The sequence below is a fragment of the Panicum virgatum genome, chromosome 9N, assembly GCF_016808335.1.
Source record: "Panicum virgatum strain AP13 chromosome 9N, P.virgatum_v5, whole genome shotgun sequence".
Taxonomy (NCBI): Eukaryota; Viridiplantae; Streptophyta; class Magnoliopsida; order Poales; family Poaceae; genus Panicum; species Panicum virgatum.
In genome coordinates this window covers 25,805,540-25,874,116 of record NC_053153.1, presented here as the reverse complement: position 1 = coordinate 25,874,116, position 68,577 = coordinate 25,805,540, and the positions used below count along the sequence as shown (strand labels likewise).

The 68,577-nt window shown below is 45.4% G+C and overlaps 1 protein-coding gene, 2 long non-coding RNA genes and 1 other non-coding gene across 6 annotated transcripts; 1 reads left to right on the top strand and 3 right to left on the bottom strand.

The window, feature by feature from the left end:
* Window positions 1-36,235: 36,235 nt before the first annotated feature.
* Window positions 36,236-36,342, top strand: LOC120693607. Its single transcript, XR_005683066.1, has one exon. It is a non-coding gene; the product is annotated as a small nucleolar RNA R71 (small nucleolar RNA).
* An 8,241-nt stretch (window positions 36,343-44,583) lies between these two features.
* LOC120689669 lies at window positions 44,584-45,489 on the bottom strand. The gene is made up of 2 exons (XR_005681382.1): window positions 44,995-45,489; window positions 44,584-44,837 (listed from the first exon to the last, which is right to left on the bottom strand). It is a non-coding gene; the product is annotated as an uncharacterized LOC120689669 (long non-coding RNA).
* A 3,532-nt stretch (window positions 45,490-49,021) lies between these two features.
* On the bottom strand, window positions 49,022-51,475 carry LOC120689668. Of its 2 annotated transcripts, none has more exons than XM_039972030.1 (3): window positions 50,772-51,475; window positions 49,852-50,426; window positions 49,022-49,750 (listed from the first exon to the last, which is right to left on the bottom strand). In XM_039972030.1, exons 2-3 carry the CDS (start codon window positions 50,008-50,010, stop codon window positions 49,289-49,291), a joined length of 621 nt encoding a protein of 206 aa, XP_039827964.1. In that variant the 5' UTR covers window positions 50,011-50,426; window positions 50,772-51,475; the 3' UTR covers window positions 49,022-49,288. Both variants share the same exon structure in this region; 1 of them encodes a protein (XP_039827964.1).
* A 7,054-nt stretch (window positions 51,476-58,529) lies between these two features.
* Window positions 58,530-60,586, bottom strand: LOC120689667. Of its 2 annotated transcripts, XR_005681380.1 has the most exons (3): window positions 59,646-60,586; window positions 59,489-59,554; window positions 58,530-58,974 (listed from the first exon to the last, which is right to left on the bottom strand). It is a non-coding gene; the product is annotated as an uncharacterized LOC120689667 (long non-coding RNA). The 2 variants fall into 2 exon arrangements; XR_005681379.1 differs by having other exon boundaries at window positions 59,489-60,585.
* Window positions 60,587-68,577: the final 7,991 nt, after the last annotated feature.

Here is a 68,577-nt window from a genome sequence, read left to right as displayed (position 1 = left end):
TGAACACAATAAAAGTAGTGCTAGTAAATGAATATAAATTCAAACCCCAATTGTAGAGTCTGCTCAGTGAAGTTCCTTAAGCAAGTTCACATAGATCCTGCACGCACAAAACAACAAACTCACCAAGACACAAGTGTCTAATGGAGAGCTCCTCAAATCCACAAAACAAATGTAAATGCAATGAACACAAGGATTTGTTTTACCGAAGTTCAGATTCACCCCGTGCACCCATGTGTGAATCCTAGTCTCCGTTAAGGAAGCTTATATCGACCCCAAGGTCAAGCTATCTCCTCCTTCCACTATGTGACCATGCGCCCTCGTGGCACAAGATCGGTGCTGCAACAAACTTGCCGCTGCTCACCACATGTCCTTGGGAGCTAGTCGGCGACGCCTAGCCGTCTATGAGGCTTCACCTCCAAGAGTAACAAATGTGAATCATACAAATCTTGGCTAAGCTCAAGTGCTCAAGGTTTGCTGTGCTCTTTAGTGCTCTCAAGCATTCACTCTCTCAACCCAACTCAAAGATATTCTCTAATCACACAATCTCACAAAGAGAGGTTGGGGAGAGCTCAACTTTGGCTACCAAACTTCTTGGGACGACTAGCAATTAACAGAATAGAGCCTGGAACAGCAGCCCACCAAGGAGGGGGCTAAGGGGTATAAATAGCCGGTCCCAATAAAACTAGCTGTTATGTAACAGTTAGAACCCGGAACTTCCGGATTCTACAACCCGGAACCTCCAGGTTTTCAAACCAACTAGCCGTTAGTGCTTTAGGTGCCAAATCCGGAACTTCCGAATTTGCCATGGCAGAACAGTCAAATGTGCACTTGAGGCCTTTTGTGTCTCTCACAACTCACTTGGGTTACTTGAGCACTGAGACTATACCAAAGACCATTGTGATGCATCCCTCTTGACAGTACGATATATCTAAACTCAAGATCAAAGATAAATTACATTTCAACTTCTTTAGCTTCTCATTTTTATCTTATGTCGTGCGTTGATCAATCACAATATGAGGATTGCATCCAACTTGGCTTATTTACTTTGAGCACATCTTCATTGAGCTAGTGACTTTGAACCATTATCCTTGAATGAAATCCACTTCTAGTTCAAGTCACCGTCTTCACAATAAGATTCTAGAAAGATTGATACTTGCCAACATGAACAACATACATGACCAAGATTCTTCAAGTTGAACCCAAAGAACATTTCGTCACCCTAGCATCGGTTCCTCGGCACAACCACGCTTGTCCTTCTCCAAGCTTAGTTCCTAGAAACCCATTCCTGAATTCCAACTCTTCATCCTTGCATCATATATAGCTTCACATAGGCTTGTATCACATTTAACTCACAATGAAATCCATTTTGATTCACAAACTATTTTTCTTCTCTAATAAATAACACATGTCAAAATGAAATTCTCCTTGTCTCCTAGAATTCTTGGACTTGATCATTATCGGTCTTCTTACCCATGCTAAGCCTATGCTTACGTAGCCTCTAGAGACTCACCTTTCGATCCCATCCATTTATTCACAAGAGCCCTCTTGAACTCACATTGATTTTTGCCATTATAGTGAAAACCATTTCTTTCATACTTGCTTGATCATCAAATATCACATGCAATTCTTATGACAAGTTTTCCAATATATGAGACTATGCATAAGCATACAACCTTGTCTCAATCACAATACTTTGGCTTGTCATTTTGAGTACCACATACTTCAACAAGCTTCATTTAGATATGGGAGTGAATTCTTCATCAATATCACATATCCCAATTCGCACAATACACATTGCTTGTTATCATTCTCATACTAGATCATGTCGTGGCATTCATCTTGTCATATGAGCCTTGTCTAGAACATTAGTACATTATATCGCATATATCATAAATATGATAATCAATTCCTGCTCATATACTCAATAAGATGGTTAGTCCTTTAATCGTGGTGTCAATCAATCCACCAAAACATACTAGGGGCCTAGATGCCCTTTCAATCTCCCCCTTTTGGTGATTGATGATAACACTGATTAAACCTTACAAAAAGATATAATCAAATCTAGTTTCTGAATTTTCAGATTTAGTAGGAGCTCCCCCTCACTATGTGCATTTGAATGGTATTCAAACAATTTGGCCTTAATGCCCTTTTGCACATGTTCACAAGAAAACAAAGAGCTCCCCCTAAATCTTAGCATCCGTGGAGTGCAAAATAAATGTGTGAGCATGTAATACGTGATGCATATGACAAACATCTCAGACAATAGTAAGATAAAAGAAGCAGGTCAGTTCTGTCTGCCCAAACCCGGAACCTCCGGGTTCCAAATCCAGAACTTCCGGATTTGCTAGGCAGAACTGGCCTGAAAACAACAAATCATCATTCCATCATATTTTATCACACTAACAAGCATCACATCTTAGTTTAAAGCATCTAAACATGGTTCACCACACAATATCACACATTACAAATTGTTCTCAAGTCCACATGAGCTAAAACGAATTTATTACAAGGCATGTGGCATCCCACACCCAAATCCGAAACTTCCGGATTTGGAAACCCGGAACCTCCGGGTTTGCCTGACCAGAAACACTGAAATCTGAGTAGAAGCTTTAATCTTCAACAATTTCTCCCCCTTTGTCATCCATCACCAAGAAGGGTCTATGGGGAGTTCATTTGGAGCTCCTACTGTTGGTCATCATCATTTCTTCCACCTTGCCCTCTAGTCCCTTGCCCTACATCACCAACATGTTGGTCAAACATCCGAGCGCTAAAGGCATCAAATCCATAGGATGGAGGTTGTGGATACTGAGCTGCATGTGGCATGAAAGGAGCACTCGAGGGATCCACAAAGGTAGGATTAACATAAGAAGTTGTCCCACTACCATAGAGCTGCCCCAAATAATCTTCTTGTTGATATCTAGCATTTATTTTCTCCAAATTTTCAAGCTCGCTTTGCTGTCCTTCAGAGCCAATAGGAGAGGGAGGATCATTTGGCAACATTGTCTCTTGCATTTTCTTGAGCCTCAAGGTGTCTTTCTTTCTCCTTTGCCTCTCCTTGTGCACCACATCATTTGTGGACTTGCACATTCCAAAAATTAGATTAAACATCTTTCTAATTGGAGAGGGAGGCTTTTCCCAATTTTGAGCTCTAGAGCCACCACGCCTAGAATGGGAGTGAGTAGGGGCATGTGATGCACTAGGAGCATGTGTAGGAGCGTGTGGAGCTGCATCATTGTCCCCTTGAGCAGCAGCTTGCTCTCTAGATGCCATAATTTTAGCAAGAGTGGGTCCGGGGTGTGAATCCTTCTTGATGTCAATGGGAGGATGTATGTAATCACACCTTTTGTGGGTCTTTTGATCAATCATGAACATGAGATAAGCACCAAAACCACAACACTTTTGAGGGGTTTCAGATATGGACTTGATTTCCTCCCATATGTAATCAAAAACACTGAACTCTGGCTCACTAGGAGTTAAAGCAAGCAACAAATTCTTTGCATATGATGAGATATTGTGAGCATCACCCTCTCTAGGAGCAAGTGTCTTCCTAACGAACTTGTTGAGATAAGCATAGAATGGAATGAGTCCTTTAGGTTCTCCATACTTCCATTCACGACCGGGAAAGTACATGTCTTTCACGTCTTCTTTGGGAAGAGTAGACCCAATGTGAAGTCTAGGACGCTCATAATCACTCTTCTCAAAACCGAACATGGAAGCAAACTCAAAATAGTTAATCTTGTACCATTTTCCTTCTGTCATCCAATGGACCCATCTCACATCTCCACGTGTCTCGAAATAGCAAGTGACATAAAACTGAGCTATGACTTCAATGTTCCAATCATACCTGAAGCTCATGATCCTATAGATGTGCTTCTGCTTGCAAGCATTGATGATCTCATTGAATATAGGATCCTCCATATCCTCAAATTTCTTCCAATCCATATATTGGGAGCGTGCCACCTTGTATTTCTTGCAAAGAATTGCACTCACATAGAAGTCTTGATGGAACTTGATTTGAAATCTATAATCAACACTTCTTCCTTTCTTAGCACGCAAAGAGTTCTTCAATCTTTTTTTCTTACTTTGTCTGCCATTCCCCTCTTCATATAATCAATCATGATATAATCATGGGGAATACTTGGCTTTCACAACATTTCTCCAGTCACAAAGAGTGGCTAACCGGTCTGTTGTACCTCTTGTTCCTCTTCCTCTTCTTCATCGGGTTGAGCACCACCACTACCAACCCCATGGCCACCACTGCTGTTGTTGCCCCTCATTTGCCTACCACTCCTCTTTGTCCCATGGGAAGGTGATTCCTGATAGTTTAGATCACTTTCCTCCACATCATCACTAGAAGTGTCACTGCCATTGTTCTCTTCTTGAATTTCAGGCTCATCTGCAATATGTAAGGTGCCTCTGGAGAGTTGCCTCATAGATCTCCTTGTCCCAATAGAAACATTAGGATTTTTGCTCCTCCTCCTCAAAACAAACCTTTCCTCATCTGAGTTATCTGTGGAACAACAAAGACATCTATATTTTAGGACAGGAATGATTCTGGGTAAAAGAAACTGAGAAGTTTGGAAGATGAAAACTGGATTTCAGCTCTCTGGGTGAATCCGGAACTTCCGGGTATGAAATCCGGAACTTCCGGGTATGAAATCCGGGTTTGCCTAGAAAACCCTAGAATTTGAACATCATCTAAATCGACCATAGAAACATGAATATTTTGCTAGGGGCATCATCTATGGTCTAAATGTAGGTGTTCTACCAAAGGAATCGAACAGATCAATCCTAGGTAGAGAGATCAGGCAAAAATATTGATTTTGTACCGTTGCACATGGTGGGATGGATTTGAAATCGATTCCGGAGGATGGATCCGGAACCTCTGGATTTGAATCACCAAGACTCCACCTTTGCCCCTTGAAATCTTTGGTCAAAGCGCCGAATCGCCCCAAAATTGCCTCTCTCAAATAGTATTAGTGTCTGGCAGTATGTGAGTGAAAGAATGAGGGGTGAAAAGGTAAGTCACGGGCTGAATAGTGATATACCGATTAAAATCCGGATCTTCTGGGTTTGGAAAACCGGAACTTCCGGTTTTCACTTAACCCCACTGACTTGGCTTGATTTTGAATGTATTTGCCCAAGATAAATGTAAGTTCCAACTTCTTAGATATCCATAATAATTTTGGAACCCTTTTAGCCATGAAAATTTCTCAGAACTTTGGAGGTGAATATTTTTACCCACTAAATCCGGAAATTCCGGGTTTTGAAACTCGGAACTTCCGGGTTCACTTATGCTCATGTGTAAATGTTTAGAGAATCCGAGAGAAAAACCAGAGTATCCGGGCTGAAAATCAAAGTATCCAGACTTTTTCAGATTTGAGCAAAATATTTCAAAAGGTGTTGATATAGATTGATTTCTAGATGAGAGGACCTTGATAAGAGAAAGATTTCGATATTTTGGTTCCTTTGTCTTAGATATCCATTTGAAATAGGAACCTAGGCTTGACTTTGATGTGGGATAGCATTTCCAAAAGTATAGCCCTTGAGATGAGATTTGAATAGATCCTATGGACTTGAGAGAGTCTTGCTTCTTGTGGTTAGCCAACAACCAAGCAAGGGTAACTATAACCACAAGACAACTAGACATGGTCACAAAGACCGAGAACCAAAAGTTTTTAAAAAAAACACACACCTAGCATACTAGTTGGTTTTTCGAAAGATCTATCCTATAACACTCATGTATCTAGTAGCTCAAGTCAAGTACCGTTCTTAGCATATTTGGCTCATACCTCACAACATTTTAGTTCTCTTGACTCTAAGTCATCTTTAGAAGAAGGTATCAACCAAATATCTAAAGGTACACTAAATGACTTGGAATTACTTGATATAAAACATGCACACACTAGCATGTAGAGGGCCTAGATGCTAATCATAAGTACTTGACACTAATAAAACATACCTTGGCCCTTTAGGTTCCATGTCCTTCACAAGAGAAGGATCTCTCATACATGGCTTGTACATAATCATCATAAACATAACTTGAACTCTTTTCTTTTGATAAATCATGAAAAGCTCAAAGGTCCAAGTAAATCACATTAGTAGTACACGCCCTAGCTTTGTGCTTGATGACTCTTGAAATGTGGAAGGCAATGAGTCGTCAAGCAGTAAAGCCTCATAGCATGGACTAAGTTCCTCAGAGGTGAATGATGCACACATGTATATGGAAGACAAGTATATGTGCATCTTTTGATCGATTAAGACAAAATGAGGATCTTAAGCCTTATTTTGGAGAGCAGCCACACAAAGAGATAAGCAATCCAATTCTGAGTTTAGATACACCTTTTTCAAGTTGGATTGACGACATTGAAATCAAGTGGCATACTCATACAAAGCCAAACGATCCTTGCTATCATGTATATGTTTATCTACACACATGAAGCCTTGAAAGCAAGGTTAGTGGCAAGGACACAAAATATGAAATAAACTCCCCCTAAATAAGTGCATCAAGGATAGAATTCTTCAAATATGCACTTATGATCAATAAAGACACTTGAGGAGACTCATTTCATATCTTGTTCATTTAATCAAGGATTTTATCTAAAACATAGAGTAAGTCAAGAATGAGCTCACAGTGTTGTGTTGTTAACATGATATGAATGATTATTGTTGTTCACAAAACCACTGTCTTCTCAATTTTGTCTCATCAGTAATTTTCAGTGAGAATCCGGAACTTTCGGGTTATAAAATCCGGAACTTTTGGCTTCTCCAGATTTTCTCGACTAAGTGTAACTTATGAATTCTTGACCTTTCTTGATCCTTTAATGCTTGTAGATGCTCCTGTGATATCACTAAAACACTAGCTCCACCACAGAGCTTATTAAGAGCATCATATGTCACAATTGCATAATTGCATACATTTCACAAATTAACAAGGTGAGCTAATCAAAACCTTTTATTTGAAATTACACAAAGCAATCTCAAATATAAGAACCTGATTAGCTAAGGAGAAAATACTTGTTACCGGAGATGCATTGGAATGATGGATCAGTTTGAGTTTGACTTGGCGATTTTCTAGATGAACTTTGGGCAATGATGTTGAGGTGAAGCTCTTCTCATGGTTGCCATGTCCTCAATGCATCTCTAAGTACCTGCTGATTCTTTCAAGCACATTTTGGTACCCAAGCCACATTGGGTCCATGAAGGTTAGTCAACAATGATTTGGGAACCCAAATGGCTCTTGGGCGAGTAGTTGATGAACTCATCATCCTACCGGTGGCAACACCATTTGAGGGTCTCCTATAGCATAAAGGTACATTGTTGATCAAGTTTGGCATAGGAGGGTTACCGTTTGGACAATCCTTACCAAGATGTCCTTTTTCTCGACATGTGTAGCAAATTTTGTGCTTGATGTTGCTTGATGGCTTGTTCTTATTGTCATTGACTGCTTTCCTCTCCAAATATTTTTCTTGAGCCTTCTTGAAACCCTTGTTTGGCCTGAAGTGCCTTTGGGATTTCAAAGCCGGAACTTCCGGTTTGCTCAATCCAAAACTTCCGGGTTTGCCTGACTTATCTGGGCAAGTTGCAATTCTGTGTCCCATTTTGCAGCAGCCAAAACATCTTCTTTTGGCAAGGCTTCTTTGTCTCTTGGAGAGAGTTTGCTGGCCTTCTAGCATGTTTGAGCACATTGAAGCATAATGTCCCATGTTGGATCACTTGAAGCATTTGACATGAGTTAAATTCTTTTTCTTTGTTTGAGACTTGCTCTCCTTTAACTTGTGTATAAGGTTGCATGAGTTTTGCACGGTGGTCCCCTTCTCAAACTTCTTCACCATGGTTTCACAGTTATCTTGAGAAGGTTGCACAACACTCTTGCCTTTAAATTTTGACAAGTCTTGAGAGAGCCTCTCAACCTCTTGTTTGAGCACTTCATTCTCTAGAGCTTGGTCATCATTACGATCACTTACTCATACCAAGATTGTTTCTCTTTGTTCTCATTTTGTGAGCAAGTGTTGTCAGTTTGCTTATATGACTTTACCACTATAACCATGACCTCATAAGCTACCTCTAGAGTGGCAAGTGAATCCACAAGCCTTTCATTTGAGCATTTGAGTTTCATACCAAGAGTTTGCTCTTGCATAAGCTTGTTGGTGAGCTCATCTATTTGAGTCTTGAGATCTTCATTATTCTTTTGCACTTGATTAAGACTCTTGAGCTCTTCATCTTTTTTCTTGAGAAGCTTTTCTAGCCTCTTAATCTCATGATGTTGAATTGTCACTCTTTTCATCATTTCAATCACTATTTTTCTAACCTTTTTGTCCAGCTTTCCAAGTTCATGCATTAACTCCTCTTTTTCATCATCATCACTATCACTGTCATTCTCACTGTCACTGTCATTCTCACTGTCTGAGTCTGACTTCTCTTCAGTTGTGGCCATAAAGCACTGATGATGACCATAATGTGATTGAGCAGAACAAGTGGAGGCTGATTCATCATCTGACTGACAATATTCAGTATCACTCCTAAATCCAGAACTTCTGGGTTCTGAATCCAGAACATCCGGGTTTGCTATAATTTCTGGAGTTGACTTAATGCCTTTTTAAACTTTGTCTTCCTGACTCTTGATAGATGATTCTTGATAAGCTATGTTGATTACTAATGATACTGAGTAATTTTTGCTATAAAGATTCTTGAGAAATTTCCAAATGAGATAGGCATTTTCTCGCATTTCTTCATCCTCAAGAATGATATCACTAATTTCTGCGCATGTAACACTCAGCAAATAATCAGTAATTAACGCGTTGAGTTGCATGCAATCCATTTCCATTTGATTTGTTATGTCAACATTTTTCCAACTAAAATTTGGAGGAAGGATGCTTGCAACTACAACCCGTTCAGCAAGTGGACCAAGCTTCCGCAAATGTTTATGAACATGAATGGACCAGGGAGCATAATTTGAGCCATCACTTACAAGCGGCTCAACGGGTACCACATAGGACGTCGACATCGTTTCTTCACGGCGGTTAAGCTTTGATGTGAAGTTAGGCTCTGATACCAATTAAGAAGACCTTGATGTCGCCTAGAGGGGGGTGAATAGGCGCACCTATAAATTTTCACTCAAATGCAACGGATAAAATCCACTGTCTGCCAAAACAGGAACTTCCGGGTTTAAAATCCGGAACTTCCGGATTTGGGCTAGACAGTAGGTGAACTCGGAACTTCCAGGTTTATCAATCCGGAACTTCCGAGTTCACTCAGAATAGAGTGAACACAATAAAAGTAGTGCTAGTAAATGAATATAAATTCAAACCCCAATTGTAGAGTCTGCTCAGTAAAGTTCCTTAAGCAGGTTCACACATATCCTAAACGCACAAAACAACAAACTCTCCAAGACAGAAGTGTCTAATGGAGAGCTCCTCAAATCCACAAAACAAATCTAAATGCAATAAACACAAGGATTTATTTTACCGAAGTTCAGATTCACCCCGTGCACCCACGTGTGAATCCTAGTCTCCGTTGAGGAAGCTTATATCGACTCCAAGGTCAAGCTATCTTCTCCTTCCACTATATGACCATGCGCCCTCGTGGCACAAGATCGGTGCTGCAACAAACTTACCGCTGCTCACCACAATCCTTAGGAGCTAGCCGGCGACGCCTAGCCGTCTAGGAGGCTTCACCTCTAATAGTAACAAATGCGAATCATACAAATCTCGGCTAAGCTCAAGTGCTCAAGGTTTGCTGTGCTCTTTAGTGCTCTCAAGCATTCACTCTCTCAACCCAACTCAGAGATATTCTCTAATCACACAATCTCACAAAGAGAGGTTGGAGAGAGCTCAACTTTGGCTACCAAGCTTCTTGGGACAACCAGCAATCAACAGAATAGAGCCTGGAACAGCAGCCCACCTAGAAGGGGGGCTAAGGGGTATAAATAGCCAGTCCTAACAAAACTAGCCGCTATGTGACAGTTAGAACCCGGAATTTCCAGATTCTAGAACCCGAAACCTCCGGGTTTTCAAACCAACCGCCATTAGTGCTTCCGGATTTGCCCGGGCAGAACAGTCAAATGTGCACTTGAGGCCTTTTGTGTCTCTCACAACTCACTTGGGTTACTTGAGCACCGAGACTAAACCAAAGACCATTGTGATGCATCCCTCTTGATAGTACGGCATACCTAAACTCAAGATCAAAGATAAATTACATTTCAACTTCTTGAGCTTCTCATTTTCATCTAATGTCGTGCGTTGATCAATCACAATCTGAGGATTGCATCCAATTTGGCTTCTTTACTTTGAGCACATCTTCCTTGAGCTAGTGACTTTGAACCATTATCCTTGAATGAAATTCACTTCTAGTTCAAGTCACTATCTTCACAATAATATTCTAGAAAGATTGATACTTGTCAACATGAACACCATACATGACCAAGATTCTTCAAGTTGAACCTAAAGAATGTTTCGTCACCCTAGCATCGGTTCCTCGGCACAACCACACTTGTCCTTCTCCAAGCTTAGTTCCTAGAAACCCATTCCCGAATTCCAACTTTTCATCCTTGCATCATATATAGCTTCACATAGGCTTGTATCACATTTAACTCACAATGAAATCCATTTTGATTCACAAGCTATTTTTCTTCTCTAATGAATGACACCTCTCAATATGAAATTCTCCTTATCTCTTAAAATTCTTGGACTTGATCATTATCAGTGTTCTTGCCCACACTAAGCCTATGCTTACTAGGGACTCGCCTTTAGATCCCATCCATTTATTCACAAGAGCCCTCTTGAACTTACATTGATTTTGCCATTATAATGAAAACCATTTCTTTCATACTTGCTTGATCATCAAATATCACATGCAATTCTTATGACAAGTTTTCCAATATATGAGACTATGCATAAGCATACAACCTTGTCTCAATCACAATACCTTGGCTTGTCATTTTGAGTACCACATACTTCAACAAGCTTCATTTAGATATGGGAGTGAATTCTTCATCAATAACACATATCCAAATTCACATAATATTCATTGCTTGTCATCATTCTCATACTAGATCATGTCGTGGCATTCATCTTGTCATATGAGCCTTGTCTAGAACATTAGTACATTACATCGCATATATCACAAATATGATAATCAATTCCTGCTCATATACTCAACAAGATGGTTAGTCCTTTAATCGTGGTGTCAATCAATCCACCAAAACACACTAGGGTCCTAGATGCCCTTTCAAGAGTCCCGCTCTGGACTCAAAACTCGAGCTCTCGCCATGAGAACCATGGTATGTATCCATTCCTTGCATTTGCATATAGGATAGTTTTCTTTTATTGCATCATTTCATTTCCACAGCATTGCATGTTTAGATTCTGAACTTAGTACCTTCTAAATTATGAGTGTTTTGCATCAATTAGTGAGCATGAGAAATAAAAAAAAATTTGGCCAAATTTTAGGCCGGCCGACCCCACCTTCCTCTCTTTTGGCCAGGGGCTGCAGGGGAATGAATGCTTGAGTGCAGATGGTGCAAAGGGAAAAGGGTCGATGCAGCTGGGACGGTGCAGGGCCGAGTGGCCTTCATCATGGCCGGCCGGCCTCCCTACTCCATACAAGTCCCATCACCACCAACCATGGCACGTTCAACGGCAGGGCTAGAAGTGTAGACCGCCACCGTTTAGAGGCAGGCCAGTCTGCCCCCTGTGCCTAGCTATAAAAGCCAAGGAGGCCGAGCTCCATCGTCGCACCTTCATCTCATGTTCAAAGTATCACCCCGAACTCGAGTTTTCTTCACCCTCTTTCTGAGTTCCTTTGTTTAACCAAGCTCCTTGAGCTAATTAAGCGAAGCACTCAAGTGCTAGCTCACCTATAAAACAAAAATATTTGTATTAGTATTAGTGCTAAAATTAGTTTAGTGCTAATCATAGTCATAATAATGGTTCAGTAGTAGTAACCATCCCCGCTTAAGTAATGAATCAAAAAAATATTTCCTTTGAATAAACAAGGCATGACGCAACGAAGAACATTTGTGGCGATTCAGTCAACACAAGAACGACTAACCCGCTAATCTCTGTTGTATATTTGCTTCGGGTACTTGTGGCACTAATGTTTTGCAGGAACCATGTCTCTATGGGGTGTTGACGCTCACTAATGATCATTTCCACGCGTCAACTTGATCAGAAAATCAGGAGAGTTTGCATTTCTTACACGCATTCTTATCCAATAAAGTCCTAAAATCACACTTTACCTTTTAGAATATGCAAGTTGTGTTTTCAAGCTAATATGCAGGTTGCAAGCACACTTTGGCTCAGCAGAAAATCACAAGAAATATCAGAGTACCGATTTAGACTCAAATGGACCAAGTGAAGCCCAAGAACTGAAGCAAACCCAGCTGGGGCAGGCCGTGCCTCAACTTTAGGACAAGGGGAGACCAAGACAAGCCCACTCCAGGAATTTGGGGGGCGGTTGGCGGCCCGGGCAGGCCGACCGAACTACCTGGTCGGCCGACCAGGCCCGTTGGCCCCACCGCCTCAACCAAGGCACGTGGCACTTCCCTGTTGGTTCACAATGTCGGTTTGGGGTGCTGCGGCCGGTGGCTCCCTGCTATAAATACAGGAGGGAGAATAGGACACACACACTCACCACACCTCTCATTTCCTCTCTTGCATTCCTTGCATAGTCTTTAGGCTTAGTGGAGTTTAGGAGAAGTCTAGGAGTCATCGAGTCGCCGGAGTTGCTCGAGAGTCTGGTATGGGTTCATCTCTAGCTCTCTCTTGTAATATTCGGTCGTTTGTAATAGAATTAGACTATGGTTACCGATATCTGCTTGAAGTATATTCTAAGTTATCGAGTATATGGTTCTTGTCATGGTTGCATTATTATTCAATGCTTGCATTGCATGATCGCCCTGTGCTGAAGATGGTTAGTCTTTTGTTCTTAGAACTCTATCAACTACTCCAGTATTCGTATGATTGCTCTAGTGTGATATCTTTCCATTCGAAGGGTGGGGGCTCCGCGAGGGGCACTAGAGTATCCCTTACTAGTATAGACATGTGTCTAGATTAGCTAAGAGTTGCTAGATGTCAACTATACCCATGGTTTGTAGAGGTAGCCGGCAGGTGGTGACAGCCATGTCCGTGCCTTTTAGTAATCCTCCACATTCGGTATGGGGGGTAGGATGTACATAAAGTCGCCGGGGTGTACGGGCTCCTCCTATTACTTCGATAGCGATCTCCCTGTTGTGTAGTTTAATCTCTGACAAGCTAACCAATGAGAAAGTGTAGATATAGCTAGCCTAGCATAGCTGACTCGAGCTCTGACTTTTACCTTGCTCCCGGCCTAAAGCAATCTTTATTCTTTTATCCAAGAGAGTAGTTTGTGTGTGTGTCACACTACCTCCTACCATGTTATTATCTTACCCCTATTTATGCATGAGAATATCCAATCTAGATAGAGCTCACCAACTGATCTATATATTCTCTCACTCATCGCCTTTTCTGTGGAAATATAAATGACACCCCGGTATACTCCCGGGTAAAATGCTACAGCGGTATTCCGTGCGCTTGCGGATCTATTCATGGTTCATGAAATACTGCCATCCGAAATTAGCGTCTGCGGGCGTCATCACTGGGTGATGTTGGTAGGTGCCAACAAGCATTTTTGGCACCGTTGCCGGGGAAGGCACAGAGTGAAATATATAGACAAAGTTGTGAACAAAATCGAAATTGGAATTCGCTTGCTAAACAGGCTAACTTGGCTTTGTTTTCTTGTCTTTGTTGATATGAAAACAGGGTAGTGTATGACCGGTTTCGACTTGCCGCAAAACTTTCATTCCGATCCAGAGTCACTTTTGAGGAGGACACGAGCTTGTCTCGTATCGCCTCAGAGATCACTCCCAACAGTTGATCCAGTCATCGCATCGTCGTCAGCTCCTAGAGCTATGGCCCAGAAGACACTCCATGATTACTCTGCTCCATCTGCTAGCCAGGTCCCGACTAGACCTGAGGTTAACACCGGAACAGAAAATTTCGAGATCAAGACGGGTCTCATTACGATGGTGCAGGCCAGCCCATTCTGTGGCATGGCCAATGAGGATGCCAACGCTCATCTCCAGCAGTTCCTGGAGCTCTGCAGTACTTTTGTTATCAAGGGTGTATCACAAGATGCAATCCGGCTCCGTCTGTTTCCGTTCTCTCTCTTGGGGAGAGCGAAGCAATGGTTTTACGCTAACAAGGCTGCTGTGGATACTTGAAATAAATGTGCCAAGGCGTTCCTCTCGAAGTTCTTTCCGACGGGCAAAACCAATGCTCTTCGTGGTCGGATTTCGAACTTCCAGCAGGCATCAAATGAGTCAATTCCGGAAGCTTGGGAGAGGCTTCAGGAGTACATTCTGGCATGTCCGCACCACGAAATGGATAATTAGCTCATTCTACAGAACTTCTACAACGGGCTGACACAGTCATCCCGTGATCATGTGGATGCCGCCGCGGGTGGAGCTTTCTTCTCGCTGACCATTGAAAGACCTACATCATTGATCGAGAAGATGGTTTCCAACCAAGGTTGGAGCGATGATCGCCTCCAACCGCGCCAACGAGGTATGCACTCCGTCAAGGAGGCCGACATGCTCGCTATGAAGATTGATCTCCTCCTTAAGAAGTTTGAGGATTATTCCCAAGATAAGGCCCAGATGCAAACACTTCAAGCCTTGGAAGCTCGCATGACGTGCGAGGTCTGTGGGAATGTTAGACATTCGGGCGACAATTGCCCAGAAACCCAAGAAGAAGCTCTATTCCTCAATGGCAGCAATGGGTTTTGTCAACAAGGAGGTCAGGGGTGGAATCAACCACACCCATATTACCAAGGAGGTAATGGGAATTCGAATTCTTTCGGTCCTAATTAGCCTATCTTGAGAGATCTTGTCTACGGCCAAGCGAAGATCAATGAGTCCCTTCAGAAAAAGTTGGCCGCTATGGATAAATCTATGGAGACTATCCATGCCAAGATGGACGGATTCTCCACGGCTATGAAGAACCAGCTGGGTTTCAATAAGGCACTAGAAACTCAATTGGCTCAATTAGCTGCTGCTACACCTGCTGCTGAACTAGGGAAAATTCCAGGGCAACCCGAGTCTACTCTAGAAAGCGTGAATGTCATCAATGCTATGTGGAAAGAGCCCCTTAGCAGGACACCCCTCAGCTATGCAGAGAAGCACACACACCCAAGAAGAGGTGCGTGGGGCGAGTTAGCAGCCACAATAAGAGAAGATCCCGGAACCCCAGTGATCAGCTGCTCAATCTCTTATTATGAATTTGATCACGCCCTTTGTGACCTTGGAGCCTGCGTCAACATCATGCCCAAGGTGACTTTCGAGAAGCTAGGCTATCCATCAATTTCCCCTACCACTATGTGTGTTCAACTGGCAGATTCCATGATAAGATATCCAGAAGGAGTTGTGGAGTGGTTAATGGTCAAAGTCAAGAATACCTACATATTGGTGGACTTCGTGGTCCTTGATATGGAAGGAGATCTTGGAGTTCCGCTCATACTTGGGCGACCATTCCTCAAGGATACAAATACCAGAATTGATGTGGGGAGAGGAAGAATCAGCCTCGTATCATGGGAAAGACCATGAAATTTAAGTTCCAAAACAAGAAAGAGATATTCCTGATTCATGAGGATAGTGAGAAACAAGGGTTATGGGTAGAGCCCGGTTGGGATGATCAAGACTATCACCCCTCTTCCAAGCTAGCTTGGGAGGATTGGGAAATTCATACTCCACCAACCGAGCCAGTGGAAGATGATCAGAAGATCCCTGATTGCATCACCAATACAGTATAGGAAGATCTGGAAATCGTATATCCAACATCCGAGGATTCTGTTCCTGCGCCGCCTACGCCACCGAAGAAGACCAAGAAGGTGTGGCGCAAGAAGAACAAGACGTCATCGACTGCTACTACTTCTCCAGGTATGAACGAAATGACCTCAACCTGATCAGGTATGGAGAAAGGTCCTACTTTTCGGATCCTAAACCAAGAGCTAGCTTGGGGGAGGTTCCCTCCCCTAAGTCAACTGTATCCCTTAATTTGCTTTCAATAAAATTTGATAAAAACTTTTAAAAACAAAATAAAAATTTACTGCTTTATTTCTCTTTTCCATAATGCGCGGTAAGAATGTTTTAACTCCCTTTTGATAAGTTGAAAGGATGAGTTTTGCTTTGCTCTATCATGTCTATTGTGCCTAGTTTGAAAATAAGAGTTCTCTTGAGTTTATATTCATTGGTTATACAAATATCTTGCCAATGAACCTGAAAGTTCCGTGGGTTGTATATGCTTGATCTGAGTCTAAGTTGTTGTGACTTTAGATATGGTAAATAAGGTTATGCAAGCTTGTTCTAGTGATGCTTAAAGTCTGGAGTTGTTTTCGAAAAAAAAAATTAAAAAAATTAAAAGACAAGTTCCCCAGCGATATGCAATGTCCTACCAGAGCCATAAGCCATATTCCATGAAAAACCATTATACATATGCTGCTTGATGTTCTGTTGAGTTTTGTCAAATTGGGTGACCCTAGTGAGATACTCTTCATGCTTTCTCGATCATGAGCACGTACACATCCCATCCATTTGCTATATTCCTACACTAGGAATTAGCACCACCATCCATTCCACATCAATAAATGCTCCATGTCTCGGTGATCTCTCTCATAGAACATCCCTGAAATAAAATAAAGTCAGATTATGGTTGCCCCCAAAAAGAAGAGGAAAGATGGCATGCCAAAGAAGCATGACCAAAAGAGAGAGAGAGAGAGAGAGAGAGAGAGAAAGGGGTAACCATGTCTCAAAAAAAAGAGAGATAGGGATGATTCGAGAGAGAAAAGCCATTACCTCAAGGAGTAAGCCATATTCATCCATCCATCCACTCATACACTTGCACCTTTTGATCGAGATTGCAAGACTTGTTTCTCCATGGATCCTCTCTTTGACTTTACATTAAATAGAATACAAGTGTGCCCTGTTCTTATCCTACCTTGAGCTCCACAAAGGCTTGTAGTAGTAGGGAAGATCAAAGGCAAACACTGCACTAGTAAGGAGATACAAGATGAGTGCCTCGAGAGAGTTATCCTAGGAGCTTTGCCATGTTTTCAAAAATATTTCAAAAAAGTGTCTCCATATGGATTGCGGATCTATGAACAAGTAAGTACTGCTTTATACACCGTTCTAACTCTCAACAGCCCAAGACAAGGAGACAGCTAAAAAGCCCCATGAGGGAGTAAGGTAATTGAGCAAAGGTATACTAACCAACTTATTTAAGCTTATAGATGAATCTCTTTGCTTCAGACTATGACATGACAGGTAAGGTACGAGTCAAAGTGATTTTCTGATTAACAACCTGATTTGTCCTACTTTGCTCGGGAGGAGCAAAGGACAACTTGGGGGGATCTTGTTGACGCTCACTAACGATCATTTACAGGCGTCAACTTGATCAGAAAATCATGAGAGTTTGCATTTCTTACACGCATTCTTATCCAATAAAGTCCTAAAATCACACTTTACCTTTTAGAATATGCAAGTTATGTTTTCAAGCTAATATGCAGGTTGCAAGCACACTTTGGCCCAGCAGAGAATCACAGGAAATATCAGAGTACCGATTCAGACTCAAATGAACCAAGTGAAGCCCAAGAACTGAAGCAAACCTAGCTGGGGCAGGCCGTGCCTCAACTTTAGGACAAGGGGAGACCAAGACAAGCCCACTCCAGGAAGTTGGGGTGGTTGGCGGCCCGGGCAGGCCGACCGAACTACCTGGTCGGCCGACCAGGCCCGTTGGCCCCACCGCCTAAACCAAGGCACGTGGTGCTTCCCTGTTGGTTCACAACGTCAGTTTGGGGTGCTGCGGCCGGTGGCTCCCTGCTATAAATACAGGGGGGAGAATAGGACACACACACACTCACCACACCTCTCATTTCCTCTCTTGCATTCCTTACATAGTCTTTAGGCTTAGTGGAGTTTAGGAGAAGTCTAGGAGTCATCGAGTCGCCGGAGTTGCTCGAGAGTCTGGTATGGGTTCATCTCTAGCTCTCTCTTGAAATATTCAGTCATTTGTAATAGAATTAGACTATGGTTACCGATATCTGCTTGAAGTATATTCTAAGTTATCGAGTATATGGTTCTTGTCATGGTTGCGTTATTATTCAATGCTTGCATTGCATAATCGCGCTGTGATGGAGATGGTTAGTCTTTTGTTCTTATAACTCTATCAACTGCTCCAGTATTCGTATGATTGCTCTAGTGTGATGTCTGTCCATCCGAAGGATGGGGGCTCCTCGCGGGACACTAGAGTATCCCTTACTAGTGTAGACATGGTGTCTAGATTAGCTAAGAGTTGCTGGATGTCAACTATACCCACGGTTTGTAGAGGTAGCCAGCTGGCCTAGGATTGTGCCACCTGGCCATCGACCTTCTGTGGATGGCCTCTGATGCCTCCTGGACGTCGGTTCTTCGGGTATCTTTCTCAGATGCAGGAATCTTAGGCTGGGCGGCCTGCCTCCGGAGCCTCTCAGCCCTCCGTTTCGCCGACATTGTAGATCAACACTCCACATTGCCTCTGGGATGGGTGGTTTCCCCATTTGATGATCTTGGCACTGACATGTGGGTCTTTGGGTTGAACCTTGTGCCTTCCGGGTCCACCGACAGGATATGAAATGTTCGCCTTGTTTTGGAACCTTATGAATGTGTCACATTGCTCCAGTAAAATTATTGGACCCATGTATGTGGAGGTGTTGGGCCGGTCAGCACGGAATGTGTTCTCTGATTTGGACCATCTTTGGACAGTGAATTCCTGCAAGCACAACTCATCCAAAACTTGTAGAATTTATTAGAATCAAATAAAATATGCATGGAACATGGTGCAAAACTCATTTTATTCCCGAGAAGTTGATGGTCAAAACGTGAGATAACGACCGTCAACACGCATATCGCACGAGATGTCAGTGTTCTGGAGAATGCTTAGGTTACCTATCTGCCCTCCACAGAGGAATACCAAACCATTGTCGGTCTGGACTACTTTGTCCACGTTCACATGATGTCTGAGGGTCCCGGGAACTCTGTCTTTATGTGCTATCCAGGGTATGACAAAGAGTTCGAGCTCCCTTGCCCGAAGCTCTCTCACTCTCTACTCTGTGAAACACCTAACCCTACAGATGGAAAAGAAAGAACTCGCATGTCACAGCACGGCTGGTCCCATGACATGAGGCAGGACTCGGTGTGATGCACAGTTGGCCGAGGCAGGCACCTCCCGGCAGGCAGGAACTTCTTGCCATGCTAGAACTTCACGATAGGCCTGCGCTTCTCAGGAAGCTGGACCATCATAGTCAGCACTTTCACCAAACACCTCTGCACAGCCAAACCCAGCCACAACACACATGAGTTTTGAGGAGGCCTATGTGTACTACACCCAGGGGTGCCAAAGTTCGTACCAGGCTGAGGGCAGCATGGAATGCGGTCACAATCAGGGGTTTTACTACCCACCAGCAGGAGATGGGTCAGAACCTTGAGCACAACACCAACCTCACACAAGAGAGTTGGGGGATGATATCCCCCATTCATTATGATTGGACCCATGGTACCTACTACCCTCAGCAGTCATATCCAGACCCCGACCAGCAGTACTGAGCTTTGTTGAAGCTTGGGGGGAGATCGTAAGTGCCCAGGTAAGTCATCACACCCACTCGTTCATTCGTAGAGCCTTGCCGTGAGTAGTAGTAGTAATAACAATAATGTAATATAAAAAATGTTACCATGCTTAGAATAAAATTGTCTCTCATATGTGTGGAAATCCGTGTAAGCTCTTACTATGGAAATGATGAATAGTTGCTCTATTTAAGCCTTGCATGTGCCCCGTTTACAGCTTTTTACTCACCTAGTACTAGAGCTAGTTGGCACATAATAGATACCGCTGAAAATCTAATTGTGTGGGAGCATTAACATGATTTCTAAGTCTAAGTTGTTGTGGATTTGAGATAGCCTACATTGGAATCAAAACTATATACCTTAGTAAGGGAATTTCTAGGAATCAATTAAAATTTTGAATCGTGGTGAAAGAATTCCCTAATGGTTTACATGCCCTATCCAGAGCCATAATGTTTTATTACATGAGCAAACCATAGGCTATCTTGATTTACTTTGAGCCCTGTCGAATGGTGAGTTCGCTTGAGGAAAGGAACTTGTCAATTGTCGGTCTTTCTCCTTTGCGTACCCATTTCATTGCTAGCCTAAAAAATGTCTGGCATGACAATCACCTACTCTGGGTATTGCCATCCAATTCCAACAGACAATTCCACCACAACTCCAACCTAAAATCTCCACTGTATGCCTATTCATTTCAAAAGGGTAAAAAATATCCAAAGACTCCATTTGAAGAATTTCTATCAAGGAGGACATGGAGTAATCTTCTTTATTAAAACATGAATGAGAAGAAAAAAAAGAAGACGAAGAGAGTACCCATGATCCTTAGCAAAAAGAGTTCAAATGAGGAGTTCAAATAAAATGACCCAAAATATTTTCAGTGTGAGTCCATTTCCTCCCTCTCCCTTGAACATCTGAAATTCCATAAGATCAGAATTTGATCAAATACTTACCTCTCGCGAACCACTCTTTGGCTCAGCAATATAGGTAATCAAGGTATGCGACACTCTTCCTACCCAAAACTCCACAAATCAGCCTTAGAGTAGGAAGAAGTTGGTCAAATTTCGACCATGATGAGGATCACACACCTTGAGCGATTGAGAGTACCTTTGGGGAATTTTAACCATACTTGTGCAAAACTTGCAAATATTCCGAGAATAAATGTGAATAGGGAAACATGAAAAATATTCTGGTGAAAGTTGTTCAGTCCTCCAACCGCTCAAGAGGGGGATGAAATGCGAATAAGCCCCATCAACCAGAGCATGTAGGTATGAGCCAACTTACTTGACGTACACATGGGTAGAGTAATATGTTGATTGCAGGGTACCTATAGGGGGTGGACACTGATGCAACTCTAGATCCACCGAGCCTTAGTGTTAAGCTTTGCTCGAGAACAAACAAATGTTTAAGCTTGGCGGGTGTTGACGGCCATTATTTCACGTTCTGACCGTCAACTTCTCAGGAATAAAACGAGCTTTTGCACAATGTTCCACGTATATTTTATTTAATTCTAATCAGTTCCACAAATTTTGGATGAGTTGTGCTTGCATTAGATCACAGTGCCAAAATGGACGAAAACAGAGAAAATCCAGGCCGCCCGGCATCGACCGTGCCGGCCGGCCTGACACCTCAATAGACATGGGTGCATCCTTGCTACAGGAGAAAGGTGACATGCTCACAATGCCCCTAAACTAGGGATTGGCCCCTGATTCAGTCAGTGGACCTGGAAGGCATGGGCATCAATCAAAAGGACCCACCAGTCGGTGCCCAGAGAAGCAAACGTCGGTGATACCCATCCCTGGAGTAATGTGGAGCGTTGATCTACAACGTCGGTGAAATGGAGGGACAACGGGCTCCGGAGGCACCCGACCTACGAAACTTTCTTTGGACCAAGCACCAACGGAACCAACATCTAGGAGGGATCAGGAGCGTCCATCTGAAGACGGTGGCCAGATGGCAACACCCCCAGGCCGGCCGGCCTAGGGGAGGCTGCCTGGCCCCACCTTTTAGCCTCTGGGGATGTGCTTTAGTGTGAAGTCGAAGCCAAGAAAGAGTAACGCACACCTGCAGTACCGACCTCTGAACTGACCTTGAACTACTATAAGTAGGCCTCCCATCCTCACTTGTAACACACACCAAAAGGAGTTCTCTCTTCTCTCATTTCTAGAGTAGGTTAGTAGTTGGGAGTTTGAGTCGAGTCGAGGTTGTCTCGGGTATCCGCAATCGTCATCGGAGCTTAGTATAAGTTCTTGTATCTTTTCCTTTGACTTTATTAATATAAGTAATCTTCTTTATTTACTTCAAGTCAGCTTTACTTTCCGCAAGTCGTTTAATTTTCCAAGTATGAGTACATGTCTGTGGAAGTATTTTACCTCTAGTTCAGTTTAAGTTATCCTTCTCGTTTGTCAAAGCTTGTCTTACGGGTTTTCTCACCCTGACAAGTGAGCTCAAGTCAGTTCGCTAGGTTGAGTGGGATTTCTTTGGAAGGCCTCAAGAGAAATCCAAGTACCTAGTGCAGACGTGGTGTCTGACTTAGTACTAGCTAGAAAGTGTGTTCCACCCCACAATACTGCAGTGGTAGTCGGCAAGTGGTGACAGTCTTTTCCGATCTTTGTAGTCCACCACGTTCGGGTGTTTACATAGCAGTAGTTGCCGAATGTCATTGGACTCTCTTCTCATCCCAGTCTGTGTCCTTCTTTAAGGCCGCCAAAGTAAACTCCAGGTTCTCATCATCAATAAAGAAGCATATGTTTTTTTCTAGTGAGGCTAGCTCGGTAGTTTAGAAGTGTATCTGGTGCCCTTTCTCACTTGTTGTCCTCCTAGCTACTACTGCTCTAAGGTATAGAGTCTCCTGTGTCAAACGTTCATTGCCTAGCCATTTATCCTATCGATTTATCTGGCTTACCCCTGTTGAATTAGACGGTTGATATAATCAGTAGAGGTTGTCACTACGATTTATGATATACTTTACCATAGTTCTTCCCTGAGGATTTTCACGATACCCAAGAATACACCGTGGTGAAGTGCTACACCGGTGATTCTGTGCGCTTGCGAAATACCGTTTCATATTGAGCATAAGAGAAACCAACAATCACCCCGAAAGATCTTACCCCAAGCAGTCCTTTTCTTACCTATAGAGCCTGGTTGTGCAACCCTTTGCATCCTTACAGAGCCAGCATCATACTTAGCAAAAACAACAGATAATTCAGCCCTTACCTCAGTTAAATTGTAGGAGTAATAACAATCATTAAGCTATGATAATAGCATTAGAACATTGCTAGACCCTTCATCTTGGCCCTAGGATCCAATATAAATGCAAAGGCATAAAGCATAGGTATGTCACACCAGTATTGTAGAAACTTATCTTCCATAGGAACAACAATATTTCTTAAATCTTTGTCATTTTCATAAATATTATGATGACCAGCTATCTCAATAACATGATGCAATACTAATGGAGATGTGGGATAATAAACAACAGACAAAACAACAGTATAACCATAGAATTGTTCAAGGAATTCAAATATTGTTTCAGCAGCATTCCAGTGTTGTTCTATCAAGAGTGGCTGGCCATCAATCAAAGGATGATTAGTAGTGATGAAAATAGAGAATGAGTTCTTATGGGGCAAGAGATGTTTGAACATGAGATAAGTGGGATTCCATCTCACATCCATATCCAAGCCAAACTAGCGAGGTCTTGCATTAGCAATAATACAATATGATGTGTATGCAACAATATGTTGATTAGATGAATTCTAAAATGACATAGCAGTTCTAAATGCAGACAGCATAGGCCTAAACACATCAAGGCCAGCCTTAACAATAAGCTTGATGATATGGCAAGCACATCTTTGATGCAGGAACAAGCTACCAACATAACTAGATTGTAACACCCGGTTTATAAAAGAACATAAACCGAGCAATCATATACGTGCCAGGATCAAGTCACACGTATATACAACAGAATGAACAGTATATCATAGCACATATCACGTAAAAAGACATAATAAAGCGAATACGAATGTTATTTATTACATTAATGATATAAATGTCTGATACAGCGGAAGCGAAGTACAAAATACGATAAAGACTCTCCGAAGCTGAAGCAGGGCGCCACAGGGACGTCGACTGGGAGACGAACGCCTAGAAGTCCTCGTAGTCCTGGTAGCGCTGAGCGTACTCCCTCACGTCGGCAGGAACTGAGCAACAGTAGCATAGCCAAGAGGAAAAAAGGTAGAGAAGAGGCAAGAGTGAGTACACAACTTGTACTCAACAAGTATAACACAAACTATGAGGCTTCTAAGGTTGGCTGACTGACTGCATTAGCTTTTAAGTGTTGGCAAAATTTTATTAAAGCTATTTACTACGAGTTGATAAATTACCATTAACCCAGTTACATAGTAATTAATCAGAAATAAACATGTTACTACTGAGAACCAAACCGAAACCAAGCCACCAAGGTAACCCCGAGAGGCACCTCCCTCGTCGGAAGGAGATAACCCCACTAATCAAAAGGAGGATCTGGGCCGCTCATAATCGTGAGCACGGCTAGTATACCAGTTTTACACCCTGCAGAGGTTGCACATCTTTACCCACAAGTCGTGAGCTACGCTAGTTGTTCATCACACTTCCTTAGGTGAGATGACTAGCGACTCACTACGAGGCCTTTACAAAGAAACTCGTTGGTAGGGAGTAACCGTGAGGGTGGATCGGCGACTATGGAGCAGGTCTAGTGGGCGTCAAGACACGAAGCACAGACGAGGCCACTCAGCACGAGGGACATAGAAGCTTACCGCCCCTGCCCCGCAGGTAAGTTACTCCAAACCAAAAAGATCTAATTATTACGCCAAGTCTATCCCATTCTAGCCTTGTGGTAGCGCTGTTGTCCCAGGTTGTCGCTCTATGAACTGGTCCTTATGGAGAGTGGCCAACCAAGCACTAAGCACCGTGCTGGCCCCCTAAACCATGTTTCTACAAAAACCATATTTTAACGAGACGTGAGCCACCCAAGCACGAAGCACAGAGGGCCACTCTCAGAATTAAATTCAAGTAAACCATTAATCAATTTAATTAAAAAGGACCAGAGTGTGTTATAGTGCAGCAACCTAGCACAACTAACCAAATGCAACCCAAAGGGATATATAAAGGATATAAAGTGGCTAGGACAGTCCTTATAGGCATACAGAATTAAATACAGTATGAAATTGTATTTAAAGATGATAGGTTGTTCATGTTATACTTGCCTTCCTCGTACTACTCCTGCTGCTACTCAAAGTGCTCGAAAGACGGCTGCTCCGGGTACTGGTATTGGGGCTCCTCAGATGGATCAACTTCTACTCACGAACACATGGCCAAAACAATGCACAATAATAAGCATACAAGCAAACACTAACAAAAACTAAAAAACAATACATCAATACATAGAAACAGCACACTAAACTAGTCTAAAACTATTCTACGCGTTACAACGATCGCGTGGACATAAAGAACGCCTAAAACGGAGCTAAAACGCATAATCTAGGCCAAAAACAAGTCCTAGGGGCTTTTCTGCGAGAAAAACTAAGTTCCAGGGGGTTTTCTACAAAAACCGAGGGCCTAAACTTAATTAAACCTTAGATTTAGGGGCTAACTCGCAAAAACTATAGGTCTGGATGGCGGGTTCGATTTCTGTAAAGCTTGGGGGGGTTTGTGCAAAATTTTGGGCCTAACTGGAATTAGTTTTGAACTAGAAAGGATGGCGGGTTAAATCGAGGAAACTTCAGGGACTCTTTAACAAAAAGGCCAGGCGAAGGGGTACGTTTAGATCTCAGCCGTAGAATTCGGATCTGAGGGTTAGGAAACGATGGATTATGGATCTAATCGTGGGCGTCCGTCTGAGATCGGGCGGCCAGGGCGGTTCGGGCGCTCGGGACGCAGCGGCGCCGTCGCCGGAGCTCTGCTCCGCGGCGGAGGGTCGCCGGGGTTACCAAATTCGGCGTTCCAGGGGTGGATTAGAGCCGGGCTAGGGTCTAGGGGCATCTAGGCGGCATGCGCAAGCCACCTGAGGGGTTAACGGGGTTCGGGGAGGTCCGGAGCGACGGGTGCTAAGGCGGCGGCGGGTCGGTCTACGCCGGCGAGCGATTACGCGCCAACAGAGGCAGAAAAAGGAGGAAAAAGGAGCGCGCCGAGGTTTCTTACCCACGTGCGAAGCTTTGGCGGTAGTCCAGAAGATCAGGGAAGCGGCGGAGCGCTGGGTTCACGGTGGCGCGGAGGGGCCTGCGCGGCGGAGCTGCACGGGCACGGCGAGCTAGGTTCGGGCGGCACTGGCGTGGGGATGGCGTACAGGGGGTCGCGGGGTGTGAGTTTAAGTAGGCGGGCGGATCTGGGCGTCCGTGCTGTGGAGGGAGCAGGCGTGGCGAGATTCGCGGCGGTGAGCTCGGGCGGACGCGCGCGAGAAGGAAGGGAAGGGATGGATCCGACACGCGGGCCCGGGCGAGCAGAGAGGGATGCGCCGCATGGGGGAGGCGTCGGCCTGGCGGGTGGGGCCAACTTGGCAGAGAGAGAGAAGCGGGCGCGGCTGCGGGAGGGGCGGCGCCGACATGTGGGCCCGGCGGGTCAGACGCAGAACGAGCGCGCGGTGCTGAGGGAGCGGAGAGAGTGGGAGTCGGGCCGGCAGGGCGCGAGGCGTGGGAGTGGGCCATGTGCGGAACGGGCCGCTGCGCTGGACGTGAGCGAGGGCGCTGGGCCGCTGCGGGATCGGGCCATCCGTGGGGGAAGGGGGAAGTGGGGTTGCGGCCAATGGTTGAGCTGGGCCCACGGGCGACGCGCAGTGAGAACAGGCAGTCCGAGCGCGGAGCGAGGGAGCGGGCTGCTGACTTGCGGGGCATCGCGCGAGAGCCATTGACTCGCTACGGGGCGGGGCGCGCTGCTGACTTGCGGGCTCGCTAGAGAGGAGTCCGCACTGCACGCTGCTACTGCTGTTCCGCGGGGCGCGAAGGGCGAGCAGGATGCTGGGACGGGCGCTGAGGTAGGCTGGGAAAGAGGGGGAGAGCGGGAGCGCGCGGGGGGTAACGGGCCGGGGTGCGGTAGCTGGGCCGTGGAAGAGCGGCACCGGCCGACGCGTGGGAAAGAGAGGAGAAAAGGGTTGGGCCGAGGATGCGGGCTGAAGTGAGGGGAAAGGGTGAGGGGGAAGTGGGTCGAGCGGGGTTTGATTGGGCCGGGATCTTGGGTTGAGCGGGGTTTGTCTTGGGCTGGTTTACTGGGCTTTGGGTTTTCTTTTCCTTTTCTATTCTATTTCTAAAACAAACAAGCACGTTTGAATTCAAATACAAGTTTGAATTCAAACCACACTCACTCAATTAAAAACTATGCATCAGCATGAATGCAACAACAAGATTAAACCTAGATAAAATTTTAATTACTTGAGGAACAAAAATTAGATTAAATGCAAGTTTAAACACAATAAACCTTAGAAATTTAATTAAAGCCAATTAAATTTATTATTAAATACTGAAAATTAAATTAGGGTGTTACAAATCCTACCCCCTTACAGGAATCTCGTCCCGAGATTCTGGGCTGGCTAGCAAAGAGATTAGGATAGGTCTTCATCAACTCCTCTTCCTTCTTCTGACAAATCCTCCGGAAAGACATCCGGGAATCCAGCCACCACGTGAATACCATCCGTGGGTCTAGCCTCCATCTGATGAAGAAAACCAGAAGGCTCTGTAGCACTGACTATCACCTCTTGGCCATTAGATGCTAACAAGTGAACTGACCGCTGAGCACAATCAATTCTGACTCCCCACTTGGCAAGAGTATCCATTCCCAGAATCACATCAATACCCTTGGTGTCTATCACCATCAGATTTGTAATGAACTTTACTCTTTCTATGGAAACACTGACTCTGGGGCAGAAGATATGAGACCTCAATTGTCCTCCAGGTGAAGATATTAACATGCACTTCTTTAATGTGTTAGTGCGAATACCGTGATGCTCCACAAAAGACTGTGCAATAAAGGAATGTGTAGCACCAGTATCGAACAGCACCGTAGCTAGATATGAGTTAACCATGGACGTACCAATAACCACGTTCGGAGACTTGGCTGCTGACTCGGCCGTCACATGGTTCACCTTCCCCTGTCGTGGTGCTCTGGGTTGGGCTGGGCGCCCCTGCTGTCCTGCCTGCCGTGGTGTCGGATGAAAGGCGTTTCTGTGGACAACTTTTGGCATAATGACCTTTTTGCTCGCATTGGTAGCACATGCGGTGGTGGTGAATGGCGCTACTTGGTTGACCTCCATGTGAACTTGGCATCACATCTTGCATCATTTCTGCTGCTTGCTCTTTGGATTCCTTGCGACCGCGTGGTTGAATCACATTCATAGTGATAGTCAACCCATCAACATAATCATGGAGAGCTTGATTCTCGACCTGTGTATCTCTAGAGCACTCAGGATCCTTTCTCTTCTGGATGGTCTGTAGCTCATCGACCGATGGACTGTCGAGGAAAAGGGAATCCTCTGCCAGCTGCTCTTGATGAGACCTCTTTCTCTTTGTACCGGAGAACAACCTCTGGTTCCTCCTAGTTGTGGCTTCATCTTCAGTCGCACGAACTTGACAACAAGGAACGCCATAGAAGTGGCAACACGGACAAGCTTTCTCACCATCACCCATTGCACTGCCTCTAAGGTCTTTTTGTTCTGCCGACATCTGAGCTGGGATAAAAGGAAATACAGATTGGTAAGGTCAAGGAAGAGAGAAAAACTCCATTATTTAAGGTTCTATCCTATTTAGACAACACTGCACAGGCATTACTGCTGATAACTCCAGATAAGTGTTACATAAATCCGGGAACAAGGAACTAGAGCATAACTCTTCTGTTTTGTCTGAGAGATTCTCAACTTCTCCAGTACTATCTGTAGGCCGGGGTGTCACATCCCTACCCCCTTACAGAAACCGACGTCCTCATCGGTGAACCTCTGGATATCACCTTCTCTTCGTGCTATCCTTCTTCTCCACAAGACAGAAACCCAAGGCATGATAAGGTAGAGAGGATAGAGTGGATGGTCTTACCCCCAACGATCTAACTCGTTTTATTAATTAATTTACTTTAACTTAAGAATGATTTTCATTAAACAAATTTAACTACTAAACTATGCAATCATTCAAAATTCCAAATCAAACATGTAGCATCATAACAAGCATACAAATTTCACAACTTAGCCGAGTTTAACATACGACTCGACTAACACAACGCGTCGCGGAACGTACTATCGTATTATTATAAAGGGTCACCTAGATGATACTTATGGTGGTCAGCTGACTGATTTAGGCCAAAATCTACAAAAACTATTCTATAGAGAGAAATCAAGACAAGACGAGTAAAAGTCATAGAATTCAAGGGGTATAATAGTAAAATAGTTTCAGCAAGCAAGGATTGGAGAGAAGAAGTCCTAAAACTCGACCAGTTATATCTAGGCTTCGTCCTACAGTCGATACGGCTTTGATACCACTCTGTAACACCTGGTTTATAAAAGAACATAAACCGAGCAATCATATACGTGCCAGGATCAAGTCACACGTATATACAATAGAATGAACAGTATATCATAGCACATATCACGTAAAAAGACATAATAAAGCGAATACGAATGTTATTTATTACATTAATGACATAAATGTCTCATACAACGGAAGCAAAGTACAAAATACGATAAAGACTCTCCGAAGCTGAAGCAGGGCGCCACAGGGATAAGTTCCCGATCACTAAGAAAGATAACTTAACCTAAGCTAAAGGAAAACTTCCGTGCTCAAGCTGAACCTCAGAATTGAGTAAATGAAAGACTACGGAAAGTAAAGATGAACTCGGAAAAGTAAAGAAGATAACTTATATTAATAAAGTCAAAAGAAAGATACAAGAGCTATACCAGACTTCCGACGACTCCGGAGTCCCGAGCAAGCTCGACTCGACTCTAACTCCCAAGCTACTAACCTACTCTAAAAAGTACAAGTGGAAGAGAAGAGCTACAATGGTGTGTGTTAAAGTGATGGATGGTGCCTCCTTTTATAGCCCTCCCAAGGTCGGTAACAGGCAGTTATCCTCCGTAGCGTCAGTTGAAAGCAGGTAAGGTCGGTGTGCTTGACTTCCACGTGAAGCTGGGGCTTGAGACACTGTAGAGTGGGGCCGGCCGGCCTCCCCTAGGCCGGCCGGCCTGGGGATCATGCCACGTGGCCACCGACCTTCAGACAGTGGCTCTGATTACTTCCTGGAGGCGGTTAGCAGTTGGTCTTGCGTCGGTTTTGCAGTTGCTAGGCCAGCCGGCCTCCCTCTGGCCCATCTCGGCCTCTGACTTGACCGAGGCCCTGCTCTGCTCTTGTGTAGTCTCCAGGGAAGTGGGTTCTTGAAACACTTGTGATTTTGGGCTGCCTTGTGAACCTTTGGATGGATGTTGAGGCCTTTCGGTGTTTCCAGTTGGACCAAGGCCTAACCCTTGACTTAGAGCCCCTTAATTGTGCCACATTGCCACTGGTTCGAAGCCGGGACCGTGTTTGTGGAGGTGCCAGGCCGGCCGGCCTAAGAGAGGCCGGTCGGCCTCGGATTTTCTCAATTTTGGTACACCTGTTCCTGAAATCAAGACTCATCCAAAACTCATGGAACTCATTAGAATTAAACAGAATATGAATGGAACATAGTGTAAAGCTCATGTTATTTCCGAGAAGTTAATGGCTCAGATTGTGAATTTCTGGCCGTCAACACCCCCCCCAAGCTTAAACTTTTGCTCGTCCTCGAGCAAAGCTTAAACTGAGGCTCTGTGGATCAGTAGTTGCATCAATGTTTACCCCCTTGCAGGTACCTTGTGCACAGCATATTACTCTTCCCGTATGTACTTATGAAAAGTTAACACATACATAAGGTTCTGGAAGATGGGGCGTATTCGTTTTTCATCCCTCGGTCATGAACGGTTGTTGGACTGAACAACCTTCACCGGAATGTTCCCTGCTACCTGTTCAGGTTCCCAACTTGGATTTTTGCAAGAATTTTCAAAAGAGGTTTAGGTTTCCCAATGGTACTCTCAAGTCTCTCAAAGTGTATGATCCTCACATATGGTCGAGAAATATGACCATCTTCCTCCTATCTCTAAAGCTGATATGTGGAGTTTATGGGTAGGAAGATGTATGCGTACCTTGGTTACCTGTATTGCTTAGCCGAAGGGTGATCCAAGCCGGGGTCGGTACTTAGCCAAATCCAGGTCTCATGGAGCATGGGGTTTTTGGAGGGTATGGAATGGATGGCATGAATGGCTTCCCATTTATTTGAACTCCATAATTTGCAACTTGAAGTGGGGAGTGGACTTCTCTTTTTTTTAAGAAGATAACTTCAGTCTCCTTTGCTGAAATATCTTGAATTCTCTTTAGAGTTTTGAATGGGGAAGCTTCTATGGGATGAACTTGTGGTGTATGAGATGGTGATTGCGGGGATATATAGCCGGCAAGAGTAGATGTCAATTCCCGGACTGGGTGACAGACAGGCCAGCTATGTTTGGGCTAGCAAATGGTGGATTTGTGGGATAGAGACCTGTAGAAGGCAAGTACCATTCCCGAAGTGGATGCACCATTCGACCAAGCTCAAAGTAACTTCAGATAGCTCAAAACGGTTTATGCAATATAAGGCTCTGGATGGGTCATTTTTACCATGGGAAATCTTCACCAAAATTTTAGTTTTAAAAGAATTTCAAGGGGTTCCCTACTAGAGCAGCAGTTTGAATTCTGGTTTGGGCTATCTCGAATCCCGCAACAACTTAGACTTTCAGAAATTAAACTCATGCCTCCACTCAACCAGATTTTTAGTGGAACTACTATGCTCCAACTAGTTCAGGTACTAGGAGAGTAACAAGTTGTAAACGAGGCATATACAGAGTTTAAATAGAGCAACTATTCATCATTTCCAAAGTGAGAGCTTACACGGATTTCCACTCATATATTTTATTCAAAGCATGTAAATATTTTTTGGGATTTTCATTAAGAGATTATTTGTTTATTACTACTACTATTATTTTTGTTATTTTTTGGCATGGCTACTGAATGAAAGGAGCGGGTGGATGACTTACCTGGCGGTGTGACTTCCCCCCAAGCTTCGGTGAAGCTCAGTCCTCCTCGTCGGAGTCCTGCTCTCCCTCGTCGGGGTCTTCATCATGCTTGTCGTTGTCGTTGTCGTTGTTCTCCTCTTTGTCGTCATGGTTCTCCTGCTGGTATGGCTGGTGCAGTTGGTATGTCTAGTGCGGCTGGAACTGCTGATAGTCCAGTCCAAGGTGGATGAAGACGTTCGAGACGTCGTACTGCAAAGCAGAGGTCAACCCCCAGTTCTCTTGAGTGAGCTGGGTGTTGTGTGTCATCGTGTCCTGCATCTCCCGCTGCTGTGTACCAAGGGTGCTGATGCGGTTTGACAGGTCCGCGATGCTCCGAAGAATCGGGTCCTCATAGTTGAAGCGGGCTGACGATGAGGGAACCATCTGTGGACCATAAGACGAATGCATACCTGCGGGGTAGTACGGTCCTTGTCCACCGGTGAATCCGCTGCTGCCGGCCTAGTACGGGTCATAGTTGTAATGACCGTACGCCTCCTCGAAGCTCATGTTCTCCGTGGACGGCCCCGGCTGTGCCGAGGCATGTCGTGAATGACCTGCTTCGGGTTGTCCGCGCCGTGTCCTGCTCCTCGTCTGTGGACCTGCAATGCTCCGTCGTGCGGGTTCTTTTTTCTCCATCTGCAATGTTAGGCTTTTCACCAAGTAGAGAAAGAGAGTCTCGGGCATGGAAGCTCGATCTCCCTATCGTACCCGGGGTAACACATGAAGATAGAATTTCCTGGCCCTTCCTTCATCATGTGCCCTTGCACAAAATGCTCAAGACCGACGTCGTATATGTATGCCTCTGTCTCAGGCAAGAAGGTGACTTCGGCGCCCTCCATCGCTTTGACATACCTCGTCACACGGGTGACTAGTGGGGTTATGTCGATGGTGCTTCTGGCTGTAATCATCTTCTGCCAATGAGCAAGCATGCTCCGGACAGGAGAGAAACGAATCTTGTTCGCCATAGCGTACAGACACTGCAGCTCAGGCAAGCTGCAGAGGCGAAGGTCTACGCGGGAATGCATAACCATGGCGAGTCACTTGGCGAGAAACCTCAGAGTAGGATTATGAATTGAAACTATGCTATTCTTACTACTCACGGGTTCATTAGAAATTTCACACCACCAAGAGCTACGGTCATACTGATAACACTCAACATGTGTGTTGGGGTCTAAGATACATCTTTTATTAAAGCCCAAAGCAACACTAAATTGTTGGAGAGTCATTTCAAATTGTTCGTTAAAGAACCGAAAGTAAACTTTAGTTTCAGTGCTAGTTTCTTCAACGGTAAGAGGCATAAGAAATTCCATGCTCCAGAGATGCGAACCTGGCTCGATGATATCGGTGAAGTTCTCCCATCCGACGGCGGTGAAAGCTTGGTTCATGTCTTGCAAAAGTCCTGTCATGATGAAGAAGCGGGCTTCGAACCTCTTGGCATGGGCATAAGTTTGCCTCTTCAGTAGCTCAAGTGCTTGCCGCTCGTAGTCGTTCTTGTAGATGATCTGCTCGACCATCGTCAAGATCCTGATGCGGAAGCGGCTTCTTGGGACTGCGGGAATTTCTTCTTCCCGGGATGCATGCGAGTGGTGACCGGAGTCGACCGACATGTTATCCTGAGAACAAGAGGAACTCTGCGAGCTTCTCGACCTTCTCGAGAATGCCTTCTTGACCTTCTCCTTTGCTCGAGTGATCATGATGCCTACAAAAGGTTAGCACGAGTAATACCCGCAGGAAACAAGAAGTTAAGAGGAGGGTTAGCATTAGTCGTTAGTCGTTCTTGCGGGGCGTTAAACCACCACAATCGTTCAATGTTCAGCGAGCCATGAGTTTATTTAGGAAAGGAAATATTCTTGTGTTTTCTGGTTTATGAACTTCACTAATTACTACTCAAATTTTGTTTTTAAGCGAGCTAGCACTTGAGTTATTCTCCTAATCCACTCAAAAGAGCTCAATTAGGCAAGAAACTCAAGGAAGAGAGAAGGGATTAGGGAGCTCGGGCTGGATCATGAGTACCTGAGCTTCTGGTGCACTGAGGGACATCGGGCTCGCTGACTTTTATAGCAGCGCGCAGAGGCCTGGCCGGCCGGCCTGGGGTAGGCCAGTCGGCCCCCTGAGCGGTGTCTGTTGCTCCACGTCAATGCTCTAGCGCTTAGGCATGCAGGTATGGTGCTCCCCGTCGGTGGTGATGGGACATGGGTGGATGGCAGAGGTCGGCCGACCCTGTTGAGGCCGCTCGGCGTGCCTCTGCACGTTCCCTTGCTCCCCCCCCCCATTTCCCTTTGCTTCGCCCTTAATCAAAGTATCCACCCCCTGCTGGTTCCTGGCAGACACGAAAGAGGTGGGACCGGCCGGCCCGAAGCTCGGCCAAATATTTTCGAAACTTTTTTGTGAAGTTCTCTGATGCAAAACTTTCAAATTTTAAACATGGGTTTGTTGAAATTCAAAGCATGATTATGCAAGTTGAAAAGAAAATTATGCAAAGTGAAATTAAAACTATCCTATATGCAATGCAAGTGATGGATATGTGCCACGTACCTCATGGTGAGGGCTCGGGTTTTGAGTCCGGAGCCAGACTCTCCATTCCTTCAATTTGATTGTCATCGCCTAGTGGAGTGTTGGGCGATGACACTTTCTTCCGCCACACCTTCTTTGGTGTGGGTTGTGCTTCGACCTTTACTTCCTATGAGTCCAGAAATTTCTTACGCTGGATTCGACGTTTGGCATTCCTTTGATTGTGAAGCTTGATTTGCTTCGCTTCCTCTTGAAGTTGTAACTCCTCCTGAATCCGTAGATTCTCCACGAATGCGATGAGGGCTTCAATATTTGGAAGCGAGGGTTTCTTTGTCTCTTTCTCGGGTTTCTTCTTCCTTCGGACCTCTTTGACTTGATTGCATTGTTCGACCTTCGGTTTGAAGGTGAACTTCTCCTGCTGGCCACTGATGTTGAGCTGGATCTCTCCGGCCCCAACATCAATGTGGGCGTTTGCTGTGCTCAAGAATGGCCTGCCCAGGATGAGCGGCGTCTTGGCGTCGACTTCCATGTCGAGTACGATGAAGTCGACAGGAATAAAGAAATTCTAGATTTTCACCGGGATATTCTCTGCTATTCCCGCGGGATAGCAGACTGTTTGATCCTCTAGCTGCAAACACATGGCAGTAGGGGCAAGTGCATGATGGTTAAGTTTGTCATAAACTATCTTGGGCATAACACTGACGCTTGCTCCCAAGTCACAGAGGACGTTGGAGAAATGTTGAGCCCCGATCGAGCAAGCAATGGTGGGGCAGCCTGGGTCTTTCTTCTTCACCTGGAGAGGATCGAGTATAGCAGTGCTACACTCTTCCGTTAACTGCACGACCTCAGTTGTGGGCAGCGTCCACTTGTTTCCAAGAATATCCTTGATATACTTGGCATACGTGGGTACCTGCATAGCGTCAAGAAGTGGTATATTCACATATAACTTCTTGATTACCTCAACGAATTTGATGAATTGTTCGTCGGCTACTGGCTTCCTTATCCGCTCCGGAAACGGTAAGGCAGTTGTGTCGTGATAGTCCTGTGAAGTTCTCGGGGGTTCCACGGGGTCTTCCTGGGTAGCAGGTGTGCTGGAGTCGACGGCCTCCTCCTGCTCTTCGTCTTCAATATCGGTACTATTAGCGGTTACGGTCTTCCGCTGCTTTCCTGCATCCTTTGGGAAAGGTGGCTCTTGCGTGGTCTTACCACCACGTGTGGTCACCGCACTAACATTTTCCTTTGAGGGTACTTCCGGTTGCCCGGGTAGTTTTCCCGCATTAATGGTAGGACATGAAGATGCAAGCTGAGCTACTTGGGTTTCTATCATTTTGTTAAAGCTCAGTTGATTCTTGATAACAGAATTAAATCCCTCTAGTTGTGCAGCCATAGATTCTAAGATCTTGTCATTAGCAAGAAATTTCCTACTAATGTTATCATTTATTTGCTTTTGGCCGTACACTAGGTCTTTTAATGTGGGCTGAAAACTATTATTGAAATTCGTACCTTGTTGTTGACCGAAGGGGAGGATGGGCTTGGAGTTCCAACCCTGCTGAGGACGAAATCCTGAGTTGGGATTGTTGTTGCTCCCAACGAAGTTTGCATCCTCTTGAGTTAAGGGGCACGAGGTGCTCAAGTGCCCAGTCTCGCCACATGTTTCACATATCATACGAGACTCTGAAACTTGATTAACCTCCTGGTGCGGAGATTCCAGCTTCTTCATCAGAAGTTCCAACTTGGCAGCTAACATGTCGACTATGTCGATTTGATGCACGCCCCTGGGACGGGCTGGCTGCCTTTCTCCTTTCCAACTTTGGTTGGAAGCTATCTTGTCAATCAGCGCCTTTGCTCCCGCAACGTCGAGAGAAAGGAAGGAAACACCCGCAGCTGCGTCAACGTGGTCTTGGGCTTGCTGATTCAGGCCATGGAAGAAGTTCTAAATGATCAGACATTCTTCAATGCCGTGATGTGGGCATACTTGTATGTACTCCTGGAGACGCTCCTAGACTTCCGGGATGGTCTCATCCGGCAATTGCTGAATTCCGGTGATCCTGTTCCAGAGGGCATTGGTCTTGCCCACTGGAAAATACTTGGCTAGGAATGCATTTGAACAAGCTTCCCATGTTGTGAAAGCTTCCTTGTTGGAGTAGAACCACGTCTTGGCCTTCTCGAGCAGTGAGAACGGGAATAGCCGAAGACGGACGTCATCCAGAGTAGTTCCTTTGGGGTTGATGGTGTTACTCACCTCCAGAAAGTTCAGGAGATGGGCATTGGCATCCTCGGATGCCTTTCCGCAGAACGGACTTGCTTGGACCATATTCACGAGTCCAGTCTTTAGCTCAAAGCCATCATTGCCGGCTTGGTTGATATTCAGTCCAGAAGGGATGTGGCTGCTGGATGGGGCAGAAAACTAATGGAGAGTCTTCTGAGCCATGGATGAGGATGCTGAAGTGGAGGGCGAACTGATAGGCCAAGTGAGTCTCTTTTGAGGTGGGACAATGCGGCGTCTCACAATTCTCCCAATTCTTTCTGGATTTGGGTGGAAGTTACTTGATAGGTCGAAACTGGTCAAGCACTGCTCTGCATCGATCAAAAAGATGGAGAGAGCAATGATAAGCCCGCTAGGGTTAGCGGCGACAAACTAGTATAGTTTATCAAACTATCTACGATATCTTTAGCCAATTGCTTCCCCGACAACAGCGCCAGAAATGCTTGTTGGCATTTCTTATGCCCGATTAGAATTGATATTCTGCAAGCGCACAGAATCACCACTGTAGCACTTCACCTTGGAGTATTCTAGGGTATCGTATTTTTTCCTCAGGGAAGCACTATGGTAAAGAGTATCGTAAATCGAATGATAACCGTACTAGCTTGATTGACCGACTGACTAGACGGGGGTAAGCCAGATAGGTAGGTAAGATAAATGGCCAGGAAATGACCGAGTGACACATGGAGATTCTAAAGCTTAGAGAGGTAGAGTTGGGAGGACAATGAGCGAGATAAGACACCTGATACACTTCTGAACTATCGAGCTAGCCTCTCTAGATTAGACTAAGCACCTAACTAGTTCTCGGGAAAGCAGAGCTTACTTTGGCGGCTGGAAGAGGAAGGACTTCAGAAAGGGATGAGAGGGGAGTCCAACGGCAACATGTACTACTGCTATGAAAACACCCGAACGTGGTGGACTACAAAGGATGGATAGGGCTGTCACCATCTACCGACTACCACAATGATTCCGTGGGGTGGAACACACTTTCTAGCTAACACTAAGGTCAGACACCATGTCTGCACTCGGTGTTAGGATTTCTCTCGAGGCCTTCAAGAGAAATCCCCCTTAACCTAGAGCACTAACTTGAGATACTCTAGTCCGAGCGAGAAAACCCGTAAGATAAGTTCCCGATCACTAAGAAAGATAACTTAACCTAAGCTAAAGGAAAACTTTCGTGCTCAAGCTGAACCTCAAACTTGAGTAAATGAAAGACTACGGAAAGTAAAGCTGAACTTGGAAAAGTAAAGAAGATAACTTATATTAATAAAGTCAAAAGAAAGATACAAGAGCTATACCAGACTTTCGACGACTCCGGAGTCCCGAGCAAGCTCTACTCGACTTTAACTCCCAAGCTACTAACCTACTCTAGAAAGTACAAGTGGAAGAGAAGAGCTCCAATGGTGTGTGTTGAAGTGATGGATGGTGCCTTCTTTTATAGCCCTCCCAAGGTCGGTAACTGGTAGTTATCCTCTGTAGCGTCAGTTGAAAGCAGGTAAGTTCAGTGTGCTTGACTTCCACGCGAAGCTGGGGCATAAGACACTGCAGAGTGGGGTCGGCCTGGGGATCATGCCATGTGGCCACCGACCTTCAGACAATGGCTCTGATTACTTCCTGGAGGCGGTTGGCAGTTGGTCTTGCGTCGGTTTTGCAGTTGCTAGGCCGGCCGGCTTGGGGGAGGCCGGCTGGCCTCCCTCTGGCCCATCTTGGCATCTGACTTGGCCGAGGCCCTGCTCAGCTCTTGTGTAGTCTCTAGGGAAGTGGGTTCTTGAAACACTTGTGATTTTGGGCTGCCTTGTGAACCTTTGGATGGATGTTGAGGCCTTTCGGTGTTTCCAGTTGGACCAAGGCCTAACCCTTGACTTAGAGCCCCTTAATTGTGCCACATTGCCACTGGTTCGAAGCCAGGACCATGTCTATGGAGGTGCCAGGCCGGCCGGCCTAAGAGAGGCCGGTCGGCCTGGGATTTTGCCCAATTCTGCTCAATTTTGGTACACCTGTTCCTGAAATCAAGACTCATCCAAAACTCGTGGAACTCATTAGAATTAAATAGAATATGAAAGGAACATAGTGTAAAGCTCATGTTATTTCCGAGAAGTTGATGGCTCAGAATGTGAATTTATGGCATCAACAAAAACTACAATGATATCTTTGCGCTTGCGGATTCTATTCATGATGTTATAAAATGTCAACTACCTTTAATTTCTAGTGCCATTGCCGGGGAACAGCAACTATATTATCTTAGGACCTAGTTCGTCATAATATCTTTTTCTTTTTCCTTGATTCTACCTCTACCCCCCCCCCACTACCCATGGAGCAGCTATCCTTTCCACAGCTCTCTACCCCAAGGGGGGATTCTTAGAGCCACCACCCTCGATGCGAATAACACAAACATCCAGCATTGAATTCCTTCCCGATCTTATCAGTCTGGTTTGACATCTTCCTTTTCTAGGTTAGAAAGTGAAAACCCATACCACCATCTGTCGGATTTCGAGTAGTTGTGCTCATTGTTTGTCATTCCAAACATGACACAAGATACCCTTTTGTGGAAGTTGTTCCCCTATTCTCTTATATGGAAGGCCCAACAATGGTACACATATAATGTAGGCAGTGTGAATGACAGTTGGGCTAAGCTTAGAGACAATTTTTGTCTTAAGTTCTTCCCGGTGTCCCATGTCATTACCATATATAGGGATATCCACCGCTTCAAGCAAAAGGATAGCGCATAGGCACGGTCTGGTACAGCTTTTTGGGTTTGACAGATCTGGACCTATCCTATCAATAATCGAACCCTAGTTTCTTCACAACATTTACAAGGGTCTTAACAAGGACTCCGCCTATTATCTCGACGATGCCCATGGAGGCTCGTTCCTACATAAGACTTCAGCTGAAGGTAGAAAAATCCTGGATGATATCATGACGTACAATGCCTTCATGGTCAGACAAGAACCTGTCCGAGAAGAGTGCAAGTCGAGCCCAGAGGATCCTCTAGCAGCTGAGTCCAATCCTTCACCTTCCACATCCTCAGATTCAGCCATAGAACCCTCGCCCGAACCAAGAACATTGGAGGAAGAAGAAATTCAACCTTCGATGTTTTCTTCTCAATTCAAGGATGACCCATCTGGAAGTAACAAGAACACCTCAAATTTCTTTGACGCCCAATTAGGGGAGGAACCTTTTTCTGTCCATACCAATCAATCTAAAAATCTCTAGGCAGAATCTTCCCTTAGTCCTATGGTACCTCCTTCTCCTCCCGATCATCTTAATGAACCACATCTTGAGGATGCCATGAAGAAGGAATGGTCAGATGGAGTGAGACATTTTTTTCAAAAAAAATTGGATATTAACCCCATCATGGAGGTTAACATCATGCCATGGCACTTAGCGTATATTCTTTTGGACGATGTTATGCTAAGACCATCCGACAAGCTATTCAAAAGTTTTCCCTCTAGACACATTCTTGAATGTTAGGGGGTCGCAAGTGCTGTGCCGCTAACTTTAGACAAAATCGAGGTGCACTTAGACTTTCATATATTCGATATCCTTGATTTTGATCACCTCATAGACTACCCTCTTGAAAATTTTCACAGATCTCATCAAGGGAGCATAGTTGAATTGCTTAGGGAAACCATTTCTACCATTTCTACCTCTAATTTAGAAAATTCCATGGTGAAGCATTCTCCCGAGCAAAGCCCGCTCGAGGAGATGATGCATACATCTTGGTTCGTATTATTCGAGCTTGTTCTCTTGGAAGTTGCAAAATCTACCACTTCTCAAGAGTACGACTCAAAAGATACCCTTCACTTTTGTGAAGATGAATGATCATCATCACCCTCGATCGAGTTTGAGCCTCTTCCCGCTGGCCTAGAGTATGTTGTTCTCGAACATGATCAAGAATCAACGTCGATCTTTCACGATGCATCTCTTGAGATGGATATTCCATGGGCCATGGAATTTTGTGAGGCACCGACTCTGGAGTCTGAAGAGAAGGATTCCACATATGACCATGGGACTGTCATTTTTGAAATACCATGCTTGTTTAATGCTCCTCCCGAGTCAAGCATTCTTAGTGCTCCGTGCACACACAAGGACTACAACCACCTTCAGGTCCTCTTTTATAAAATATGTAGAGGGATGGTTTAGACATATATGTTTATTGTAAACATTGCAGATTTCGTGGATGCAATGTGCCACTAAACTTATAGCTATAGCTTCAACAATTGGCGGTGAAACAAGAACGCATCACCAATGATAGCGGCAAGAATTTCCATGGTCGAGCTTATGACCATAAAAACAAGGTCATGTTCTCAGATAAAGTTGTCCTTCGGGTATTTTTGGTCGCTAACATTTCAAATGGTGATTGGAAAGCAAGGTCAGCTATTTTGCACAGTTCTCCCGGTAGTATTAGGACAACTAGAGTTAGGCTAACCACGTGAAAAGTATAAAGTGCTTAGTAAAATGGTATAATTAATGTAAGTACATTAGAGATCTGATCTTCTACCTTCTATACCTAGCTCCCTGCCCTTTTATCTTTATCCGAGTTGAGTTCAATTGTGTGTCACACTACCTTTTATCCACTATTTATCTTACCCCTGTTTATGCAATTGAATAACCATTACAATCAATTCATTTACATGTCTACAAAACTTAGTCGCCGCCTTCCCTGCAGAAATATAAATGACACCCCGAAATACTCTCTGGGTAAAATGCTACACCGGTAATTCCGTGCGCTTGCAGAACGATCCATAGTTCACGAATAGCTTTCTTTCCGGTAATTGCTCGATGAAATGTCATAAGCATATCTGGTGCTGCTACCGGATCAGGCTGAATACCCACACCGACGCAGCTCAACCTCGCCTCCACGTTGAGCCTGCGCGATGCTGCCTCCGCTCCGCGCCAAAGGGTTGCAACCATTGCCCCATTTTGCACTCGCCTGCCCCGCGTGTCCCTCTGTTGGCCATGAAGCCCCAGCGCGCACGCCCACGAACCCTAGCCCGCGGCTGGATGCATGCCACGCGTCTCAGGGAGCGGACGCTGAGGATCCCCGGCGCTCCTGTGCACCGACCCCCTCCAAGCTCCAGCTAGCGCCCTATAAAATCTAGAAACTCGTACTACAATCATCTGGATTATGTAAAAATAAACCCTTGTAATGATATTATCGAGAAATATGTTTGTGATATGTAATTGAAATGATTTCTATATGTGATAGTTACTGATCCAGGCACTATCACGATGATGCAGAGAGTCGGGTTCTCCTTTCGGGAACCTGGTTCGTTTCACTGATGGTGTTTGTGACATCTATGCCAATGCAGGCCTATAATGGGCAGCGCTAGTGACTCAAAGAAAAAAAAACTAGCAGCAGTATAGTGGAGTATAAGGCCCATGCACATGCTGCATCATTTTTACTTTCTTAGTCTACGAGATACACAATCCGTCGATCAGCATCGCCTGTAAGACAAATAGCGAGCTGCGCTGTTCAACTTTGTGTCCTCATCATGCATCCACACCATCCATAATCCATCAAAGCTAGACCCGCACCCGCCGCGATACCATCCCCGATCTTTGCTCTAGCAGACAGCAGCAAACTCTTCAAGGCCATATGTGCTGAGGAGACAGACGCCTTGTTGAGCAAGTTCCTAATGTGCCAACTAGCAGTAAATTTTTAGTGGGCCGTCTCATGTACAGAGAAGGAGGTTGCTATCGTAAAAGGGGACAACCAATAAGCTCAAGATTAGCAAGGAATGGTCTCGGTTCTTAGCTGCGTCAAGTTCGTATCGCTAAATTACTCACTAAAGATGATTAGTGATTGAGGGTACCTTTGGATGGACTAATGTTTACTAGTACACAATGGACTTTTAATACCGGGCCACCAACCGGGACTAAAGCTCCCAGCAGGCCCCTAGCCGGTGGAACCACTAAAGCCTTCATTAGTCCCGGGTCCAACGGCGACTGGAACTAATGTGTTGGACCAAATACCCTTTTTGGAGTAGTGGTTGAATGCTAAATTTTAGCACATACTTGTATTCATACCTTCTTCTAAAGTTTTTTTGTCTCTTGGCTAAAGTTTATAGCCCACCTTATTATTAGCACTTCTGTTTGGATATAATAGTTTTAAAGTTTAGCAATTTGGGGTATTAGCACTTTAATATAAACACCTCCTGAATTACTTAATCAAAAGGACATCGTAACCATTAGACAATATTTAAAAGTCCTGTTTAGTATGCATCACAAAATCTTAAGAGAGATTATGTATAGTCACCTTAACATATGTGTACAATATTTTTATTTTTTTTCTAAGCAGAAGAAGTTATATTGATACACATAATTTTGGTTGAACCAAAAATTTCCTTAGATGTACATGAAATGCAACAAAAAAATGATATATTCTCAATTAGATTAATTCTTGGGTATCTCTCGTTCCTTTTGAAACAAAATTTTAGGAGGCGGCATGCGACAATGAGCCCTCAACAGAGTTACAAAAATCGGAACAAGTCGAAACATGACACAATAAAAATAGATGGATTTCGCTATCAATATCCAAGCAAATCAAATTTCATTACTTCTTGATCGATCAAGCAAAGCATTCATATCCATGGATTAAGGAATCACAACTAAAACATGCTTTGAGACATCGGTCAGCATGCATCATACCCACATTTAATTAGCACAACCTAGACGTAAGTTGTAACTAATAATAGATGGCATGGTTTATTTGTAAAAAAACAAATATAAGCTCAAACAAGACGGAACAACTACATGTCACCCAAGGCTGACATTGCTCCAAAATAAAAGACATTTTAATAAGCCTATTCATAAATTTGGCATTCCATAAACTTTGATGACGGATCAAGATTCTTCATTCATATCAAAAGAGGTGCGTGCATTTGCCGAATCTTACAAAATTAAGTTGCTCAATTTATCTCCATACTATGTTCAGGCTAATGGTCTGACCGAGTCAAGTAACAAAATCTTGATCAAACTTATCAAGTAGAAAATAGAAGAAAATCCCAAGACATGGCATGAAGTATTATCCGAAACATTATGGGCTCATGATATATCTCGACATGGTGCTACCAAGGTCACTTCTTTTGAGCTTGTGTATGGTCAAGAGGCTGTTTTGCCCATTGAGGTAAATCTGGATGCTTATAGATTGGCTAAACAAAATAACCTCTCCGCTGTTGATTATCATAATTTGATGATGGATAATATTGATGAGGTGACCAACAAGCGCTTGAAAGCTTTAAAGGAGATTGAGAAGGACAAACTTCGGGTGGCCAGAGCTTACAACAAGAAGGTAAAAAGTAAATCTTTCAAGAAGGTAAAAAGTAAATCTTTTCAAGTTGGAGATGTGGTTTGGAAGACAATTTTAACTTTTGGGATGAAAAGTAATAAGTTTGGCAAGTGGTCACCAAATTGGGAGGGTCCATACAAGATTGTCGAAGTCATCTCCGAGAATTCATACATGATGGAGAAGCTGCAAGGATAGCGTTTACCCAATGCTATCAATGAGAGATACTTGAAGAAATATTACCCCAGCGAATGGAAAGATGCGTGAACACAAAGGTGGCCGATAATTTTTAATAAGCCTTAGCATTAATAAATGGCCGATATACTATTAATCATCGTTCTTAAACAATTTTGGTCCAAACACTACTTGAAAGCTATGTTTCCCTAGGGTCAAAATCCTAGGGAAAAGTTAAAGAAACAGTAGGGAAACATTTTCCCTAGGAATTTTGATAGAGAATGGTTTCTAGGGAAAATTTCGACGGGAAATGGAGCTTGCCATACGGTTTCTGACAGAAACTCTAGGGAAACTAACATTTGCCTAGGATTCGCAGCTCCTAGGGGATCATGCTCGCGTGGCATAGCGTCCAACGTGGAAAGCTTCTTCCCTAGGATTTCAACTGCTAGGGAAAGGATATTTCAATTTTATTTGAACGGTGCTTGTTTGTAGCAGTTTAATTTATTAATTTATATATATATATATATATATATATATATATATATATATTCATTGTAGTTCACATTATGAAAAGAATATTTATCAAAAGAAATTGTCCTTCGATTAAGACATCTCATAACATATATTTACATGTCTTTGTTTACATAAGAAGCTGAAGAACAAATCAGAGTACATGGATAACTCTGCGCTATTAGCCTATTACATAGCACAAAAGAGCTACACTGCCCAGCAATTAGCAAACTTGGGTTGCACATATTCAGTTTGATCTTTTAGCCTGCAATGCCCATCATTCAGATCAGGAAAAAAATCAGATTGAAGATATCCACTCAACCTGCAATATTGCAACGAGAGAAAAAAATTGACATCAGAATCCAGATAGCATGAGGCGGACGAAGGACAGTTCAGATCTCAGAACTAACAGAAAAATTACGAAAGACATCATGTGTTCCATCGATCCAACCATACAGTTGTGCAGGAGACGTTCTTACTGTGGGAGGGGCAGCGCTGTACTGCTCGCTCCATCGCCCCGCCACTGGGATCCGGGCTGCCACGAGCTCACAAGACGGAGCCGCCGCTGCCGGGACGCCGGTGCCGCGCGAGCTCGCCCCACAGCCGGGATCTGCGCCGCCACGCACTCACGCGTTGGATCCACCACTGCTGTGATGCCGGAGCCGCGCGAGCTCGCCCCGCCGCTGGAATCCGCGCTGCCACGTGCTCCTGTGTCGTAGCCGCCGCTGCCTAGACGCCGGAGCCGTGCGAGCCTTCCCCGCCGCCGGGATCCACACCGCCACGCCCCGGAGCCTCTGCTGCCGTGAAGCCGGAGCCGCGCGACCTTGCTGCAGTGCTCGCGCCGCTGCCGCCGGCCGCCGGGATCTGAGGGGTGGGAGAGGGTGTTTTTTTTGAACGAACTGAGAAGGAGAGAGTGTGGAAGGGGAAGAATGAGGATAGAGACGACTGGGCAATAAATAAAATGAAAATGGCTAGCTCAACCCGGACATGCTAGGGTTTCGGTGGAAGCAATTTTTTTTAGTCCCGTTCCCTGCCGTTTCTGTGAGGAACCGCCCAAGTTAAACTCATTTAATCGGGTCATCATCCATTGATCCACCCAATTAAAAGAGAATAACCCGGTAGTCCTCGAGATGCGTCCTGAACATGCCCAGAATGACACACCTCACTAAGCACAACTTGAGAATACCATCACATACAAGCATATCCATACATAGAAGTCTCTTACATAAATAGATTCAAGCGACTACAATACAAGTTCAGAGTTTTGCAGCGAAATTATTTAATTATGTCTCTACGGATACAACCCAGAAGAGAACACTATATGGAGATAGCGATCTACTTCAACCACCGGCCTTCAACTCTCATCCGCTCCACCGTCCACGGGGTAGAAGTACCCAAAGACTGGCTCCTGCTGAGGCTCACCTGCATCAACTTAACGGCAGCACCGTGAGTACAAAGGGTACTCTGCAGGGCTTATCCAACAAGGGTCTAAAACCCGACTCTCAAGGAGGATGCATTTGGCTAGTAGCAAGGAAATTGGCAAGGTAATTAATTTTGCATAAAAGCATTTGATAAAGTTATGATAAGCAAAAGACTTCTATCCTATTAGCAATACATCAATCAAATTGCATAAAGTAAAGATGATCTTCATGTGAGCAAGTCCAATCTTCCATGAACTTCAATCGGTAACTCTACACCCAAGGTCAAAGTACAAGAGTTTGCTCCTTAACCATGGAGCCTGGCTATTGCAATAGATGAAAAACCCTGCAGGGGGGTACAACTTTTCCCACACGAGGCGCAAGCCCAACGCTCATACCCTTGGCCTAGGATAAGGGTTGAATCATGCCCTCAACCTTTCGCATAACCACACTCGACTATGAACGAACGGTCGAAATGGTTAGATGCACCGCACGACGGCCGATCACACCTCAACCAACCCCACACCGAATCCGGTCAAGGCAAAGTGTGACTTATGGTAATTGGCTTACCATTCCCATAATTTGGTTTGTGGTCTGTACGCATAAGTGCTCAAGTATCAAAGCGATGGGGTCACGGGCCTTAATCAACCCAAGCAAACACTATGTCAAGTGAGCTCCATCTCACTTGACCCTACCATTCATGCTCAAGTCCGCATCATATTACAAGTGGTTCAACTTTTAAGAATTAAGCAAACAACCTATTGCTCGCGGGTGGTGGTGACCTTGCCACCTCCCGACTTCTATCGGAACTAAGCATGAATAAGCAATTAAATCGGGACGCCTACACAAGCATACTCACCTAAAAGGATTTATTCTAAATCAAGGAAGGTAATGCATAAGATAGGAGCTAAGCAAACATTTATACCATAGACTTATGCACAAATAAGACTTAAATATTTTAATTGATCCAAAACAGGATAAAAAGATGCTTGGGTGCCTGCCTTGGTTCACCAAAGAAGTGTCGTCGACGACGGACTCCGGTTTCGGTCTCAACCTCCACTTGAGTTGGCGCTTCGGTCTCTACACGGGTGCAATGATACTTGGTAAATAAATATGCCATGAATGAGTTGCAAAAGACATGAGATGACACATTAATTATTCAGATAATTAATTTAATTGTCTTGGGGTAAAACATAATTTTAATTGATTCTTGACATCATAATGAAGCTAACAAAATTTATTTCACATTATTCTGAGCTATATGCAATTTTGTATGAATTATACAAGATGAGACATACAAATGCATCAAAACAGAAAAGCTGATTGGCTGTTACTGTGCAGTGCTACAGTAACCGCGGATCGTCCGCCGGTGAAATTCGAGACGGGTTCCAGAAAAGGTTTGGTTTTGTGTAATTGTCAAAAAATGTACTGCGGACCGTCCAGTACTGTACCGCAGACCGTCCGCCGTACAAAGGTAGATTGGGTTCCAGAAACGCACCGTTTCTGTGTGGGATTTGGAAATGAAGTGCGGACCGCCCGCAGGTGAATGGCGGACCGTTTGCCGTTCAACGGACTGGAAAACAACTTTATGTGATGTTTCTGGTGGTTTGGATGTACAAGTGGCGGACCGTCTGCTGGGTTCGAGCAGACCGTCCGCAAGAACTCAGAGACGCACCGGCGAGGCCGCCGGCGACAAGTCCGGCCACGGCTTTGGTCGGGGTTTGTTCCTAAAGGCTTCTAGGAGTGTCTAGGACTCATTCCAAGGGATGGATTTGATGGTAATCGATATTTGGAAGCTCTAGACCAACAATGGTGAAGAAATCCAAAATAAAATCCCTAGAACTCAAACCCTAGAGAAGAGAGGATGATTCGGAAAGGAAGAGAGCTCACCGGCGATGGCTAGGGCTCCGGTGAGGTGCCACAAGTTGGAGTAAAGCGGCCTTGGGGAAGCTTGAGCTCGGGCTTGACCTTGTTCTTGAAGTAGAGGAAGAAGAACTTGAGGAAACTTGAAGGAAACTTTGATCCCGGGGAAGAAGATGATGGCTAGGCGGTGGAGCTCGGCGACGGCGACCTCCGGCGAAGCTCCGGCGAGGGTGGAGGCTCCAAATAGGGGAGGAGCTATGGGGGCTCCCCCATGGCGCCTAGGAGAGGAGAGGGGTCGGGTTGGGGAAGAAATGGATAAGGAGAGAGAAGAGAGGAGGCTCAGTTCGGGATAAGAACGAGTTGGACGCGCAGGGGCGGACCGTCCGCTCATAACTCGTGGACAGTCCGCGAGCGGGATGTTTCAGTTTCATTGCTTTTCCTAGGGATATATGCCACCACAGCACTTACATGGCATGAGATGAGATTAGCATTTTCATTTGCCCCGACAAAATTATCGGATTCCTAGGGAAAGCAGGAGTTCCCTACGGTTCTCAGATACAATCGCAGGGAAACTAAATTTCCCTAGAACACTTCAGTTTTTCTTAGGGAAATCATTGGATTCCAGTAGTGAAAGATTTATTTTTTGGTACGCGAGCTTTATCAGAAAAACCGGGAGGCATATGTTGACGACAGAAATTGGCACAAGTCTGATCAGGCTAAACAAACCAGTCCGACCGGTATCACCAGGCAGTCTAACCGGTCCTGGAGCGGACCGTCCGGGGTTCACAGCGGACAATCCTTAATTCAAAAGTTCAGATGTCCAAACACAATCGGACATCCATGAGTCATGGCCAGTTCCGGTGAAGCTTGAAGACGGGGTCCCTCCCGAGCTCGAGGGGGTAGGTTTCACGCGGCGTTCTGCATAACCGGTCTAACCGGTTCGCCCCATCGGTCTGACGGGTCGACACAGGATTGCATCGAGCTGATCGTTTTGACGATCGTTCGCGCATTCTAGTGCATCCGAGTGTGTTTGTCGCAATTCAGTGTGAACAAATATCTATACAACATCGAGCTTTGATCGTAAATTCTTCCTGTAATAATTCACTTATAGTTACATAATCATAACCATAATTATATGGCCGAAAGACGCATGCAATTAAATTTATCAAATACAAAGAATATAATGTCACAAGCACAATAGAGACAAACATTGACCCTTATATTCAATAATACATAGTATATATTAGTGACCAACGCGGAATGTACATCTTCATAATATTGCTGCCTATACTTTGCTATGTATGGTTTCTTGCGCAAGCGGCCCAACTAAATATCACTATGAAGGGCCAATATAACCTCAACATCCTTGTAAAGACATCTTTCGCTGGCATCAGCAATGGCCGAATCCCTGCTCTGACATATAATGGTCTCGCAAGATCTATCATTCTCTGGAAACGCCCTATACTTCGGTAGATGACGACCACCTGGCTGATCACACAGATCGCCACGGCAGTGTTGTGAGCAACCGGGGCCAGGACTGTGTAGGTGCCCCACGCGAGGCCACGACAAGGGAGGTCAACGAGCTTGACACAAAGAAGAGGGACTTCAGGAAGTGGCTCTGCCTGATGGGCAGGTCCACGGTGGTGATGCCAGAGTACATGAGGCCGGCCGTGCCCAGAGAGGAGCATATGAACGCCAGCGCATTGGCCACGACGAAAACATCGAAGGTGTACCTCCCGGCGAGCGTCGGGGCGCCGCCGCCGAACGTCACCGTCACTATGAGCACAGAGCTGATGCCTAGAGTCTGCGTCGAGTTGTTCAGCTTCTGCGATTCTGTCTCCTCGTCCTCTCGTCTTAGTCGCAGGATGTACTCTTCCTCGAACTGGTCCCAGCGACGGACGCCACGGCTCGCGCTCGCACGTGTCAGAGCACGATGGATCATTTGCTTGGGGTTCTGCAAAAGATGAAATAGGAGAAGATTATTAGGAGACCGAATGCATATAATCTGCTACCTGCTGTAAATGAAGTTGGGAACCAGAAATATCGATTGCATACCCATTTATAAGACAACCCTGGAGGGATGCCAACCAGTGACAGGTCTCGAGGTGTTTGCCCATTGTTATTTGTCAAATCTATGCGTACTTGCCGGTTCCCGAACAGGTGAAAAAACGTATCGCTCTGCGCAGCCTTAACAGTGCAGAGCAGTGTTCCCATCGTTGTCCTGCATGTTCAGAATCCATGGAATCCGGCAAGCTTGCTTGACTACATTGCACCTCTTCTTCTCCACGGCAACGTGGAGGAAAGTCCTCCCGTTCGCGTCACGCAAACCCGCGCCGTCTGGAGACATTCCAATAAGAGTGGAGACCGTCCTGCTCGCGCCAACTGCAGCGGCAACGTGTATAGGACGGCATCTGGCTGGTATGCTGAAGAAGGGTTGGTTTGCAGCAACAACAGTGGAATGTTGGTCGTGGTCGACGTCCTCAAGCGAACCCACGGGAACTTGGAATGAGGGGAGATCCTACAGTTTTGTTCTTCGGCTTGCGATGCCGCGAAGTGAAGAGGTGTGCAGCCATCATGGTCCCCTTGTTCCGTGAGGCTTTTGTTCCAACGCAATAGCATAACCGTCAGCACTGGCACCAAAATATATTCATCTTTGATTATTTGGAACTCATTAGACTCGTAAGTATTGAATTTCAAATGGATTTAGCATTAGATTAAAATGAACTGAGGGGCATGCATTTCGGAAAAAGAAATGTTTTGCAAGAAATGTCCCAAATAATCGTGAAAGTGCACAACAGATCTAGGGCCCGTTCGGTTGTTTGAGGAAAGGAGGGGAATGGGGTGGAATAAGGGGGGGATTGAATCCTGAAAAATGTTTCAGCTTTCAACTCAAAATTTGAAACAAAGATTGCCATGTAAAATTTGAATCTTTCAACTTGGACTTAATGATAAAACAAAAACACACAGAGACTTACCTTCACTCCGGAGAACCGCAGCATGTAAAGCTTTTTGCCCATTTGGTCCACCATAAGAGAGGTTCCCATCACTCATGTCATGCAGTGACCGCGCAATACTGACCTCGTCAAGCAGGATGGCGAGGTACAATGGCGATGCGCCATCCCTTGGGAAGCCAGCCAATTCAGAATCCTCCTCCACCAGCCGGATGACCATACCCCGATGCCCGACCCGGACCGCCTCGTGTAGAGCTGTCTCCCCAAGCCTGTTTTTGGCGCGCACGAGCTTCTTCACTAGCCTGATCCCCTCGTCAGTCTTGGCCAGGTCAAGCAGGTGAGACACCATCCTGGCGTTCCCAATCCTAGCGGCAAGGTGCAGCGGCGTGTCGCCTTTCCTATTGGGCATTGCCAGGAGGTGTTTGGCCCTGTCGTGGATCACCTTTGCCGATTCCAAGAACTCCTCACCGTCGCCGCCCGCTGCTACTACGTGGAGCACGGAGTCACCCTCAACGGCGGTGACAACGTCAAGGAGCGTTGCTGTGGAAGGTTGTGGGACCTCAACTCGGACAACGAAATCGAGATGCGCCCCCACGCTGCTTCCCTCATCCAGTAGATCCTTGAGCCTCTGGGTGTCGCCAACGCGAGCAGCCATGAGCAGTCTAGGATGCATGGCCGCGTTGTTGCTAACGGTGGCGGAGGCAAGAATGATGGGCGGGAGGGGCTGCTTCCTCTTCTTCCTCCTCCCACCTCTCCTCTCCTCCTTTTTCCTTCCTTTTCTTCAAGGCTAGAGTAGTCTCAAGCTTCATATATTATACGAAGTCCAAACCAGCAGCCTTACCCTCACACTAGAAAAGAAGTAGTCCTTTTGCTCAGAATACTCCATCTGTTCTTAAATATATGATATTTAGGAATACCTAATTAATTTATTAACTTATTTACTTTTATTAATAAACATCATATATTTAAGGATAGAGGCAATAGTCTTTCTGTGGTCCAAGCTTGTTCAAATCTGAGCAATGCCATGTGGAGGTCAAGGCCACGTTCCTCATAATAAGGTTGAACATTACGTCGAAAGGAACCTCATGCTTAGCAAAGAAGAGGCCCTAAAGGAGAAGATACAGGTAAAGGTTTGGACTTTGAGACAATGCCATGTTGTCCTTGAACCTTTTTCTTTATTCTACCTAATTATAGCTGTCTAATGTACTTTTACTCTATAATAATAAGTATGTCGATTGGTGTCCTTTTAATTCTTTGATTGAGGTGCCAGTCACACCTGACAAAAAGGATGGTAACAGGACAAGTTAGGAATAAAGACATCGACAAAATCATCTGTAGGTTAAAGATCGTGTGTCACACCGACGCAACAGCCAAGTTTCAGGACATGATCAGTAGTGAATATTGTCAGCATATAAATGGTTTTAGGTTCTCAGTACCAAATTAATTCATGGACTAAAGATTCTGGAAATTCATTTTAAATACTTCTGATTCGGGCGAGACTAACCATTTTCCAGGTGTCAGGGACAAGCACTCAATCGGCGAGTTTCGCTTGAATTATGGAGTTTAGGCGAACTCTGTTTACTGCAACATTTTAGTTGGGGCCACAAAACTGCAAATGCACACAGAGTGCAACCGAGCAGGCCGACACGGCCCACGTGCCGGAACAGCCCAGAGATGGACGTATCTGGACTTCACGGGCTTACGGACGGCCCATAACTCTACACTAAGATTAGCACGGTCCAAATTAGTCCGAGTGCATTTCCAATGGGAGAATACTCCTCAATCACTGCATCTCCCCTGAAAAACACACACAGCACATTGGCATCAACTGAACTAGAAAAACTCATGCCAGCCCAGCATTAAAATATATCAGAAAATAAGAAGGGCAAAAATAACTTGCAACAAATATAAAAGAAGATCAAAATGTTGAAACTGTTATGATCTATCGTGACAAGCTGAAAGAGGAATTGAACCTGTAAAGTTCAAATTGTCAAAAAAAATCACAGTACATACGTCATTGAGGTTCAAACTACTTTGTTACAAATGACATTAAAATGCTTCATGTTCCGTGATTGATTTGTAGCAACCGGTAGCATGTGTCATGTGGGGCCAGCACTATAGGCGGCGCCCACGTCCACAGCCGGCGACGGCAACAGGTAGGGCCGGCTAGGAGTTGGGTCAGTTAGTTTGTTTCCTAGTTTTTGGTCCCAAGAGCCTATATATTCTTGTACTCAGACACTTGAAAGGTTAAGCAATACCAATTACTCCAAACTCTAATCTCTTTCTATCAGGCGCTGAGGGGTAAAACCTCGCATCCAACCACGGGACACGGCTACGAACTACGTAGTCAGGGTCCTCCTACCCTAACCCTCGACGCCCTTGACAACCTGGTATCACGACCTAGGCTTCCTCACCGCACCGCCCACCATCACCACCGCTGCCCCGCTCCAGCTCTGCGCCGCCCACCCCGCAACGACGCTCTTACTCGCCGCCGTCGCCGCTCCCAAACCCCAGCACCGCCTTCTGCCCTACCGCCGCCATGGGTGACGCCGACGCGCTCCAGACGACGCTGCATACCCTGGCCGCCTCCCTCAAGTCACTCCAGGCCTCCGTCGAGGCCAACGTCCTGGCGATCCAGCGCCTCCACGATGTGCAGTACACCTCGTCTGCCTCCTCCGACAATAGTTTTGCCTCCGGCGAACATCATCAGGACTGGCCACCACGGTTCCAAAAGTTGGACTTCCTGCGCTATGATGGCAAGACCAATACGCTGATCTTCATCAACTAATGTGAATCTTATTTCCATCAACAGCAGATCATGGAAGAGGAGAAGGTCTGGATGGCATCGTACAATCTGGAGGACGGTGCACAGATGTGGTACATCCAGGTTCAGAAGGACGAGGGCACTCCTTCCTGGCACCACTTCAAGGAGCTCCTGCACCTTTGCTACGGTCTCCCGCTCCGCTTCAATCCCTTAGGTGAGCTAGCGGCCTGCCGGCGCACGGGCACCATCGAGGAGTACCAAGACCGTTTCCAGGCCCTTCTGCCACATGCCGGCATCCTGAGCGAGGCGTAGCGTGTTCAACTCTTCACCGTGGGTCTCCAACCCTCGCCAGTGCCATGAGCCTGGCGCGCAAGCTGGCGCTGCGGGACCATTACCCGGTGTCCCCCCCCCCCCCGCGCCGCCACGGGCGCCCCATCCAGCGACCGAGCCCCGTCTCGCCCTGCCGGCACCACCTGCTACACCGGCCAACCATGTCATTCCACCGACGGTCACCGTGGAAGGCCGGCCGGTCAAGCGCCTCACCCAGGCGGAACAGGAGGAACGTCGCCGGCTCGGACTCCGCTACAATTGTGATGAGAAGTTCGACCGGGGCCACAACCGGGTGTGCAAGCATCTCTTCCTGCTGGACTGCGGCATAGAAGATGAAGCCGACTCCCCAGCGCTGGCTGAGGAGGACATCAGTGCCGACGCCTCACCTCACGTTTCCCTGCATGCCATCATGGGTTTACGTCGCAACGACACGATGCAGATTCAAATCCAGGTGTGCGGCGTCCCCCTCGTGGCGCTCCTCGATTCGGGATCGACTCACAACTTCATCTCTGAAGAGGCGGCAAAGCGCACGTGTCTTCCCCTACAGCACCGCCTCAGCATGGCCGCCACGGTGGCGAATGGCGAGCGCATCTCTTGCCTGGGCGCCATCCACCGCGCCGAGTTCTCCGTCTTCGACGAGCCGTTCACCGCCAACCTCTTCGTCCTTCCTCTCACCGGCTACGACATCGTCCTCGGCACTCAGTGGCTCGCGACCCTAGGTCCGATCCTCTGGGACTTCAGCGCCCATAACATGTCCTTCTGGAGATGCGGGCGCCAACTCTGCTGGCGCAGTGTGGCCGGTCCGGAGGTGTCGGGCCTTCTCGCGACCTCGTCCAGCGCCACGCTGATGGAGGCGCTGCTGGATTTCTTCGCCGCCATCTTCTCTGAGCCCTACTAGCTCCCTCCACCTTGCAGCCGCGACCACAACATCGTCCTCCTACTGGGGTCGCAGCCGGTCGCCGTCCGCCCCTACTGGTACCTAATGACGAACAAGGATGAACACGGACGCCAGTGCGCCACCATGCTCTCCCAGGGGCTGATCCGCCAGAGTTCCTCAGCATTCTCTTCTCCGATCCTCCTGTCAAGAAGGCCGACGGTTCCTGGCATTTCTGCGTGGACTACCACGCCTTGAACGCGATCACCATCAAGGATGTCTTCCCCATCCTGGTGGTCGACGAGCTGCTGGACGAGCTGCACGGCGCCAAGTTCTTCACCAAGCTGGACCTACCCTTCGGGTATCACCAAGTACGCATGAACCCGGCCGACATCAACAAGACGGCGTTGCGCACCCACGACGGCCTCTACGAGTTCCTGGTGATGCCGTTCGGGCTGTGCAACGCCTCGGCCACGTTGCGTTGGTGAATGATGTCCTGCGCCCCTTCTTACGTCGGTTCGTCCTCGTATTTTTGATGACATCCTCATCTATAGCTCCACAAGGGCGGACCATCTTGGGCACGTGCGCGCGGTCCTCGACGTTCTGCAGCAGCATCACTTGTTCGTCAAGCACTCCAAGTGCGCTTTCGGCATCGACTCCATCCAGTACCTCAGCCACATCATCTCCGCCAACGGCATGGCCATGGATCCGGCCAAAGTTCAGGTGGTGCGCAACTGGCCGCAGCCCTGCTCCGTGCGCGCCGTCCGCGGATTTCTCGGCCTCGCTGGGTACTACCGCAAGTTCGTGCGCGACTACGGCACCATCGCGGCACCCCTCACGGCTCTCTTGTGCAAAGAGGGATTCTCCTAGACTGAGGAGGCCAATGCGGCTTTTGAAGCCCTCAAGCTGGCGGTAACCACAGGGCCGGTGCTGCGCCTCCCAGACTTCGTGCAGCCGTTCGTCATCGAGTGCGATGCCTCCACCCACGGCTTTGGCACAGTCCTACTGCAAGACAAGCACCCCATGGCGTTCTTTAGTCGGCCGGTCGCGTCGCGGCACCGCTCCCTGGCGGCTTACGAGCGGGAACTGATCGGCCTTGTCCATGCCATATGCACTGGCACCCATATGCACTGGCACCCATATCTCTGGGGTCACAGATTTCTAATACATACTGACCATTACAGCTTAAGGTTCCTGCTAGACCAGCATCTTGCCACGATCCCTCAGCAACACTGGGTCGGCAACCTGCTGGGCTTCGATTTCTCCATCGAGTACAAGCCAGGTGCCACAAACATCGTCGCCAACGCCCTCTCACGCCGAGACACCGACGATGGATCGATCCTCGCGATCTCCGGGCCTCGGTTCGACTTCCTCGACCGGCTTCGCCATGCACAAAACGCTGTCCCCCGCCCTGGTGGCTCTCCATGACGAGATCAGGGCGGGTCAGCGTGGGGAGCTCTGGACGGTCATTGATGACATGATCGCCTACTCGAGTCACCTCTACATCACCCCAGCATCGCCCCTGCTGCCCGAGTTGGTGGCCGCGATCCATGAGGATGGCCATGAGGGTGTGCAGTGCACCCTGCACCGCATCCGGCGGGACTTCCACTCGCCAAACCTTCACCGCATCATCCAGGACTTTGTACATGCTTGTTGGACTTGTCAACGCTACAAGTCTAAACATTTGCACTCGGCGGGGCTGCTGCTTCCACTACCGGTTCCGTCAGCCGTCTAGACCGACCTGGGTCTGGATTTTGTGGAGGCCTTGCCGCGAGTCGGGGGCAAGTCTGTGATCCTGACGGTGGTCGATCGCTTCAGTAAGTACTGCCACTTCATACCGCTTGCTCATCCATACTTGGCGGAATCGGTGGCGCAGGCTTTCTTCACCGACATTGTCCGCTTGCACGGCGTTCCACAGTCGCTGGTGTCGGACCACGACCCCGTCTTCACTTCGGCGTTCTGGCGGGAGCTCATGTGCCTGACGGGTACCAAGCTCCACATGACCACTGTGCTCCACCCGCAGTCCAATGGTCAGACGAAGGCGGTGAACCGGGTCATCATCATGTACCTTCGCTGCTTCACCGGTGATCACCCTCGTCAGTGGCTTCGGTGGCTGCCATGGACGGAGTACGTCTACAGCACTGCCTACCAGTCTTCGCTGCGGGAGACTCCGTTCAAAGTGGTCTACGGGCGTGATCCTTCCTCCATCCGCTCCTACGAACCAAGCCAGACGCGTGTCGCAGCGGTGGCCCAGAACATGGCGCACCGGGATGAGTTCGTGGCCGACGTTCGTTACCGCCTGGAGCAGGCACAGGCGGTCCAAAAGGCGCACTATGACAGGGTCCATCACGCGGTCTCCTACGCTGTCGGCGACTGGGTTTGGCTTCGTCTCCGGCACCGTGCTCCGGCTTCCTTACCCGGCGTCACCAAAGGGAAGCTGAAGCCTCACTTCTACAGGCCCTACAGCATCTCCAAGCTCATCAACGACGTTGTTGTCTGCCTCGCCCTCCCGGAGCGCGCCTGTCTCCATGATGTGTTCCACGTTGGCCTCCTGAAGAAGTTCGTGGGTACTCCGCCGGATACGCCTCCGCTCTTGCCGCCTGTTCACAATGGCGCAGCTGTGTTGGAGCCAGAACGTGCCGTGCGTGCCCGTCTTGCTCGCGGTGTGCACCAGATTCTCATTCACTAGAAGGGGGAGCCTGCGTCGGCTGCTACTTGGGAGGACCTCCACAGCCGGCGGCTGCAACAGATAGGGCCGGCTAGGAGTTGGGTCAGGTAGTTTGTTTTCTAGTTTTTTGGCCCAAGAGCCTATATATTCTTGTACTCAAACACTTGAAAGGTTAAGCAATACCACGGATCCAACCACGGGACACAGCTACGAACTACGTAGTTGGGGTCCTCCTACCCTAACCCTCGACGCCCTTGACAGCATGACTGTTTGACCTCTCACCCTAAGTTGTAGCTCCTGCAGGTGCAATCATACAAAAAGTCACGTAAGCAAAGTGAGGATGAGATAAATTAGATCTTACCTATGCTCTTTTTTCTATTGAATTTAGAACTTCATTGTATATTATATTTTGTGTTTTGATCCACACGAGCTGTCATCATTTTCTATTAACATTTTTAGACCTCTTTTGTGTGTTACACATGAAACTGCAACATATAGTTGGCCATGGGTAAATACTTGCTTCTTTAAATATATTCCTACATCTGATAGTGTTCGCCCCTGACTTTTATTAATAGTCATCGAGTAGCAAACTTTTATTGGAAATTGACGTCGGCATAGCATAAATACACTACTGGAAACCGGAATTTCTCTGAGGGTGCACATACCTACAGGGAAATACAAAATACCGACAAGGAAATTGAAAAATAATTTCCCTGTGTGTACACCGACAGGGAATAACCTCCAGGGATAAAACGACAGGGAAATGTAAATTTGCCCGTCGGTTTTTTTTTCCCTTAGGGTTTTTAGAATTTCCCTGTCGGTGGGCCTTCGTCACGAAAATGCCACGCCACTAGACCTAGCCTTCATTTTCCTGTCGACAAAAACCCACAGGGATATTATTAACACGCACAGGGAAAAGCAATTTCCTTGTGTACATAGCACCATCAGGAAAATTGGTATTTTTCCTGTCCATTCTCTTACCGACAAGGTAATTTATTTTCTAATGGCTGTTTATCTACATTTTCCTGTCGTCATTTAGCTAACAGGGAAATTGAAATGATATATTTAATACCAGCCATCAGGAAAATTAATCATTCAGTCATCAGAGAAAATCAAAATGCATATATATTTAATGCGAGACGACAATGTTCAAAAGAATTCATAATCGAATGGCACATAAAATCCACATTTACCATTACATAGATATGATGACATCATGTCCAAATGTTGTTGGCATCAACCTGTACACAGTTAGCAAAACAAGCATCCCACCAAACCCATAAACTTCTAGCATAATATTACTATCTAGAGTTATACTACCAATCTACCAAAGTGCATGCATGCATATATAGGCGCAACACTGCAAAAGTTGAACTGTGAGCTGTCATTCATCAGAAGATGAAGCTGCACCATCAGACCATGCATTGCTTCCAATCTAATCAAGCTGCATCATCAGACAATTCATTGTTTCCACAATGTTGGTTGCTGCCATGAATGTTATCAATGTTTGTGCCGCCGAGATCCTCACCATTGTGGCCATTAACATCCATGCTGTTAGTGGACTCCGAGCAACATGAGATGAACCCGTTGCCTGCTTGTGAATGACACTTAGATAAGCATGGTTGCCTTAGGCAAATATAGTGTAATACAATTCTGGACTAAAAATGCTATGTGAAAACAGATAATAAAAATGCAAATAAAAAATCAAAGATCCATTAAACGATATGCAGCAAAATGAGGATTAGTATTCTGAATCTCAAACTGGACCGCACTAACATAAATTTGTAACGAGTTCAACAAGTGGTTTAATCGCAGAAACAAAGCTGCAAAGAAAATAACAGAAGTAATCTAGTTGCTGGCTTGAAAGAAAATAACAAGGCAGCTACTATCAAGTTGCAGACTTCAAATACCAAGAGCATATTAGCTAGCATTCAGTGCTTTGTGGTAACTGATTTGGGTAAGTTCAAAAAATCCCAAATGCAATGGAAGTACAGAGTACATTCGATGAATCATATCTAACCAATTATGCAACTCCTAGCTCTAGAGTTAATCAAGATCTTTCCGTGCTCCTAGATCTGCCTGTGCTAGTAAAGATTTAATCGCACCTGACTCTGGAATTTCATCAGGATCTGCCAGTGCTGATGTTCTAGCATACCACATTCACATCCCATCTGAAAAAAGTGTTAACACATGTGCAGCGTACAGAATTAAAAGGAGACAAAACAGTAATAAAGTAGAACTAAAGGACCTGCAATGCGTCACCTGATGGATCTGAATGGCATCGTGGCTTGTTAATCAGCTCCCAAACAAGAATTGTAGGTATTAATTATTAGCCTGAACAAAAGACAAAGGCCTAGACAAGCATGTAGCATTGTGTACAAAAGACAATACTGCAGTAAAGAAAGAAAGATAACTACTTATTCTTCAAATACTACTTCAGTGCAGAAACATGTTATCTCTGTAGAAGCTCCACAAAGCTGTGCCAAGCATGACAAGAAAATTGACAATAAAAACCGAGATGTACACAATAGTCTCCTTTCAATAAAATGTTATCACTCACATTTGCTTTCGAACTACTAGGCATGCATGGACAGTGCTTCAGTTCATCTAGTATATATGCAAAAAACGAGACAGCAGGAAGCACTCTGATTTCTTTTTGTGCATACATGCTAACACGCCTTACAGGCACAAAATAATGAAAGGAAAGCTGAATCGAACCATACTGGCTGCTTGCACAAGCAATTAGATTCAGTTAATTTATATAACAGTATTACAAAAGCAACAAGGATATGTTTAGTAAAACAACTAGGATGATTGTTCCAATGGGGTATACACTGCAAGGAGGGCCCCCACGCGCCGCAGCCATGGAAGGGGCCTTTGCCCATGAAGCCGCCCCAGGAGCCGCAGCCATGGAAGGGAGCCCAGGACGCCGCCCCAGGAGCCATGGCAGCTGCGTCCTCCTAGCTGCAGCGGCGGGTGGTGAGGGAGGACGCGACGGCCGGCCCGCCCCCGGGAGTCAGGCTGCCTGCGCCGGGGGCCTCGGGAGTTCCGCGCCGCCGCATCCCGCCGTTGCTGGATGCACGAGCCCCGGGTCCTCCGGCCCCAGTGCGCGGAGAGCTGCGGAGGGGGCGCGGCCGGAGGTAGAGCTGGAGATGGAGGCGTGGGATTTGGGGGCGGCCGTCACAGTATTGGATGAGGAAAGGAGGAGCATTAGATCGATGATGAACGGTAAAAGATTTTTGAGCTATTTGGGCTGAAATGGGCCTAGACTGCTTAGTATTTTCTTTTTTTTATTTTATTGCACTATTGTAAAGTAACATATAAAAATATTTATTTTATATAAACTAAAATATTTTTTACATGTAATAGACTACATATTAGTTGTATTTTAGAAGTTTCATTAATTTTGGAAGTTATTTACTATTTTCAGTAAGTTAAATGGATTTATGTGTGTTTATTGAAAATAATTAAAAATTGAACTACATGTCTCAAATATTATTTAAAATTATATAAAATAGATTTTAAGGATGACTATTCTATTATAGCTCATATCCTAAAATGGATAAAATGTGCACATGTTTGTTAGGGATAATTAAATTTTTTATTTACAACCTCACTATACAATAATGATAATAATATCTAAAACATCCCTGAAAACTCTGTAAATTGACATAGAATCATTTCATGGATGCATAAGCTTGACACAAAAGTTTTAAAGAATTAAAATAAAGTTGGACCATACTTTGTTCATAAATGGGCATATCACTCACTTAGTCTCATATAACTCAAGTCAAACTTTGAGATTTTAATACATCATAATATTTTTTGAACTCATATGAACCTCAAATTTGGTCACAACCTTACATTTATGATTATATTAGAAAATATGAAATTACATCACTAATTATTTTACAAAAACATATTTTTATATTCTCTACTTGGGTGGAAGAAAATAAACCATATTTACAAATCTAAAATAACAGCAATAATCATAAAATAAATAACATTAAATGAAAGAACATGATTTTAGAATAAATAGGAAAAAGAACCATCAAATTTGGAGTTCATATGAGGGAGAAATACCACATACAAGTTTTAATCCAGGATTAAAATAAGAAAGACGAACAATGCATGGGTTACTGTGAGTTCATGAATTTCCCTGTGTGTATATAAATTTCGCCGTGAGTTTTTCTACAACCGACAAGGAAACGGTGAATTTCCCTGTGTGTACAAAAATTTCCCCGTGTGTTTTACCTCAACCGACAAGAGAAGGTGTATTTCCCTGTGTGTTTGGTTATTTCCCTGTGAGTGTTTTCATAACCGACAAGAAAAGGTGAATTTCCCTGTGGGTTACTAGAAAAACACTCAGGGAAATTGGAAACACACAGGGAAAAAATGGTTTCCAGTAGTCATAGCCAATAGTTTCCTCTTGTCGTTAGATTTATTCTTGGTATATATGTTTTATGTCCAGTATGTGTTCCTGTAATTATGATTGCTTGGGATCTTCATTGGTTAAGGCTCGTATTCTATTTTCTATTTCATTTCTTTTGTATCAAATATGTATAGCTCAGCGAACTTTGGTGATTTATTTGGCTCAGGTAGTAATGATCCTATATGATGATGTATTTGTCCATTTACTCGAAAAACATATAGTCCTTCTCCTTGATTAATTTTGTTTTCAATATTGCCTCCCATGGATATAAATGCAAACAAGCTATTATATTGTCTAATTTTCTGCAGGAAAATGTTTAGCGTCCTTGTCACCTTTTGGATCAAGTGACCCCTTTAGAAATAGTGGGGGTCCTTTAAACTTAGGTATTTTGATTTTCCCATATTTGCAGCAATGATTGTGCTCAGTATCTTTTTTATTTCTTTCATCTAACCAAAATATGGCATCACAATATTTGCACTTGTATTCTGGTTTCCCCAAGTGTGATCTTTCCATATATGCTTCTTTCAGATATTGAATATATTCAGCTGGAAAATTAACCATACCATAAGGCAAGGATAAATAAGCATGCTTTTGGCCAATATCTAAGCATTATCCTTTTTTATGGTTCTCTGTTATTAGGACATTCTTTAATCTAGTTTGCGCTTTCTACTTTAATCTTTTCCTATCATCCAACATTTGCATCTTCTTTTTTGTAAATTTGCATTATCTGTAAAGTAGACTTGTTTTTTTTTCTTTTATTATGATTATTGCTACATTCATTATTATTTTCATATGATCTTTTGGTCATATGTATTTATAATTATCACACAAAGTATAATATTAATACAGAAAGATAGTTAGAATACAATATGAAGTAGTTTTACAAATCATTATAAAGACTAACAAAAACTATGCTGAATGGAGTATGAACTACGAAGCTACAAAATTAACTGAAGTTGGAGCCATCTGTTCTTGTAGCTAATTTTTATTTGATTGGTAGTTAAGTTTGATAATTTTCTATTCATAAATCATTTGGAGAATCTGGATTTCTTGTGTTGCTAAAGTCTTAGTTTCTGTTATATTAGTAGGTTTCAAGTAAATATGTAAAGTTACATGATCTTAATATGAGAAGGATACATATACCTTCTTTTCTCTTGTTTTTTTTTGTTGATTATGTCTTCCTTTTTTTCTGTTGGCACTGCAATAACACATAACACACAAAAAGAAATACTTAATTTTATAAGATTGCAGTACATGAGGCTTCCAGACTATTTAGTAAAGAGTAAAATACATGAATGGCCATTATACTTGTCAACATGTTTTAATTTGACCATCAGACTCAGAAAAGTGTAAATTGGGGTCATTAAACTTGTTGACGTATGTCAGTTTGATCATTGTACTTAGTAAGCTGTAAATCTAGGCCACTAAACTCGCCTTGACTAATCTAATATAATAATTGGCTTCTCAATACTACACATTTGGATGAAGGTTTGACCATGTATCATCTAGCATGACCAAATTGTGACATGGATTAGGCCACCATTTTCTTGTTAGACGAATAGGTCTAAGAACCTTTTTTTTTCTAGAGTTAGGCCTAAGAACCCTAAGCAATAGTAAATGATCAATCTACTAACTGTAGTGGTTCACTAACCGCCTGTTGTGGTGATTCACCGACCCCTGTGGTGGTTCGCTAACACTGTCACCAATGGCCTGTGGAGGTCCGCTAACCGCCTGTGGTGGTTCGCTGACATTGCCATCATTATAGGCGGCACCCCAAGTAGCTCCAATGCTAGCTGCTTCCTGACCCCTTGCCAAAACCACGGCCAAATCCACCATCACGACCACCACCTCGTCCACCTCCGCGTCCACCACTATCTGCGTTGCTTGAACCATCCAGTCCGTTTCTGTAGCCAGAACCTTGCTCATCCCCTGACCCGTCACCATACCCTTGGCCATTGCTGAAACTTCCTCCGGAGCCACCGCCGCCCCCACGTCCATTTGCATATGAAGCCCCAGTAGTGTAATCACATGTGTCACCATGGCCTGAGCCAGATGCACCCCCTCCTCCGTAACCTGAGGCATATTGATCATAACCTTTCTAACCGCCACCACCAGAACCCTGACCAGATCCACTAGCAGAAAGAGAAGCTACTTCTAGGGTCCTGAGAAGTGCTACCATAGGAATTTCTGGAGCCATAGCCAGATCCAGAGCCTAAGCCATAGGCGTTTCCGGTTCCGCTACCGCCACCCCCACCTCTGCCTCGGCCATCAGCAGTGGCATGGTTTACCACCCTATACTAATAGCATTGGTTAATCCAATGCTTAACAGGACAACAAGAGCAACAACTAAGAGCTTACCAGTAGCCATGGCAAGCTAAGCTAGCTTTTTTTTTGGAAAAGGGAAACTTCATTGATTTCAAGAGCAATACATCGAGGTGATACATCGTCTTGAAATTTTCCTGAACTCTGCCAAACCGACACACAGACTAAAAAGAGTTTGTTCTTGGCACATCAGGCCGTACACACTAATGACTATCAATCCGAAGACTAGACCGCCACCCATGTGCCCGGGCAAAAAAAAAAATCCTTAGCCACCTGCTCCAAGAAATGAGATGCCGCTACAAGCTTGTCCTGTAATGTATGTCGCTGAAGGATAGCCCACGAACGGAGCCAGTGTGTAGTCAAGTGCAAAAAGGAAGATCTTTTGTTATCAAACACCACAACATTTCTGCATTGCCAAATAGACCAACACAGGGCTAGCTAGCTGGTATATGGAGGGAAGAGGGAAATATGAGATGAAATGCTAATGGGAGGTTCGATGGTTATTTGTAGTGCTGGATCGGAGGCCATGCATGGTTGAAATATCTTAAAACCTTGATCGTTTGACCATGCATTAATTTCTGATGATGCTTGGACTGATTTGTTTTTGAACCACGGGTTCAACTTGGATAGAGACTAGCCGCATGCTTGGTCTTTAATCATACCTTCGTTTTGTACCTTTTTGTCTTCCTTTACTTCGCGTATGGTTTCAAAGCCTTTTTTTCATAGCAAGATTCGTGTATGTTCCATACTTATTAAGGTGGAAAGCTCATAACGTTTTGCATATTTGTAACTTTGTATATATGGTGGATGACTCAAACATGTATATTATTTGTCAAGTGAACCAACTTGCTAGTGAAGTCGGTCAATTGCTTAGGTTCACAGCGAACACTAGTGTAACAATGGGCACTCGCACCTGGTAAACTGGGTGACGATCTGAGTTTAAAATGTAATAAGGTGCATTATGTACAAAATGCACCCATCCTGCAAATGCAACCAAGAGACTACACCAATTACAACTGCAAGAATAGATCAATTGCTACTGGTAGAAATTGATTGCAATTGGGGCGCGAACCTGTTGCAACTCAGACCGACCAAATTACAATTGGATGCGAACCGGTGGCATCACGAACCGACCTAGATGCAAATGGACACAATCCAATTATACCTAGAACTATCAGAATTGCAACTAGGAGGGTGGGTGCATTCTCTGTAAAAAATACATCCATCTTGCAGTTGCAACGGAGAGACTACACCGGCCGATTGCATCGAGGAGAATAGACCAATTGCTACTGGAGGGAACCAAATGCTCCAACTAGAATGATGTCCACATAATTAGTTGGAGTGCAACAAAGACTTTTAGATCATGGAGACGCTATATTAAGTGAGAGAGAAGAAAAAGAGGAAGAAACAGTGTCTCATACAAGATCTAGTTTCTATGAGAAAACCAATGCATCACCATTTATCTCCTACGAAGTATAAAATTTTGACGGGATTGTTAAGGGCGTGGTTGCTGGCGAAGAGGAAAGGCCAGGCAGCGACTGCGAAGACCCAGACGGCGGCGGATGTAGATATTTAGGTGTGAGGGGTTTGGAGAGTTTAGATTGTACTGCAACTTAGTGGAATTTTTTTTTGTAAGACTAACACCTTCGGTGTCTGCGCGGGGCCCTGCGTTGGAGCTTACGCGGGCCACCGAAGGTATCATATCTGCGGAGGAAACCCAACAATTTCTATATCTCCGGTGACTCATGGTATATGTTTCACATTGCCCATCCTTGGGCGGCTTTCGAAGACTTCTGGTTGCATAGGGAGCGTGCTTATAATCATCGCAATGCGCAGCCGAAGCAATTCTTTCTAGAATTTCAGCTCGACCCAGAGAAACATGCGAAGATACTTGCTGACCGTGTGCTTCACCGCGAAATCAAACAAATTTTGAATACCGATGTTCCGTATAAGCCGGCCGAGGGGCTTCTTGAGCCGAAGCCCGAGCCACTGGATGAAGCCCCTAGTCCCTCCGGATTTATGTATTGGGTTATAGATTCTCGAAATTGTGTAATTGTGTAATGATGTTGCAGGACGATTGATGACTGTAACTCTTGCAATGATTTGTTGGGCGAAGACCCTTGTGTAATTGAAACTTTCATTTGTATTACCTTGGATTCTCAAAATGGTGTAATTGTGTAATCGAAATAATGGGTGAAGGCGTCTTTTGTAATTTACAACTTCGCTTGCATCACTTGATATTCTCGAAGCCCATTGTTCCGCATGCGGTACCTGTGTGTTCGATTTGTTTGTGAAGCGCCACCCCCTATTGCAGGGTGCGGATGCGAATGATACTCGAGTTAGTCTCAGCTCTGTGAGCGCACAAAAAATTCGAGTTGCGAAGAACCCCCCCTGATTTTCTTAGGGGACCTTCAACTCTTTAGCTCGTGTAGGTTAAGCCCTAGCCTTCGGCTTTTGCATGATAGGACTTTCCATGTCTTCGGCCTTTTGGATGAAAGGACTTTTCTTAGGGGACCTTCAGCTCTTTAGCTCGCATAGGTTGATACCTAGCCTTCGGCTTTTGCACGATAGGACTTTCCATGCCTTCGGCATTTCGCACGAAAGGACTTTTCTTACATAAAAATTTTGAAGTGAAGCCGAAGGGTCAAGTGAGCATTTCAGCTTGTGCGCTCTGAGCTTACTTCTCCAAGTGTTGATCACTTGTCATGCGTCGATGACTCCTCTCTCCGCTATGACTAAGAGGGATAGACGCATGGTTCCTCCTCACCCTGTGACACATTTATTTTTGGGGGCCTTGTTTATATTTCACAAGGGGTTACATTGGGTCTCCGCCTCGTTAAAAACCTCACACCTCCGACCGCCAGAATGACTGCGCGGGGACTTCCCCTATGAGGAAAAGAGTACAGGCCCTTCGGTTCATGGTGCAATCTTGTTGCGAAGGAAAAACAAATGTTTACAACATATTACAAAATGCAATCTGACTACGAGCCCCTTCAGTTATCATTCCTCGGGGGGCCCTTACAAGGCCCTATACATAGTAGTGCTAGAGCATGTCTTTGTTCCAGGAGTAAGGGTCTTCGACGCCGTCAAGAGTGTGAAGCCGGCACGCTTCGGGCCTTGCCATCGATGTGACCAAGAATGGTCCTTCCCATTTGCTATGCATTTTTCCTTTTAGTTTGCCCTTCGGGATTCGGCGAAGCACTAGATCTCCTTCCCTGATCTGCATGGGCTTTACCTTCTTGTTGCGCCATCTTCGGGTTTCATCCTGGTACTTGCCGAGGTTGATGGTAGCCTGGATTTTGACAGCTTCGATACTGCAATGGTTGTCTTCATGTCTTCGTGTAGCTCTTTCGGACTCAGCACTCTACATGATCCATTCCTGAGCTCCTCTCGGGCGTCATGGCCTCTTCGCCGTACAGTAGCTTAAACAGAGTGAATTTCGTGGCCCTGGACTCAGACGTATTGTGAGACCAGACCACCTTCGGCAGCTCGTCCACCCATTTGCCCTTCAGCCGTTCGGTGATATTTTTCTTGATGCCTGTGAATATGATGTTGTTGGCTCGTTCGATTGCTCCGTTCGATTGAGGGTGGTAGACTGAAGCGAACCATAGCTTAGTCCCCAGCTGGGAGAGGAACTCTCTGAAGGCATTGCAATCAAACTGCTTGCCATTGTCCACCGTGATTTCCTTTGGGATGCCGAAGCGACACACGATGTTTTGCTAGAAGAACTTCTGCAGGGCTCCGATCGTGATATCTCAGAGTGCCTTTGCTTCAATCCACTTCGAGAAGTACTCCACCACCACTGTTGCGTACTTGTAATTCCCCGGGGCTGTGGACAAGGGACCAATGATGTCGATGCCCCATCGGGTGAGTGACCACATTGGAGGTATGAGCTGGATGTCGTCCGGGGGGAACTTGCTGTAGGGGGCATGATTTTGGCCGTTGGAGCACGTGCAGACAACTTCGTGCATGTCCGCCACCGCCGAAGGCCAGTAGAAGCCTTCGCGGAAAGCTTTGCCGACAAGTGCCCTCGTGTCGATGTGCGAAGAGCACATTCCAGCATGGATTTCTTGTAGCAGTTGCCTGTCTTCATCCTGCGAGACACATTTCAATACCGGTGCACAGACGCCCCCCCCCCCGATACAATTCTTCATTGATTATTGAGTAGTTATGCGCCCGGAGGTACATTTTCTTCTCTTCATTTTCGTCCTCCGGGAAGAAGTGCCCCAAAAGGTATGCCATGATAGTGGCCCTCTAATCTTCGCTGGTGATGGCGTTGACGAACTTTGCTGGCTCTTCGGCACAGTTGACAGAGCCCTATTTCAATGTTTCGAAGAAGACATCGGGTGGCAATGGTTGATTCTCTGCCACTGCCTTCGCAAGTATGTATGCTTGCTTGTTTTGTGCTCTGGGGAAGCATCAGACGCTGAAAACCAAAAA

Excerpts from the sequence above, each read along its gene's own strand:
- LOC120689668 (XM_039972030.1), bottom strand. The coding sequence starts at position 50,010 with ATGGGAACACTGCTCTGCACTGTTAAGGCTGCGCAGAGCGATACGTTT. Across the intron at positions 49,751-49,851 it reads CAGGGTTGTCTTATAAATGG|AACCCCAAGCAAATGATCCA; the intron begins GTATGCAATCGA and ends CATCTTTTGCAG.